At 39.6% G+C, this 60,948-nt stretch overlaps 1 long non-coding RNA gene across 1 annotated transcript; it reads right to left on the bottom strand.

The window, feature by feature from the left end:
• Nucleotides 1–2,719: 2,719 nt before the first annotated feature.
• Nucleotides 2,720–60,611, bottom strand: LOC126458653 (uncharacterized). The gene is made up of 4 exons (XR_007585672.1): nt 60,566–60,611; nt 17,190–17,393; nt 3,343–3,451; nt 2,720–3,151 (listed from the first exon to the last, which is right to left on the bottom strand). It is a non-coding gene; the product is annotated as an uncharacterized LOC126458653 (long non-coding RNA).
• Nucleotides 60,612–60,948: the final 337 nt, after the last annotated feature.

The following is a 60,948-nucleotide window of genomic DNA, read 5'->3' on the forward strand; positions in this document are numbered from 1 at the left end:
TCAACCAGGTGAAACCAGAACTCCGGGTGAGCGGGTTTGAAGTCTGGTAATTTTGGCAGATTCGACACTGCAGTCACTGCGGAGGTGCGCCTATTACTTCGGACGGAAGTAGAGCATGCAGAAGATTGCGAGTCCGAATTATTGGCGTCCCGTAATGCGGGAATCGCAAAATTCACTTGACGCTGGGGGGGCGGCTGAGAAGCGACGGACGCTCGAACAGTGTGAGGATCGTAGTGAAAATGTGCATTCTCATTGATGTGGTAGCTCGGAGAGAAGCCACAAGTGCTTAAGTACGCCGGTGAATGACCCTTATGCACACAGTATTCACTCGACCGTGAGTGGTGGGGCTGGTTGTAGATGTTGGAGTAATTACTGTCCAGCACAGAATTGTTGACTTGATTAGAAGCAACACAAGGATCCCACACACATCCACTAAGATGCACACTCGGTGTGATATTTGCTGTTTGTCGAGCATTGAACACCTGTTGGCTAGCCGGCGCAGAAGGATACACACGTGGCGAGAACTGATTCGAGTTTGAATTTACTACTGGATTTTCCAAAGTAGCAAAACCTCGCTCGACGCCACGAACTGTATTGAATTGTGTGTTCGACACAGGAGTAGGAATGTTCCGACCAACACTATGTGGAGAACACGTGGGAAGGTCCAGGCTAACAAAGCCAGAGTCCACGGCCGTTGGCGGTTGGAAGAATCTGGCAGCACTCGATGAATTCCACTGCATGTTCTGGCTGAAGGATTCCGAAGATTCTTGCGGCATGTCCACTATGAAGGCAGGAGTGCTGGAGAGATGTTGCTGGAATCTGGGCGGCGGTGAATGCTGAGAAGCCATTGTCTGGAGCTGAACAAAGGCCCTCGCGATCGCGGAGAAACCCGACGCGGTAGGCGCGTAAATAACCTTCGGGCAGTAACTCGGATGCATATTACACAAAAACGGGGTCATCAGTGAGGGAATATTGAATAGTTGTAGGTAAACAACTAGAATTCACTCAGATACAGATTTATTCACACTTAGCTTCTACACAGATACAAGTCCAGAGGCTAACTGCCGTTAGCGTCCAACATCCTGCCCAAAGCCCTCTCCTCAAAGATAGCACACTTACGCACAGAACAAATATCGATATTTATGGCGCTCAATGCCACACTATGTTTAGGAATTGTATCAATTTAGGATCTACTTTGTATATTTCCAATATTTGTAGTAACCATGAGTGTGGCACACTATCAAAAGATTTTTGGTACTCAATGTATGCGTAGTGTAGTGACCTTTGTTTAGTTTTAGCTTGATATGTCACCTCTGCATCTATTATCAGTTGCTCTTTACATCCTCATGCTTCTTTGCAACAGCCTTTTTGTTCTTCATTTATAATTTTGTTCTGTGTTGTATGTGTCATTAATTTCTGTGTAATGGCTGAAGTTAATATTTTGTATATTGTTGGTAGGCATGTTATGGGGCAATATTTAGCTGGGTTTTCTGTGTCTGCTTGATCTTTAGGTTTCAGATAAGTTATTCCATGTGTAAGTGTATCACGGAATGTGTATGGGTCTGCAATGTAGCTGTTAAATAATTTAGTTAGATGTGAATGTGTTGAGGTGAACTTCTTTAGACAGAAATTTGCTATTTTATCTTTTCCAGGGGCTTTCCAATTGTGAGTAGAATTAATTGCTTGGGTGACTTCATGTTGCAAAATTATCACTTCAGGCATTTGTGGTATCATCTTGTATGTGTCTGTTTCTGCTTGTATCCACCGTGCATGCCTGTTATGCTGTACCGGGTTTGACCATATGTTGCTCCAGAAGTGTTTCATGTCTGTTATGTTTGGTGGATTGTCTATTTTAATGTGTGTGTTATCTATTGTCTGGTAAAATTTCTTTTGGTTTGTGTTGAATGTTTGGTTTTGTTTCCTTCTATTTTCACTTTTTTTGTATCTTCTAAATCGTTTGGCCAATGCTTGTAATTTCTGCTTCTTTTCATCTAATTGTTCTATCGTTTCTTGTTGTGAGATTTTACCTAACGTTTTTTGTCTGACATTTCAATTCTTATAAATTGTGTTAGCTGTCCGATGTCTTTTCTCAGTTTTTCTATTCTGATCTGTAGCCTGTGTTGCAATGCTGGTTTTGTGGGTTTCTTCTGTGTGTTGGTTGGTTCCGATCTCTGCCTAGTGTGTACATTTAGTGTAGTGAGTGCTCCTATATAAACCAGTAGTTGTAACTCTTCCATAGTTGTATTTTCATTTATTTTGTTGCGTATGATTGTGTTGATAGTTGTTATTGTTGTTTCGACTTGTGGGTTATTTGGTGGTCTATGCAAGAATGGTCTAATGTCTGTATTTGTGTCTTTGTACTCTATATATGTCAGCTGATATTTTTCTTCTATATCTAAAATGTGTGTCACTTCGTGTTCTATTTGTGCTTGTTCTGGTGGCTGTCTTAAGATTCCGTTTTCCTTTGATTGTGTAATTGATGCGTGTTGTTCTTTGTTTGTTTGCTCTGGGATGTTTGAGTCCATTACTGTATTTTCTTCTTCTTCTGATTGCACATTATTTTGTTCCAGTATTTGTTGTACTTGTTGTTTGAAGTTTTCTAATTCTGACTGGGGTATCCTGTTATTATTTATTATTACACGGATCTGATCAGCTAGTCGTTGTTCTGTTAAAAATTTTAATTCTGGGTATCTGGTAATAAATGTTGTGTATACTTGTGATCTATATCCAGTTGTGTTCGTTCCTAAGTTTGTTGCTTGGTAATAACAGAACATGAGGTGTCGGTTAACTTCATCTGACCATCTCATCCTCTGTCTTTATTATTATTATTATTATTATTATTATTATTCTTTCAAACAGTTCACTATCAATTCTTCTTCACCAGCAGACATGAATGATTCAATGTTACCACTGCTCTTACTGTCTCTTGAAGTGATTCCTTCACCACATGTACTGAGAATATGGTGTTTTAATGATTCCTTCACCACATGTACTGAGAATATGGTGTTTTAATGTAGGCCTAGAAATTTTCTAGAATGTAGCTGCTCTCCTATTTCCACTCCTAACATCTCCAATGGCTATTCCTAAATCCTGTTTATGATAGCTCAACAGCTCACTTCTACGTTTGTCCAATGTTTGTTCTCACCATGACCTAGGAAAAAATGATAAACATCTGAAAAAAGTTTAGGTTAGATTAAATTAAGGTTATATTATAAATTAGCAGTTCCAATTCAGATATCAGATACCAGGTAAAATTAATTTAACATAGTAATTCACAAGAAAAAATAAACAAAATAGCTTCCAAAACGAATTAAAGAATACTGATAACAATAATTAATGCACCTGGAGTAAACAGGTTCGAGGAGGGGCCGGATACCTCAAGAACCTTGTCCATTTACCCCAATTTTGAAAGATTTTGGAGGTAACTGGGCCATCCCCTCAAGCTTGTAACCTAAAAGAGAACACAGGCTCCAAGTAACATTTCAAATCTCTGTAATGCTTATACTTTATGCTAAGTTACTTGTAAGAGTGATAATACTTACAGCGAACATGTAGATATTTCATGAATTCGAGATGATACCACACTACAATGGAAATCTAAATTGAAAAAAAGTCACATAAAACCATAACACTTTGAAAGATGAGACTTAGTGTTGAAGGGAGATACCATTGTCCTTCAGTGCTGCCAACTGCTTGAAGTAAAATTCTGTGGAAAAAAGCCCATGGCCTAGTTATCTCCTGTACTCAGGTACCTCAACTGACATTACTCACCTGTTGTGCACATAGCATTGGTTCAGAGGTTCCTACTAGAACTGAATGACGATAAGATTTGGTTTCCTGTTTCCTAAAAATCGCAGCCTGCCATTAAATTATAAGGAAATATAATATATCTTTCTTTTTTCCATTATGCTCTTTCAGTGTACATTGATGCTGATGTCATTTCTCAAGCACACAAAACCACGTACATTGAATGAACAACTCATATCAGTTATTAACTTGGGTCTGTTGTTTGGCTGTATGTCAACAAATTTGATTAGGCTTGTGGCGCCGATGAGTTTGACACCAGCATTGATATACATTTGTCTCTGGACTCTGAGCATCGTCTTTGGATGCTGAGCATAGTCTTTGGGCAGTTCCACCATGTCAGTTCTTTGTAAGCCTTTGATGTGTTTAGGTGAATAAATGAACTACTGTTAAATGGGTGTTGTTTGGTGTAACTAACCCGAACTTCTCCCTCACTGGTGACCCCGACGCTCATGAATGCCGCTTATGACACCAGAAATGTGTACTGGAACATTGCCATGGACAAACAATGCAGCAACCCTTTGTCGGATTTCTACGTCCATCCACTTCACATCGCGCTGCATCTGGATGCAGTGTACAAGAAGTGTAATTAGTGTGTAAATTCCTGACTCTTGTGTGAGTCATGCTTTTTGGTAACTTTCATCACCTTCTCACACATCAACAATGCGACCGAGGCGCACACGTCATCCGTTTGTAATTTCACTTCTGGACAGTGCAGTGCTCCTTCGCCAATTAATTTGGACAATTTTGACTTGCTTTTGTGTAATGAATTAACTTTGTGCAGTGCTTCGACATTGGACAATCATGCCAAATGATGGGCTGCAACAAATGGGGACTATGTTGCAAATCCCAGTTCACACGAACTCCGAACTATGGCTAAATCGCATGCCTGGTCGAATTCAGAAGAACAATTTCATCAAGGACAACCTACCAATCAACAACAATGCACCAATTACACCGACGACAATGCCGGCTGTTTCTCAGTGCAACACTGGACGTACCATGCCTCCCTCTACACAGCACCCGAGCCGCACCAACTCTGCTCGACCGCTACCGACAGACAGCGACGTCACAGCCACCGCCTGCTGGCTCACTGACCTCGACCCAGTCAAAACAAACAGCAGTGAGACATACAATCCCACCATGGCTACCGCACCCGCATCTTGTCAACAACTCGCCGACACTATGCACGCTTACCGCCCGGCCATTCACTACTCGATCGTGCCTGCAGCTTGTTCACCCACCCCAGAAGATGATTTTAACCATATCAATGCTTCATACAGCAGTGAACGTGTTCTCACTCCGCCGCCGCCGAGTACTGAGTTTCACAGGAACATTAATCCAGTGGCGGAAATATTCCGCGTTTGACAGGGAGTCGCTCGCGGCCTACAAAGCGATCGAGCATTTTAAGACTGACGTTGAAGTACACCTTTTCTATGTTTTAACGGACCACAAACCCCTGGCTGTGGCCATTACAAACCCGCCAGCTGACCCACCTCCTCGCCGCTTCAGATACATGGACTTCATATCTCAGTTCACCACAGATGTCAGACACATAAGGAGTGCTGACAATATAGTTGCTGATTTCCTTTCATGAGTCAATGCCATTCATTCACTGTTAGACCTCTCTGAACTGCCTAACCTCCAACCTGCCGATGAGGAAACATAAAACCTGATTTCAGACTCTACTTCTTCACTACACTTCGTCCGCACCACCTTCCCTGGCATTTCTGGTGAGATCTGGTGCGATGACAGTACGGGCACGTTACGCCCCCTCATCCCAACCATGCTCCTTCGAGCTGTCTTCAACGAATTGCAACTTTTCGATCCCTCCTGGGCGTTTCTAGCATATTCATATTGACATTGTCGGCCCTCTCCTCCCCTCTAACAGCTTTCATTATGTTCTCTCGTCTATCAAACGAACAACTCGCTGGGTCAAGGCTGTCCCCCTCCCAAATATTACGGCAGAAACTGTTGCTTGAGCTTTCGTCGAGTCGTGGGAATCGCATTTCGGATGTCCAGCTATCATCACGACTGATGAGGACAGACAATTTGAGTCATCCCTGTTCAATGAGATTTGTAAAATTTGCGAAAGTAACGGACTAGTCGAGCACTGGCACTACACTTTCAAGGCAGCTCTTCAATGCCACGACTCTCTATGGATGGAGGCCCTTCCCCTTGTGCTACCTGGCATTCGTGCAATCTATAAGGAAGACCTCAAAGGCACAATAGCCAAGTTCATATACGGCCAGAACATTGTTCTCCCTGGGGAATTTGTGAGCCCTTCCGTTTCTCTCCCTCAGTCTGACTTACCTTCCTTCGTGGACCACGTCAGATGTCACTTCATCAACCTCCATATCACTCCGCCCGCCAGCCATTCCCACCCTAAGGTTCACGTCCCAAAATCTCTGGACAATTGCGAGTATGTCATGCTCCGATATGACACTGTCCGTGCTCCCCTCCAACCTCGATATACCGGCCCGTACCGAGTTCTCTGACGCTCAGCCAACACCTATGACATCCAGATGAAAGATTCAGCTGTTACAGTCTCTCTCAACAGACTTAAGCCTGCTCATGCAAGCCTTCTTCTACCCCCCACTTCACTCACTGTCTTGGCTCGACGCTCCGACCACTCCCTCCACGTCAGACTTACACATTCAATCGAGTGTCTTCCAGCTCCAATCGTCAAGCTCTCCTCTGACGTCCCCCTCTACTCCGGTCTCACGTACTCCATCAAGTGACCACATACTCCCAACATCGAGCTTTCCTACGATCACACCCTTGTCACCGGGCCCTTCGCCGGTCCCTTTGACCTCTCCACCATCGCCTGCCTTGCCCTGTCGAGGTTTCTCACGCCCCCCCATCTTGAACGTGCCCTTGCTCGAGGTGTTTGTGCCTTTCCCCCCAGACATCATCCACAAAATCTCAATAATACTGCGTTATTATACACTGTTCGTCGTGTGTTTCCCTTCATCCAGTGCTACCTGTTGCCGCATGACCAGCACACCCAGTACGATGCCTGGTGCTCTTCAACAACTTCCAGGTTAGGTGGGCGAACCTTCCTTCACAACATCTACCCACGCAGCTCCCCAACAACGCTGCTGTCGAGCTGACCGTGGTCAGGCTCCCGCGGACCACCCCTGCTGACGAATTAAGTCAACCCCCAGCCTCTCAAGAGTACTCCATACTGTGGGGGGGGGGGGGGGGGGGGGGTCTATGTGGTGCTGATGAGGTCGACACCAGCATCGATATACATTTGTCTCTGGACTCGGAGCATCATCTTTGGATGCTGAGCATAATCTTTTTGCGGTTCCACCATGTCAGTTCTTTGTAAGCCTTTGATGTGTTTAGGTGAATAAATGAACTACTGTTAAATGGGTGTTGTTTGGTGTAACTAACCTGAACTTCTCCCTCAGGCTCAATCAAGCAAGGCTGGGCTTTAACCTATGAATCCATGTTCTACATCACGGTAGCCCAGAACCAGGTTGGATATTTCATCAGACTTGTGAATTTTCAGTGCATGCTTAAATCTTTGGGCATCTTACTCAATTTGATGTTCTAATTCTTGCACAAAAAGACACAGTCTTTCCAAACTACATAATCATTTCAGGCAGATCATACTGAGGAAACAAAGGAATTAATGCATCCCCTATGGTAGAAGTGACTGTAGAATGTGACATTTTGATTGCTTCTGGCCACTTACTGTAGGTATCCATTACAACCAGATACATTCTCTTGGGAAACTTCACAAAATCAGTATGAAGACTCTCCCAAAGTTCTCTAGGCCATTGTCATGGGTGGAAAGGGTTCTTAGTTAGAGCACAATTGACTCTAGAGTATCTTTGTCTATTTCTTTTTCTTTCTCTATTTCTTTATTTATTAGGCCACCATATAAAACTTTGAGTTACAGACTCCATTTTAGTGGTTTCCAAATGACCTGGGCTTACTTTTTTAAGACGAGGTCTTAGACTACTGGAGATTGTAACATTCTCTCCCTACACAATAAAGTTATGATCAGTAGAGTATGGTTCTCATTACAATGACCTTAAGAACATATTGCACTTTATTTGGTAATTTGTTATTATTGACACTGCTCAATACAACAGACACTATTTTATCTTTGTCAGTCTCTTTGGAAATTTGTTTAGCTGTGATATGGGCACTATTGGGCATGAGTGAACACAGATGTACAGTATTCTCATTAGGTTCAATTTATCAAGGTAATAGTAACCTTGATAAACAGTTAGCATGATGAATTTCATTAGTTTTACAATGCTCAATATAATAATCAAATGGAGATAAAAATTCAGCATGCCGTAATCATTCCCCATTCACAAAATGAAAGCAGTGAAGCTTTGATTTGCAAATTATAAAATAAGGGGCCATATGCTAAAGATGTGTGTTTGTGGTGCTTCTTTAAATTATATGTTAGCCTTAAAGTTCTTAGCACAGCCTAATGTTAGTACAAAGGACTGTGGATAATTTGAATATAAAGTTTTTATATCACTAAAAGGAATGGAAGTTGAAATAAGACATGTTCACCCAGAGAGTGAATGCTTCCATGCTGAAAAATATTAGTTGCTACCATTGAACTGAGAACAGGAGAACTTAGTTGGTGACCTATTCTCTTGTTCTTAACTTGCAATGTGACCTAAACTGCAGTTGAAAATCATCTTCTACCTATGGGATACTACCCACCACTGAAGTGGAGCAAAGCCAAGCTGCTTGTTGGTGTCCATCTTAGTTAGAAATGGTGGCTCCTGTGCCTACTTGTAGTCCACCGCACCAGTTATAGCTCTGAGGGCAAGAATCAGCTTACTGGACATTCCATTAACTGCTGCAGGAACCCTTGTGATGGCAAGGAGCAAATGAATATGGACAACAGTTAAATGTGTCTTGCTGTAAGCAGAACAAGTGATATCAGGGTGAGGACAGTAACGACACTCATGTTTACTGCCACAGTCTGAACATGACATTTGCAGTACATTATTGTGGGAATTTGCAGATAATTATGTGTCATAATTGATTTATTTATTTATTTATTTATTTATTTTTCATGTTCCATAGACCCAATTTCAAGTGAATCAAAAGATATGAAATGTGTAAAATTGTAGAGAGTGGATTTTATGAGCTGACAGTCTTGTTGAAAAAATCCAATAAAGTGTTGCACATTCTTTGTGTGATATGTCTCCTGACATTGTTGTGGGTATGTCACTAGCTACTGCATAACAACCCTGCAACAAGTTACCAGAAAACTACACAACTCTGAGCCAGATAGTGATAAAGATCATAACAGCTAAGCCCCAATCACATGATATTTGACTATGACTTATTTTTCATTATCTTTGGACATTTCATAAGCATAGAAGCCTATGGTGTTCTGAATACTGGAATGATTGGTAAGACTGTTTCCCAGAATTTTCAAATGATGTGATGTCTTTTAGTAGTAATATACATTTTGCTGATCCCACACTCTTGGTTTTATTGAAATTCAAAAGCACTTTTAGTTCAGTTCACTATGTCAAAGCTAGACAATATCACTGTTGCCTAGAAATTTATCTCATATGTCCATTAGCTTCATAGCTTATGCAACATTTATACCCTGGCTACCTGTGAATTCTTCATTACTGTTCAAATAAGCATCTCCTGAGTGCAAATTACTTACTTTTGGTTGTCACTGAAGTGTGGTAGCTTGTTGTAGCAAGCCATTCTGCTGGCAGTTGTGATGGATCAAAAGATTTGGTAGTATTTGGTATCACAATAACTCTATCATCTTAAATTGTTGCCTCAGCACGTGGATGTATATTGTCATGGGAGGGGTGTTAATCATGTTTAATTATAAATGTCTGCTTGTGTGTCATTGTTAAAATGTATGTTGTAGAGTGTCACTGCAAAACTGATCAATTGCCTAGAACACAACAGCATCTTAAGTGGCAAAGATGTTACGGTACATGGCAACTGGTCATTAAAAGAAGAACTGACAACCATCCTTAATAATATAGTAATTTACCTGGTTCCAAAATTTTGTTGGGGAAGGACTAGCAACACAGATTTGATAATTCTTTATTTAAATTTCTGTCACTGTTTAAAACATAGCTGGTCATTTTCAAACCAGTCCTGCACTAAAAGTGCTTATTAGAGCAAAATTCCACTGACTTACTTGGGTTATGTCCACACAACATAAAGTCATACAAAAGATATAGAAAATCTTATTTCATACGTTCAGCAGATGAAACTGCATTCAGTGTTATGTGGATGTTACCCAAGTGTGTTGGCGGAATTTTGCTGTGGTAAGCACTTTTAACCTAAATCTGACTTCAAAGGCTGCATTCAAAAAAAGTCAACTGTATAAATTATATGCAATTGTGACAGAAATGTAAATAAAGAATATAGCAGTTGTTACAAGTGTTGGTAGTGCTGCACATTTGTTTGCTTTAACATTTCAAAAAGGTTTAAAATGGGTCTTGAGGGCAGCTGTAGTTGAGCTTTGGGTACTCACAGGGTCAGAGTTGGTTGGTTGGTGATATGGTGAAGAGGCCAAATAGAGAGGTCACTGGTCCCATCGGATCGGGGGAGGTTGGGAAAGAAAGTCAGCCATACCCTTTCAAAGAAACCATGGTGGAATTTGCCTGAAGCGATTTAGGGAAATCACAGAAAACCTAAATCAGGACTGCCGGACACGGATTTGAACCGTCGTCTTCCCGAATGCAAGTCCAGTGTCCTAACCTCACTCAGTAGTGGCTCAGAGTAGGTACTGACTGTATACATATGGGAGTCCATACATAGGGTTGAGTTTTCAGGTGTAGTAAGTCAATTCTAGAGAAAGTTATTACCAGGAAGCTTTGTAGTTCCTCAAGGTTTCTACCAATAAAATATGATAGAGCGGGTTCTGATTATCATTGTCAGAACTAGTTTTAAATTCATGATAGCACTGTTGAGATAATGGTATTTGTGCTGAGGATTGAGTGAGGTACTGAGTCAATTGCAAGATTTTTTGTTCAACAGGTAGTAGATGTCTTAAAACGTAACTTTGCTCTGGTCGTACAGCATGTGTTGCACTTAAATTTGTAAATATATTTCCCTCAATTATTAAGTAACTGTACTCTAAAGGAACCATTACTGTGAGCTTGCGCAGAATTATCATTACATGCAGAATTATTGTGGTGGGTGACCATTACGTAAGGAAAAGTTAGTGGGATGCATTGGACAGCACCTAAAGACATGGAACTGTAATTAAATTGTTCAACTTCAGGGTCTGAGGTGGTGGCTGCACTGAGGAGTCTTTTGTTTGCATTTGTTTTTTTTTTTATTATTTATTTATTGCTGTTTTGGGGAACTAGCTTTTCTGGCACTCATCCACGGCTGAAAATAACTTGCTGTTTGAAAATATAAATTAAATAAAACTTTGATTAGTCAAAAAATTAAAACTAAGCTCCTGATTTTCATGAAGCAAGTAGAATTTACCCTGAATTAATCTTGAGTCCTGGAGAATGAAAGAATTAAAGAAAAGAAATTTTTAAAATATATAAAAAAGAGACAGCAAAGTTAGTAGTAATTTTCTGTTAGCCATATTAGAGAGCACATTCCAGAGATACAATTTACATGTATTATGTCTATGTAGATGGTATAACCTATCAAACACTGTTTTGTGGACAAGAATAAAAGTGGAAAATATTTTTTTTAATTAGTACAGGTGAGAGAGACATAAAAATATTTGATGGTAATTTTCATAATGGGAAAAGAAATAAAGAAAAATGTCTGTTTGAAACTGATCAGTAATAAAGAAGGGACTAAAATTATACCTCTGACTTGGTGGTTAATTTGATCTTTGCTTAAAAGTAGCAAAATTTAGGTTACTAAAGAAGGAAGGTTTACAGTTAGTAGACATATTTTGATTAAGTCATTATCACTAGGTTTGTCCAATTATTTAACATTTTCACTATAGAGAGGTTGAGAGACAGAATCTTTTGCAAGTGTCAACAAAAGTTAATTATAATATTCACGTAAGTCAGACTAGAGCTCCAGCGCCTCTCCTGCAAAATCTTCCACTGAAGTTTATCTATCATCTCCGTAACGCTTTCGCTATTACTAAATTATCCTGTAACGAAGCGCACTGCTCTCCGTTGGATCTTCTCTATCTCTTCTATCAACCCTATCTGGTATGGATCCCACACTGGTGAGCAATATTCAAGCAGTGGGTGAACAAGTGTACTGTAATGTACTTCCTTTGATTTCGGATTGCATTTCCTTAGGGTTCTTCCAATGAATCTCAGTCTGGTATCTGCTTTACCGACGATCAACTTTATATGATCATTCCATTTTAAATCACTCCTAATGCCTACTCCCAGATAATTCATGGAATTAACTGCTTCCAGTTGCTGACCTGCTATATTGTAGCTAAATGATAAAGGATCTTTCTTTTTATGTATCTGCAGCACATTACACTTGTCTACATTGAGATTCAATTGCCATTCCCTGCACCATGCATCAATTCGTTGCAGATCCTCCTGCATTTCAGTACAATTTTCCATTGTTACAACCTATCGATGTACCACAGCATCATCCGCAAAAAGCCTCAGTGAACTTCCGATGTTATCCACAAGGTCATTTAAGTATATTGTGAATAGCAACGGTCCTATGACACTCTTCTGCGGCACACCTGAATGGAAGACTTCTCTCCACTGAGAATGACATGCTGCGTTCTGTTATCTAGGAACTCTTCAATCCAATCACACAATTGGTCTGATAGACAATATGCTCTTACTTTGTTCATTAAATGACTGTGGGGAACTGTATCGAACGCCTTGCGGAAATCAAGAAACATGGCATCTACCTGGGAACCCATGTCTATGGCCCTCTGAGTCTCGTGGACGAATACTGCGATCTGGGTTTCACAAGATCGTCTTTTACAAAACCCATGCTGGTTCCTACAGAGTAGATTTCTAGTCTCCAGAAAAGTCATTATACTTGAACATAATACATGTTCCAAAATTCTACAACTGATCGAAGTTAGAGATATAGGTCTATAGTTCTGCACATCTGTTTGACGTCCCTTCTTGAAAATGGGGATGACCTGTGCCCTTTTCCAATCCTTTGGAACGCTATGCTCTTCTAGAGACCTACGGTACACCGCTGCAAGAAGGGGAGCAAGTTCCTTCATGTACTCTGTATAAAATCGAACTGGTATCCCATCAGGTCCAGCCGCCTTTCCTCTTTTGAGCAATTTTTATTGTTTCTCTATCCCTCTGTCGTCTATTTCGATATCTACCATTTTGTCATCTGTACAACAATCTAGAGAAGGAACTACAGTGCAGTCTTCCTCTGTGAAACAGCTTTCGAAAAAGACATTTAGTATTTCAGCTTTTAGGCTATCATCCTCAGTCTCAGTACTGTTTTGGTCACAGAGTGTCTGGACATTTTGTTTTGAACCACTTACTGCTTTAACATATGACCAAAATTTCTTAGGATTTTCTGCCAAGTCAGTACATAGAACTTTACTTTCGAATTCATTGAACACCTCTCGCATAGCCCTCCTCACACTACATTTCGCTTTGCGTAATTTTTGTTTGTCTGCAAGGCTTTGGCTATGTTTATGTTTGCTGTGAAGTTCCCCTTGCTTCCGCAACAGTTTTCTAGCTCGGTTGATGTACCACGGTGGCTCTCTTCCATCTCTTAGGATCTTGCTTGGCACACACTCATCTAATGTGTATTGTATGATGGTTTTGAACTTTATCCACTGATCCTCAACACTATCTGTACTTGAGACAAAACTTTCGTGTTGAGCCGTCAAGTACTCTGAAATATGCTTTTTGTCACTTTTCCTAAACAGAAAAATCTTCCTACCTTTTTTAACATTTCTGTTTATAGATGAAATCATCGATGCAGTAACCGCTTTATGATCGCTGATTCCCTGTTCTGCGTTAACTGTTTCAAATAGTTCGGGTCTGTTTGTCACCAGAAGGTCTAATATGTTATCGCCACGAGTCAGTTCTCTTTTTAACTGCTCAAGGCAGTTTTCAGATAATGCACTTTAAAAAATTTCGCTGGATTCTTTGTCCCTGCCACCAATTATAAACGTTTGAGTCTCCCAGTCTATATCCGGCAAATTAAAATCTCCACCCAGAACTATAACATGGTCGGGAAATCTACTCAAAATATTTTCCAAATTTTCCTTCAGGTGCTCTGCCACAACAGCTGCTGAGCCAGGGGGCCTATAGAGACATCCAATTACCATGTTTGAGCCTACTTTAACCATGACCTTCACCCAAATTATTTCACATTTCGGATCTCCGTCAGTTTCCTTCGATACTATTGTACTTTTATCACTATAAACACGCCTCCCCTTTCACTGTCCAGCCTGTCTCTGCGGTATACATTCCAAACTGAGTTTAGAATTTCATTACTGTTTACATCTGGTTTCAGCCAACTTTCTGTCCCTAGTACGAGGTGGGCATTGTGATCGTTTATTAATGAGAGCAGTTCTGGGACCTTTCTATAGACACTCCTGCAGTTTACTATTAGCACATTAATATTGTTATTCCCTGTTGTGGTTTGCCTACTACTACCTTGTCGCATCTCAGGAGGCGTCTTGTCGGACCTAGGGAGGGAATTCTCTAACCTAAAAACCCACATGTGCACTCGACACGTATCCTGCTACCCTTGTAGCCATTCCCTGCGTGTAGTGCACACCTGACCTATTCAGGGGGACCCTACGTTTCTCCACCTGATTGCGGAGGTCGAGAAATTTGCACCCCAGATCTCCGCAGAATCGTCTGCGCCTATGGTTTAAGCCTTCCACTCGGCTCCAAACCAGAGGACCGCGATCGGTTCTGGGAACAATACTACAATTAGTTAGCTCAGATTCCACCCCACGAGCGAGGCTTTCCGCCTTCACCATTTCCGCCAACCGCCTGTAGGAGCTGAGGATGACCTCTGAACCTAGACGGCATGAGTCACTGGTGCCGACATGAGCAACAATTTGCAGTCGGGTGCACCCAGTGCTCTCTATTCCCACTGGCAGGGCCTCCTCCACACCTCGAATGCGACCCCCCAGCAAGCAGACAGAGTGACCTTTCCGCTATCTTCCTAAGGGGCTCCATCACCCGCCTAACGTTGGAGCTCCCAATCACTAATAAACCCCTCCCCCCATGTGCCTGCTTGGACCTTGCTGAAGGAGCGGCCACATGTCCACTCACAGGCAGAGCGGGCGATGCCACACGGCCAGCCTCCACATTGACCCTCCGCCTCGTGTGCTGCAAACGCAGCTGAACTCGCCACTCCCCTTGGGGAGAGGGTGGCCCAACTGTGCTCGGTACCCGCAAAGATGTCTCAACAGCAGGGACTGTGGGCGAAGCATGTAACACCTGGGGTGTACTATGCGATGCACCAGACTCCCCACTGCTGCTACACTCCGGGGCAGCAGCCTGAAGATGGCTGACCGTGGCCATCAGCAAGTTCAGCTGTTCGCGAACAGTGGCCAGCTCCTCCTGCGTCCGTACACAGCAATCACACATCCTATCCATCCTAAAAAATCAATTTACTGTAGAGAGTTAATCAACTTTTAACTAGACTGCTAATTCACTAAAGGCGGCTGATAGCTGACTAAACTGTGGTTACTAGACACTTCTTGTTGAAAACAATGAAAATAAGCACTACCTGTCTCTGGACTGTATTCAAAACAAGCACTAGCACTACTGGCACTACAGCTGACTAAAGGGAATCTCTCTGTATTCAAAACAAACACGAAATCTGTGGAACACTATTACTAGTACTCGAAAATTAAAGCTTCCTAAAAGTAAAAACACATGGAAGAAGAAGTGACACGTAAGAAAAATACAGTTAATACTTAAATTAACGTAGCTCGCTGCACAGTAGATGTGAAGCAGACGACAGTTACGACGGTTAAAAACTAAACTGTAAAGAACCACATATCGATGACAATGTGGTATTTCACATGTTAACATTGAATTGTTCATTGTATTGTGAGAGTGACTGGAAAATTAGAATTTCTAATTATTTTTAATTTTCATTCCAATGCAAAAGAATTGTGTCTCTCTGTAAGTTTCCAGATAGGTTTGGGCTTGTGTGACACCGGATGTCACTGGATATCACCTCCTACCCACGTTCAGTCCACATGAAAAGGTCTCTCATGGTGAGTATTGCTGATGTAGTGCTTTACTTAAGTGTCACTGACTAGTCCACATTTGCAAGGTGCCCTCCAGCAGCCGACCAGAGGGGTCTGAATGGTCACAGCAGGATGCAGGGTGGACTAGCAACAATGCACCATCATCACCAAGATGCTCTCTTGTTAGACAGCTCTCTACCCAACCACACATAACATCCTGCTTCTACAGGTCTACATCTACATCCCAAAAGTAAGGTCTCCTATTTTTTTGTAAGTACGTAGACCTGTTTATTTCTACAATGGTTTACATCAGTTTACAGCTTGAAGATTTAGCTATTTTTTGACTTAATCACCACTTCTGTTGATACATTTTTGTAAACGCTGTGGCAGTTTTTGTATGCCCATGTCATACCAGCTTGCCGCCATGCTGTTTAGAAAGATATGAACCTCTTCTTTCACCTCGTCATCAGAGCTGAATCGCTGGGATCACAATTAATGCAGACAGGTACTGTGAGACTCTGAAAAAACTCAAACGGGCAATTCAGAACTGGAGAAGAGGAATGATGAGCAACGGTGTACACATTCTTCGTGACAACACTCGCCCACACATTGATCAGCAAACCGTTGCTCTCCTGCAACAGTTTCTGTGGAACATAATCACCCACTCACCCTAATCCTGACTTGGTGCCCAGTGACTATCACCTGTTCCCTAGGTTAAAAGAACATTTGGCCGGAAAGCGATTCAGCTCCAATGATGAGGTGAAAGAAGAGGTTCATAACTTTCTGAACAGCATGGCGGCAAGCTGGTATGACATGGGCATACAAAAACTTCCACAGCATCTACAAAAATGCATCGACAGAAACGGTGATTATGTCGAAAGATAGCTAAATGTTCAAGCTGTAAACTGATGTAAACCATTGTAGAAATAAACAGGTCTACGCACTAAAAAAAAAAATAATAAAATAGGAGCCCTTACTTTTGGGATTACCCTTGTACTTCATACTCTGCAAGCCACCTAATGGTGTGTGGTGGAAGGTACTTTCAGTTCCACCATCTGATTCCTCCAACACTGTTCCACTCGTGAATAGTGCATGGGAAGAACGACTGTCTGTAAGCCTTTGTATTGGCTCTAATTTCTCAAATTTTCTCCTTGTGATCAGTATTCAAGATGAATGTAGGGGAAGTAATATGTTCTCCAACTCCTCCTGAAAAGTGCTGTCCGAAAATTTCAATTGTAAATCTCTCTGTAATGCACAATACCTCGCTTATAATGTAGAGTTTATTTGGTATCTCCGTAATGCTCCCATGATGAAACACTCTTCATTGGATCTTCTCTATCTCCTCTAATCAGTCCTCACTTCCAGAGCATGGGCTCTCGGGTTGAATTGCCAGTGGGGTCACGGATTTTCACCTGCCACGAGATGACTGGATGTTTGTGTTGTCCTCATAAATCCATCATCATTCCTGCAAAGTGGCAAGATTCAACTGAGAAAAGGTTGGGAATTTGTACGGGCACTGATAATCGTGCAGCTGAGTGCCCCACAAACCAAATATCATAATCATCATCATCGTCTGTTAGTCCTACCTGATAGCAATCCCAGACAGATGAACGATACTCAAGAATTGGACAAACAAGTGCTTTATAAGACACTTCTTTTGTAGATGAGTTACGTTTCCTTAAGATTCTTGAATCTGAGTCTGATATCTGCTTTTCCCACCATCTGTTTTATGTGGTCATTCCATTTAAGGTCACTCTGGATAATTACACCTAAATATTTTACGGCCAACACTGTCTCCAGCTGTTTGTCATCAATAGTGTAGCTGCACATAAGTGGATTTCTTTTCCTATGTATGCACAGTGTGTTACTTTCATTTACATTCAGGGTCAACTGCCAGAGCCTGCACCAATCATCAGTTATTTGTAAGTTGTTCTGCAAATTCTTACTATCTTCTGGCGCTGCTACTTTGGTATAGACAACTGCATCAGCTACGAATAGCCTTAAAGAGCATCTGACGCTTTCTACTAGATCATTCATGTATATTATAAACAGTAATGGTCCTATCACCTTCCCTGTGGTACTCCGGATATTACCTTTACATCTGTCAATTTTGTTCTGTTAAGAGTGACGTGTTATGACCTATCTGCAAGAAAGTCTTGAATCTAATCACAAGTCTACTCCGATACTCCGCAAGTTCATATTTCCATACTTTTTTTTTTTCATCAAACGGCAATGTGGGATGGTGTCAGAGTGCCTTACTGAAATAAAGAAATATGCATCAACCTAAGCGCCATTGTCCACTGCACTGTGGATCTGATGGAGGAACAGGGCTAGCTGAGTTTCACAGGATCTCTGCTTGTGGAATCCGTGTTGATTTTTATAGAGGGGATGTTCATTTTCCAAAAACGTCATAATTCTTGAGCATAAAACATGTTCCATAATTCTACAACAGATTGGCACCAACAATATAGGTCTATAATTGTATGGATCTGTCTTATGGCTTTTCTTAAAAATGGGAATGACCTGCACTTTTTTCCAGTCATTAGGTACCTTTCATTGCTTGAGTGATCTACAATAAATTACTGCTAGAAGGGTAGCATGTTCTTTCACTTAATCTTTATAGAATCTTTTAAGTATCTCATCTGGTCCTGATGCCTTTACTCTCCTAAGCGATTGTTGCTGCTTCTCAGTTCCGCAATTGGTTATCTCAATATCCGGCATCTCAACATTCATACAACTACTGAAAGGAGGGACGGTGTTACGTTCTTCCACGGTGAAACAGCTTCAGAAGACCGAATTCAGTATTTTGACCTTCTTTCTTGTTAGCTTCTGTTTCAGTGAAATGTGGTCACTGAGAGAATGAATAGATGATTTTGACACACTGACTGATTTTAGATATGACCAAAATCTCTTAAGGTTTTTACTCAGGTCCATTGACATCTTACCTTCAAAATCATTGAACACTTCTCTCATTGATCTCCTTATGCTCATTTTCGATCTGTCCAGCTTTTGTTTTGTCAGCTAGCTTTTTATTTCTCTTGAAGCTGAGATGAAGTGCTCTTTGTTTACCTAGAGCTTTTCTAATATGGCTATTAAACTATGGTGGATCTTTCCCATCTCTTAAAACCTTACTCAGAATATACTTGTTTGGGGCATACTGAATGATGCATTTGAATTTTTTCCATTTGTTCTCCACAACTTTGTCCTCACTGCTGAGATATTCTGAAATTTGTATCCTGTCACCCTTACTGAACAAGTTAATCTTCCTACCTTTCTTAACATTCCTTGTAGGACCCAACGTCATAGATGCTGTCACAGCCTTATGATCACTGATAACCACCTCTACGTTAACTGATTTGAGAAGTTCAGGTCTGTTTGTTGCCAGGAGCTCTAAGACGTTACCTCACGAGCTGGTTCTCCAACTATCTGCTTAAGGTAATTTTCGGAAGAGACATCCAGAACAATGCCATATGAATCCCTGCCTCTGGCACCAGGTTTGATGGCATAACACTCCCCATCTATACCTGGTAAGTTGAGGTCAACCCCTATTACAACGGCACGATCAGGAAAATTACTAATGATATTCTGCAAGTTCTGTCTGAAGTGCTCTACAACTACAGAACCTGACCCAGGTGGTCTAGAGAAGCATCTGATCGCCTCTTTTTTACCATTCTTTGATACTCAATTTCACCAAGATTAATTCACATTTGGAACCCATGACAAGCTCACTAGATCTTATCAAATTTTTTACTGCAATAAACACGCTGCCACCATTGGTGACTAACCTGTCCTTACAATAAACATTCCAATCTGAAATTCAGAAATTTGTGATAAGGATTTATGGGACCAAACTGCTGAGGTTATCGGTCCCTAAGCTTAGACACTAATTAATCTAACTTATGCTAAGGATGACACACACCCCCATGCCCAAGGTAGGACTTGAACCATTGACAGGGACAGCTGTGTGGACCATGACAAGATGCCTCAGACCACACAGCTACCCCATGCGGCTCCAATCTGAACTTATGATTTCACTGTCCTCGATGTCTAGTTTCAAACAGCTGTCTGTTCTCAATACTATTTGTGCATTATAACCTGCAGTAAGTGATACTAATTCTGAGACCTTTCCCTGGATGCTTTTGAGGTTTACTAAAATCATATTAATCTTTCCTATCTCTGATCTGTGAGGACCAAGGTTCTCTAAGATCACTGGCTGATTTAACAAGAAAATCATCTTTGATCTGAAGGAAAGGGTTCTATGACCTAAAAAAGCCCCATGTGTATGCCACGCATACTCCACCACCCTAGTAGCCGCTTCCTGCATCTAATGCACGCTTGACCTGTTAAGGAGAAGCCTACAATTCTGCACCCGATAGTGGAGGTCGTGAAATTCACATCCGATAACGTCACAGAGTTGTATGAGCCTCTGGTTTAGACCTTCCACTCTGCTCCAAACCAGAGGACTGCAATGAACCCTGGGTACGATGCTAGATATAGACAGCTTACTCTGCATCATGCGTGCATTGCTAGTTGCCTTCAGCAAATCAGCTAGCCACTGAAAGGAGCTGAGGATGGCATCAGAACGCAAGTTGCAGGCATCATTTGTGCCAACATGTGCCACTACATGTAGCCACTGCACCCAATGCACTCAATAGCTGCCGGCAGGGCCTCCTCCACATCACAGATGAGACCTCCCGGCAAACATACCGAATGCACACTGGAATTCTTTCCTACCTTGTCTGCCATCTCCCTGAGGGGCTCCATCACCTACCTAACATTGGAGATCCCAATGACAAGCATACCCACCCCCTGTAATTGTCTGGACTGGGCAGGAAAATCGAGTGCTGGCCCAACAGGAGAGGCATCCTGTGCTGGCTCAGAGTTATCAACGCTGGGTAGCACCTCGTACCTGTTGCTAAGACATAGGGAACCAGCCACACAGCCTGCTCCCTCTTTCACCTTCCACCCAGTGACACATGAACCCACCAATGTCTGCCACCCACTCTGGAGTGAGGATGGACCAGTCAACTGTTGCATATCAGAAGGCGCAGCGATGTCTGCGTCACCAGGGGATTCCAGTGGCACCAAAGGTGTTGCAGTTCTCCTCACTGGCACCCTGACATCACCGCAACTTTGAGCATTAGCTAGAAGCCTGTCAATAGTAGCCAACACAGTTTCCAACACTTTACAGACTGTGGCCAAATCTCCTTGTGTCCGCTCACAACAAACACAGTCCCTAGCCATATTGTACTGTGTGTAAAATAGATATAATGTCTCAAATGGCGCTACTAAGTTTGAAATATATACAAAATATACCAAAAGAGAATAAAGTAACACTGAAAGTTGCTGTCCAAATTTCTCACTGTACTTTGAAACTGCAAGCTATTAAACAGAAATAAATTTCTCTACTGAAGTTCATGTATTTATAGATACCTGCTATTAGAGATCCTGTTTATCGAAACATTACTGCATGAGATAAATATGCGAACTAGAAGGCACTGGTCTAAACTGTATGCTGTCTACTAGCACAAAATTAAAACTTTGTGGCGTGATGGAGTTTCTAGTGATGGGAAAATTTACACTAGCAAGCCAACCTATACAAGGATATCCACAGGACTTATGCAAAAACAAAAACTACTATTAATTTTCTAACCAATGGTCTACACAGTAAAATACATACATATAGTTCACTTCTTTGCAGAAGCACATGGAAAATACAAAGCTAAGTTTATTTACTGTTTATCAGACAAGTGCTGCTGCTGCACGTCCTCTTGGCTTGGCGGTTGCCACTACACTGATTATCTTGCCCTTTTCCATTAACTTTAAAGATTTGGCTATTTGATATCACTCTCCATTAGACTATAACCCCTTCAAATGTCAGTGCAACCTATCCAACGGAGTATATGTTTTAGACAATATTCTTAATCAGTTTTCATAATGTCAAATTATTAAAAATTAGTAAGCTGATCCTACAGAAGGTGGAGGGAATTTACACGGTAGATTGTCAGACTGGTGGAAAAAGTTTATTAGTACAAAATTTCTTTTTTTTCTTTTTTACTCTTCCAATGCAACAGAAATGCATCTTGCTGCAAGGTTCTGGCTGGGCTTGAGTCAGTGCAACACCAGATGTCACTAGATACTGCTGCTTACCCACACTCAGTCCACATGAGTAGAATATCTTTCTCGTAGCAGGTACTACTGACAAGGTAATGCTTTACTAAAGTGTTGCTGACTAGGCCACAGTTTCAAAGTGGCCTCCAGCAGCCAATCAGAGGACTGTGGATGGTCACATGAGGGATGCAAGGTGAATTAGCCACAGTGCACTGACACTGCCAAGACACTCTCTTGCTAGCCAGCTCTCAACCCAACCACACATACCTTCATGCTTCTTCTTATTCGAGTGCCATGGCCCTCGGTCTGGTTGTCGGTGGCCTCCAACTAGCCACTGTTTTACACCTGTCTTCCTATTAGGTTAGATTTACTGGAATAAACCTTCAGTCAGTTTTTATATTTTCTTCTTATTTAACCAAAATTGTTTTGCTCACCCCCAGGTCCACATCCCACCTCCCTCATGCCACCAGCAAATCCTGTGCAAAATTATTAGCTAAGGAAAACGATATTGTAACTAAACTAAGTATCAGTAGAATGTGAATTACAAGTTGATAAATTATAACACTGCATCATATGCTAGGTGTTTACATATTAAAAAACACCAAGATATTTTAGTTTATCAGACTTATTTTGGTGGAAGGGTGAAGGTATTTGAATAATTTTATTTATGTATTACCCGAAGGATACACCACTGATTTGTGATGTTACCTCATGGATGTTCTGATGCATAGTAGCTTCTCCTACCAGCATTCCATACAAGCAAACCAGTAGCAGCTTTGCCTGATTGCATCTAGATAATTGGGCTATACACCACTCTGTTTAAAAAGAATAGCTCAGTAACATGATAGAGTTGGTCACATAAATCTGCTTTCATACCCAACAGCTAATCTACTGCAAATAATAGACTGTATGTGTGGTCCTGAAGTCAATGAGTCTTTGACTGGCTAGAATTTCAAATTACTGAAATAAACAGACACATTTAATAAAAGATAAAAGAATAATTAATAAAAAGGGTACTATTGTAATGTCAGTAATTGATGTAGATGACATCAGAGAATTCTGTTGAATAATGTTTATTCAAGAACGCATATCTCAAATAAACAGAAAGAGATCCTATGGTAACCAGTTATTTCAGACAGAATGATATAACCTTATTTCATGCAATAAAGTTGCATTGAGGGTATTATGAGAATGGTAGCAGAATCCCAGAGCTAAACTGTCATCAAAGACATGCAAAAACTAAGTCAATTTTGTGGTCACGAGACAAAAAATATTCACCAGCTAAAAGTAATTCAGATTTCATCATGATGAATTACACATTAACACACAAGAGATAATAAATAGGAACTCATACTCTGTCTATTCTCAGTTCAAACATGCAAAGGGAAAAGCTAAAAATTGTGCACCAGAGCACATTCAGACATCACATTAGTAAAAGTCCAATAGGAAGTTAAAGTATTTTAGTGGCCATTCACCATTCACAATCTTCCGCTGTCACAACTTGAGTGCACCATTCAGAAACTGTCTGTCTTCGCTTGATTCCAGCACTATTCCACAACTGTCTAATTCTCACTGGCTGAAGGCCATTCCACCACAAATACATTATTCTTATGTACTACATGCATGAACCTGACTCAACCTGACTACTTTCCACACTTAACTAAAATATTATAACAATGTTTACGTAAAAGAAATGTTGTAAACATTCTGTCACACACAGAACATTTACAGCAAATATAAATAAATGTTTGTTCATAAATAAATAAGCTAACATTTATGTTCCAATGTGTTCATGTTAAAAGACAGCAAAATGTTGCTAAATATGGTTTCAATAATTATTTCTGTCTGATCAATAGAAGTGTCTTTCTTCTTTTTTCAATGATGGTGACAGTTAACACATGGCAACTGACCACTTTTAAATCGTAATCAACTCTTAAATAAATTTGCTGCTAAAACAGTAAAATACTCATTAAATTGTTACACAACTACAACAAGATATGAGGTATTCACACCGCATTCAGTTGCTGTGTTACTGTAGAGGATATGATGTTCTGGTAGACATTTGCATAAGATCTAAAGACACAATAACTCAATTATTAAAATAATTACAGATATGTAGCTTTCGGGGATGATGCTGTCATCTGAGATATCATTTGATGAAATCACATGAAGCATTTGAAAGTTGTTGATTCTTAAGTTCACAATGAAAATAGTCACTATAAAATATTAACTCCTGTAGTTTTAGAGATACTGAAAATATTATAGGTTCTTTGGATGCACCCCATTTATCTGAGATCACTGATGTATTCAGATTTGCTTTATTACATAACTGTGATTTGTTATAGATTTTCTAGGAGCTGCAAGAAGCCAAATTCCAGACTGTCTCATACTCAGCCATTTCTGGTGCATCTCCTGCACAAATATTATGTAGGTAACTACTATCCAAATTCCCAGCTTTGAGATTTACCAATTTTTGGCTACTCATTGATCGCCTTTGTACTTGAGCCAACCAGGATTATCTGCTCTATCTGGCCCTGTTGTGCTACACATCAAGCCCTGAGGCCATCCACTAGCATTCAGCTGCATAAATAAATTCACCTCACCTCATATCAGTTCTAGGCAGCTGACTAACACGCCTATATGTGCCTACCATTACAGGTGTTACCAAAGCATTGAAAAAAAGTATTGGTTCTTCCTACTTGAGTCTGTATAGAATGAAATTCTCAATGTAACTATAGAAAATCAAACTCATACACACACATTTTAACAATACCTGGGGCTTGGTCTGTGTACATGTCAGTTAGATGCAAAATGGCCTGTATATACTATAATGAATTGGTTTTACAGTGACCTTTGATCAACAGCATATTGCAATACCTGTCCTGATTGGTTAAATTTGCAGTTCCCTTTTTTTTCAGATACATTTTATCTAAATCTGCAATCCTGATAGTTCATGTTTTTTAATTTCCTGTAATATTTTGAATACTATTTTATCCCTGAATTTGAGGAAGTTAATTATCATATAAATTCCATTTGTTTCATTTGACTGTGATTGCCATTGTTTTTGCATTATGCAATATTTGCTTACAAATTTTCTAATAACATTTCAGTGTCAGATAATTAAAGAAGATAATTAAAGTGTTCACAGAAACCTGTCACAAGGAAAAAAAGTATGAGATATTTGGTGTTTTAACAATGTGATTTGAATCAAAACTTTAAAAAAATTCAATTTCAAAATTATATTCCTTGACATAAATTAGTTTATTTTCTACAAATTTTGTTTATTTCTGTAATCATGTTTTCTTGGTAAATGTTAACTCAAGTATGCAGAAAAACATATATGACCCTTAATCTGTTCTCTGAAAGCTGAATTTTACTGTCTACCCTATTGTACAGCAGAAACTCCAGATTGAAACAACAATAATGTAGGAAAAGATGAGTGCTACTTACCATGAAGATGACACATTAAGTTGCAGACACATACAATTAAAAGACACGTACACATAAGCTTCTGGCCACAGCCTTTGTCCGAAAAAGGAAGAGAAACACACATCATTCTTTCACACAAGCAAGTAACATTCACACACATAAGTGCAAACTCTGACAGCTCAGGCCAGAAGGCAACTATAACATGGAATGGAAGCAGAAATCTGGAGAGGGTGAGGAAGGGGAATGGATAGCAGTGTATGGGTGGGGGAAGAGGAGCACTACCTGACAGAAGATGCAGGGACTAGGCTGCCAAAAGACCCAGCATCAGGAGGTTGTGGGGCAGGAAAGGTGGGGAAAATGAAGCAAAAAAGGGAAGGAGTGGGGAAAGATAGGCAGATGCATTGGCAGAAGTGGCAAACAAAGAGTGTGGAAAATGAGAATGGGGAGAAGGTGATAGGACAGAGTGGATGGAAACTTTTGGTGGAGAGTGTGGGGAGAGTATGTTACTGTAGATTAAGACCAGGATAATCACAGGAGCAGAGAATGTGTTATAAGTATAATTCCCATCTGTGCAATAAGGGATGGATGAAGAAAAACACTGTGGGTCTGATAGGTGTTGGATGTTGTGTCCTGAGGCAGTAGTAGGATGTTAGCAGGTTCAATAACTTATGGAGGTGGTGTCTGGAACGCTCCTCTAGGTGCTGAAGAACACCCCTAATAGCACCTAAACCCTGCCTATGTGATTTTATCAACTTGCTAGAGGGCCCAAAACTCCCTATCAACACTCCACCAAATCTAGAGCTGAAACGTTTCTGTGACAGTGTTGTTAACCTTTCCACCAAAACCCCCAGCTCCACAGAAGTTTCAGTCATATCCAAAGGACCCATCTTTAGCCTTACACCCCAATTTAACTGTTCTGGGCTTCTCAAAACTACTCTTCTTCTCACAATATCTGAAAAAAAAAAACACTTCTTTGACACCAATCCTTCCAACCAAAACCAACCTAATTTCCAACATTGAACGCTGCCTGTTCCAGTTCACATCGCCATCCAGCCATTATCCTCCTCTCCCACACCTAACCAGCTCCTGGTCACCTTCCAGGAGTTCCTTACCTACAACATGGCCTCAACAACCTTCCCTCGGTCCCTTCCCCAGAAAACCAAACTTTCAGCAGAAGAAAGGGTAGTCATATACAGCCTCAAAACAAATCCTGAGTTAATCATCCTACCTGCAGATGAAGGTTCCACCACTGTTGTTATTTATCACAGTGACTACCTGGCATAAGGCCTCTGCCAATAATGTGACTCCTCCCACCTATAAACTTTGCCAGATTGATTCCACCCTGGAAGTCCAACACAGCCTCCAATCACTGCTTAAAGCCTGAAGCTCTTCCAACATCCTCTCCCATGAATTCATTTCCTTCCTTGCCCTATGACACCACACACACTCACCTTCCACATGCTCCCAAAATCCACAAAACCCAACAATCCTGGATGCTCCATTGTGGCTGGTTATTGTGCCCCCACTGAAATAATTTCGACCCTCATTGACCAACACCTCCAACCAAATGCCCATAATCTAGCCTCCCATGTAAAAGATACCAATGACTTCCTTCACTGACTCTTCACCATAAACCACCCCTTCATCTCCTAGATCCCTACTCAACACTGTTGATACCACCTCCCTACACACCAACATCCCTCAAGTCCATGGTCATATCACTACTGAACACTACCTTTCCCAATATCCTTCAGACTCGAAACCCACTACCTTGTTTCTCGTACACCTTAATAACTTTACCCTAACCCACAACTACTTCTCCTTTCAAGATCTTCTGATCTGGACTCAGGACCAAGACACTCTACCTTTATTCCATCACAACCTCTATACTTTCTCTCTCGTCTGCTTCACCAGGTCCTCTAGTGACGAAGTAAGCTGGGATATTTTTACTTCTCCTCTTGTTTTGCCATATGCCTCCCCAAATTCATTACTTCATTTTTAACTCATTACAATTAACATACATAAGTATAATCTGCAGTTCCATGAAAGAAAGGTTGGCCCTCAGTTTTAAAGAATGTAACACCAGATCTAATTTTGTGCATAGCTTTGTTTATGTAATTAATGTCCTGATTTATTTTGACTACTCCTAGTTAATATCATTTGTTATAGGGTGAAAACAGTAATTGTTTCATAACTTAAACTCTGTTGTTGACTTATAAACAAATATAAATCTGTAATAATTATAGACATTTGGAGGAACAACTAATAGTATTCTTTAAGTATTTATTTGTCTCTATTCGAAAACATATTAGCAAAGCCAGCTCTCAAATAATTCCAAAGTAATTACCAGTTTTGCCAAAAATATTGTTTGTGTAACTGTATCTGTTAATTTCATCATTTAAACAAATAATGAGGTTTAACCCTTGCAGTAGAAGAAACTGTTGGAAAGAAGCAATTTTTTGATGTATTCAATTAATTTAATGAGTAATGTTTTAATTGTAATTTCTGCAACTTAAACATTTAACAATGTGTAGTTTCAGTGCCTATTATTGTGATGATATGAATTTTTGGTCCTGAGACAGTCAGTCCACGGCCGAGTTTCAGACGAGGAACCCTTATTGGTTAGATAAACAAAAATGCATCAACTTAACTGTGAAATAAGTGTAAGACAAATAGGCCATGTGTTAAAACAATGACAGTATCTGTTCAATATGTACTATATTATTCTGCAAGAACTGTGAACTGTGTGGTTAGGTTCTTACTGCTTATAGACATTCATTGGTAAACTATTGTAGCAGTATGCTGAGGTATGCCTGCAAACTGTTAATGAAGCTTATCAACATTTACCAGTAGTGAACTGGCCATATAACTGTGTATTATTGGGGGTTGAGAACAGTGAAAGTAAAGAACTGTGAAACACAAATGTGCACCTGTCAGCTACATCGTTTAAAGTAGTCAGTGCTGTACTTCCACTCCCCATTTTTCAGCCGGTATAGCAATGCAGTATATCGATACCAAGGATAATCAACAACAACAAAATTAAGGCAGGCAAACGGCACATAAGGTGCCCTCACTGATGAGGACTATTGTAAATGGGCACAATAAATTAGGACTCGCAAACTCTGAACAGTGAACTCAAGAACTGTATACACTACAGTTTCAATGAAGGTGATGCAACAGCCAATCAGCACATGGGTTTCATTGCCATAGTAGGACAGCAGCCAATCAGCGAACTGGTTATATGGAAGCAGCCATTGCGAACAGGAATAGCCAATCAGCACAGCCAACTGGGATAAACAAGACACCTCACTGAGAGAATTACTACTTGTAGCAGCTGTGCAGACGATGAATCAAGATGACAATCACAGCAGCAGCAGGAGGAGGAAAGAGAATAAGAATAAAGTAATTTCATAGCAACAGTCATTTTATACTAAGTGATACATATGGTGTCCCTTAACGAACAAGACAGTGCGAGTGAAAACAAAGCTGTAGAGACTAAGTTTTTAAATGAACAGAAAGACTTACTGGAAGCTGGTTCTGTAGATGATAGTGGCTATAAATCAGACATGAGTGTAACTTTGAATGATGGGGACAAAAGTCCTTTTGTAGATGAAATGATAAAAGTGTCATCTATAGGGTATGGTGAGGTGAGCAAAATGGACAAAAACAGTACTAAAGTGGATGAAATTGTTAAGGTACAAGGGGGAGGAATCTAGTAGCGAAAGTCAGCAAGGGCAGCAGTTTATAGCAGATGGAAAATTGGAAGTGATGTTAACGCAAATTATCAGTAGTATGTGTAAAAGCAGACATTAATAGATTTAAAACTGGCATGACTAGCTTAAAGGATGAACTGAAGAAAGAAAGTGAAAATGAAATTAAGGTAGTTAGCTCTAGTATTTCAGAATTAAATAAGAAGGTTGAGGCAGTAGGGAAAGATTGTGATGAATTTATAAAGAAAATAGTACAGAATACTAATGAGAAATTAACATTAAGAGTAGTAAATGTGTAGACAAGAGGAAGAAGCATTGTGATGACTATAGTAGGAGGGTGGAGGTTTCTGAAAAACAGTGTAAAGATTAAGTCAAAGCAGCCAGGAAATTTTATGCTGAAAACATGGCCAAACTTGAGAACCAAATTGATCAGATTAAAAATGATTTAGAAATGGAGGTCGAAATCAAGTTATGTTGAAGCAAGCTGGGATAATTTTTACTTTCCCTCTTGTTTTGCCATCTGCCTCCTTAAAATTCATTTCTTCATTTTTGAATTAATTACTATTAACATATATGAGTATAATCTTCATTTTCATAAAAGAGAAAGGTTGGCCCTCAGTTTTAAAGAATGTAACACCAGATCAAATTTTGTACTTAGTTTTGTATATGTAATTAATTTCCTGATTTATTCCAACCATTCCTAGTTAATATCTTTTGTTATAGGGTGAAATCAGTAATTGTTTCACAACTTAAATTCTATTGTTGACATAAACAAACAACATTCTGTGCTAATTATAAACATTCGGAGGAACAACCTTTTAATATTCTTTACATATTTATTTGGCTCTATTTGGAAACATGTTAGCAAAGCCAGCTCTCAATTAATTCCAAAGTAATTGCCAGTTTTGTCAAAAGTATTGTTTACAAAACTCTATATGTTAATTTCATGATTTAAATAAATAATTCGGCTTAACCCTTGTAGCAGAAGAAACTGTTAAAAGGAACGAATTTTTCAATGTATTCAGTTAATTTAATGAGTTAAGCTTTAATTGTAATTTCTATAAATTTAACTTCGAACAATGTGTAGTTTCAGCACCTATTATTGTGAGGATGTATAAGGGCCTGATTTTTGGTCCTGAGACAGTCAGTCCATGGCCAAGTTTCAGACGAGGAACCTGTATTGGTTAGATCATATCTGTGAAATAAGTGTAACACAATTGGGCTGTGTGTCAAAACAATGACAGCGACCATTCCACATGTACCTGATTATTCCAAAAGAACTGTGAACTATGTGGTTACTTTTTTACTGCTTGTAGATGTTCAACACGAAACTATTCAGCAGAATGTGGATGTTCACCTGAAACCTGTTAATGCAGCTCATCGAAAGTTTGACAACAGTGCACTGGCCATAGAACTGTGTATTATTGTGGGAGGGGGGTTTGTGAACAGTGAAAGTAAAGTACTGTGAAGTGCAAATGTGCACCTGTCAACTACATCACTTAAAGTAGTCAGAGTTGTATTTTCACAATCCATTTTTCAGCCATTGTAGAAATGCAGTACATCAACACCAAGGACAACAAACAAAGAAATAAAGCAGGGAACATTGTCACATTTGGTGCCCCACATGGGCAATATTGTATGTGAGCACAATAAACTAGGATTCGTGAACTTTGCACAGTGAAATCAAGAGTGGTTTACAGTGCAGTGATGCAACAGAAAACCAGCACTAGGGTTTCATGGCCACAGTTTGACAGCAGCCAGTTAGTGTGCAGGTTCCATGGGAGTAGCTATTGAGTACAGGAGCAGCCAGTCAGCAGGCAGGGGGACACAGCTGACCAGGATAAACAAGAAGCTTCACCGAGAGAATTACAACTTCCTGCAGCCATGCAGATGATGGAACAAGATGACAACCATAGCAGCAGCAACAACAGCAGCAGGAGATGAGTGATTGTAAAATAAGGTATTTCATAGCAAAAGCCACTTTATAATAAGTGATATATAATGAGTGGCCTTAATGAACATGACAGTGTGAAGGTACAACAGGAGACTGGTTCTGTAGACAATGGTGGTTATAAATCAGACGTGAATGTAACTTTGAATGATGGGGACAAGAGTCCTATTGAAGATGAAATGATTAAAGCATCATCTACATTGTGTGGTGATGTGAGCGAAATGGATGAAAACATACTGAGGTGAGTGAGATTGTTAAGGTTAAGAAGGAGGAATCTAGTAGCGGAAGCCAGCAAGGTCAACAGTTTTTGGCAGACGGAAACTTGGAAGAGATGTTAAGGCAAATTATGAGTAGTTTGAGTTGTTTGAGTAATATGAGTATGAAAGAAGACATTAGTGGTATGAAAGAAGACATTAGTAGTATGATGAAAGATATTAATAGGGTGGAAAAGAAAACTGATAGCATTAGAAATGACATGGTTAGATTAAAGGATGAACTGAAGAAAGAAATTAAAAAGGAGATTAAGGTAGTCAGCCCTAATCTCTTAGAATTAAATAAGAAGTTTGATGTGGTAGTTAAAGATCGTGGTAACACTAATGATAAATTAACATTAATGAGTAGTAAATGTGTAGAAGAGAGAAAGAACCTTTGTGATGACCACAGTAGGAAGGTGGAGGCTTCTGAAAAACAGTGTTAAGATGAAGTCAAAGCTGCCGGGAAATTTTGTGCTGAAAACAGGGTTAAACTTGAGAATCAAATTGACCAGATTAAAAATGATTTAGAAACAGAGGTAGCAACCAAATGTGCAATAGTGGTAGAGGAAAAACTCATAACAGAAAATAAAAATGTAGATTCAAAATTGGTTGAAATAGAGAAAAAGATGGAAGAGGTACAAAATCGAAGGCATAGAGTATGTAGTGTCCCAAACAGTCCTTCATTTGTTAGTTGTAAGAAATTCAATAATTTTGAACCATATGAGGAAGTGCATCCAGTTGATTTCATTAGAGAATTTAATGATTTGCCTGAAACATGGAATGACAAAGAGAAAATGTCATTTGTTAGAGGTTTTTTGAAGGGGGATGCTTATGGATGGGCAGCTCAGGTAGCTGATAGTTGTACTTCATGGCAAAGCTTTGAGAAAGCATTTTTAGATTAATATTGGTCCAAAGAGAAGCACCAGAGAATTTTGAGTGAATTTTGGGGAGGAGAGAGATTTGACTCTAGTAAGGGTACTGCGAAAGGTTTCTGTCAGCTTTGGATAAACATACTGAAATATTTGGACAAAGTGCTAGGTAGTGAATCAATAATTATGGGATTAGGAACTGAGTTGCCTCAGAAAGTTAGAGAATTTCTTGTCCCTGCCCTAGGGGTAATATTAATGATTTCTTGAATTATGTTGATGAAGTTGAGACTCAAGCCCTCAGTGGAAGATTGTAGGAGGAATTTTGATGACAATAATCAATCAGGGAGAGAATTTCAGGTAAATAGGATAAACAGGACTAATTACAGTAGAAATTCAAGGGATGGTTGGGTGGAGGAGAGCCAGAATAGGCACGGAAATTGTAGGAGAAATTCAAGTACGAGAAATGGAGGAGATGACTTTAATTCTGGATCAAACCATTTAAACTAGATAATGCTCCAGTTTTGGCTTGTAGTAGAGCAGTAGTGATGAAGAGCCACTTGTATATAAATGTCCTGTACTTACAGGTAAGGGTAATGTAAATGACAGTAGCAAGATGAGTGTAATTCCTAATTCTAGTGAGATGTTGAATGATAGTGTGGGTATCAATGTTTATACTGTAAAAAGAGAGGAGGAACTTACTATTATGTGCATTGAACCAGAAGTAAGACCTACAAGCAAGTAGAGAGCTCAACATTCTTTGTTGGATTCATTATGTGGCGATAATGGTTACTCCAGCTGTCTGTCATATTTTTCGTATTTCCTGAAGCATTCTAACTCTTCTACCGTATTGGTAGAAGCATGGACTCATAAGAGGGTGGAAGAAAGTAAATTGTACCATGTTTAAAAAATTTCTGTCAAACAAAGAGGTAAGGTAAACTGAAAATGAAAGATGCCAGCATAGGTAGAGGAGAAGGTGCAGATTATCTGAAAACTATAATTAACTTCTGAAGTAATCAGCTCATGAGTGCGGCAGCAGCAGAGGCAATGTGCAGAAAAAATCATATTGAACACTAGGTCTTAATACAATTGTGGTATAAGAGAAGTGTTTGTGTTCAACTCCATCAGGATACTGAGGTAACTATCTACCCACAGCAGTGTCATCATACAGCCTCTTCCCACATTAAGAAAACAAAACTTTAAACATAGTTGCCTGCAGTAATCTGTGGAAAGAATAAGCCAGATTTGTATGTATATCTTCCTTCAGGCTAGAACCTTAACCAGTTTGATAGAATACAGAGAAATAATAGTTTTTCTAAGTGATAACTTTGTCTGATTAGTAATGAGAGTTACGTTTGCCTCAGAATAAGGATCTGTTACTGTGAAGTGTTTTTCAGTAGAATCAGTTTTGCATTGGATAAGCAGAGCAGGTGTTTATTTATTACATAATGAAGTAATAATGAAATAATAAAATAATGAATAATGATTGGGTCTTAATGGTTAGGGAGCCAGTCTCTGCAGTAGGGATATTTTTTGAGAATGCACTTCACTAGCTAATGAGGTAAGACAGGTAAGTAAAATAATGGAGCTGACAGACATGATTAATGAAAAAGATAACTGTATACAAACAAATTTAGTGTGACTATAATGGTGATCTAATTTTGAACTAGGCAACATTGGGTACTGTGTATATTGTGCAAATTGTGACACTGCAGCTGGGAATGAGAGCTTAACAGAAAGAGCAATGTTTTAATGAGGTACAAGTCATAGAACGCCGCATTATTGGATCTATAGGTTATCTGAAAACTTCTGTTTGTGTTCTGGAGAATTTTGAGCTTAAGGGAGTAATACTGGAACCAAGAAAAGTAATTTTGCTGGTTAGCTGATAACTGTGGTTCAAGAGTGATGTGAATATTCTGACAGGTCAACTATTTGGTAACATTTTGTGATTTTGTGAAGATTTTATTTTCTGGTTGAATGTGAGTAGTACTCAGAACTGAGTGGAGAAGTACGGCAATGATCTAATACAACTTCCATCCCCTTAATTTGATTTGAGTAGTAATTAAGTCATGTGACATTGACTCTATTCTTTTTTCATAATGTAATGATTAGTAATTCTGTGCTACTGCACATCATCAGTTTTTGCTATTTTGCAAATGGGAAAGAGACCCAAATCTTTCAGGTTTAACCAATTGCAGACAGTTATGATGTAGAGTAATGTTTTGTAGTGCAATGTGCACTTGATTTTAAAATTTTACTAGTCCACCTTTCGTACTCCAGTCAATTTTAGTGCTCATTATTGTGATGTCATGAGGACTATGTAATGTATTTATTTATGATGTAATGATTATCATATGCCATTAGTGTTATACATTTTTTTCTTAGACTTAAGTTAGAAGAAAAAGTGTACTAACGTGGGATAATTTTATCTCCTTTTTTTTTTCATGTACTCTGGCAGAGGAAAACCACTTTCAAGGGAACTGACAGCAGAGCATTTCCTTACTAACTGTCACTTGGACCTGTTGCGGGCATGGAGAGAAAGCATGTTAAAGCTCATTAAAAGAGTGAAAGTGCTTGTGAAAAATACTAAACACCAAGCAAGTGAAATTTTCTGTCAAAAAAGTGAACTGCAATGTGCAGTGTAATTTAACTTTTTGCAACCCATGAGGATTTATCATTTGAAGCAAGACAGGACTTGTATCAAGTGATATGTATCTTATAATGTAATCTTTGCCTACCCAAAAAGTACGTCACTCATGATGAAGATGCTTATTTATATTAAAAGTATAACTCATGGATATTTTGTGCCATTCCAATACACTATATGTAAATGTGTTGTATGGGGATTTTCGTATGGCCAGTTTATATAAGTATAAAGTTTAAAAAAATTATGTACTGTAGGTTTTGACAATATTTCTTATGTAGTATTCTTTTGTGTGTAGAATTTTAACCCACTTTCTGGGGTCACTTGTACTCACTGAATTCCCCAGTTAACTATTTGCAACATCTATCTGGTCAATCCAATGGGGGTTGATGTGACAAAGCAAGCTGGGATCTTTTTACTTCTCCTCTTGCTTTGCCATCTGCCTCTTTAAATTCATTTTTTTTTTTTTTATTTTCAACTAATTAACATTAACATATGGTATAAGAATGTAACACCAGATCAAATTTTGTGCTTAGTTATGTACATGTAATTAATTTCCTGATTTATTTCGACTGCTCCTAGTTAATATCTTTTATTATAGGGTGAAATCAATAATTGTTTCATAACTTAAATTTTATTATTGACTTATAAACAAACAAAATTCTGTGCTAATTATAAACATTTGGAGGAACAACTAATAGTATTCTTTACATATTTATTTGGTTCTATTTGGAAACATGTTAGCAAAGCCAGCTCTCAATTAATTCCAAAGTAATTACCAGTTTTGTCAAAAGTATTGTTTGCGTAGCTATATCTGCTAATTTCAGCATTTAAACAAATAATATGGCTTAACCCTCGTAGTAGAAGAAACTGTTAGAACAATGCAGTTTTTTGATATATTCAATTAATTTAATGAGTTATGTTTTAATTGTAATTTCTGCACCTTAAACATTTAACAATGTGTAGTTTCAGTGTCTATTTTTGTGATGATGTATAAAGGCCAAACTTTTGGTCACAAGACGGTCAGTCCACGTCCGAGTTTCAGATGAGGAACCCGTATTAATTAGATCAACAACAGTGCATCAACTTAACCATGAAATAAGTGTATGACAAATAGGCCATGTGTTAAAACAATGACAGTATCTGTTCAATATGTATCATATTATCGTGCAAGAACTGTGTGGTTAGGTTTTTACTGCTCATAGATGTTCGACAGTAAACTGTTGTAGCAGTATGCTGATGTATTCCTGCAAATTGTTAATGCGGCTTATCAACATTTACCAGTATTGAACTAGCCATATGTGTTACTGAGGGGGGGGGGGGGGGGGTGGGGGGGGGGGGGGGGGAGGTTGTGAACAGTGAAAGGAAAGAACTGTGAAATGCAAATGTGCAACTGTCAGCTACATCTTTTAAAGTAGTCAGTGTTGATCTTCCACCCCTATTTTTCAGTCAGTATAGCAATGCAGTATGTCAACACTGAGGAAAAAAAAAAAAAAAAAAAAAAAAAAAAAAAAAAAAAAAAAAAAGCAGGCAAATGCCTCACTCTTCAACCCAGTGTCCTCCTTTCTAGACATAAACCTCTTACTCTTTGATAGCTCCATCCACACCTATGTCCACTGGTCACCTGGGGCAGTGTATCTGCAGTGACAAGAACTTGCTTGCCCAGTACACTGAGGGTTTCATGGAGGTGTTCATAGACAGCCCCTATCCCCCAGACCTTGTCTGGAAAGAGGTATCCCATGTGCAAATGGACACCCTCCCCTAGCATTACTTATCTTCAACAGACTGTAACAATTAAAGCTTTTGGCCATTAAGGCCTTTGTCAGCAGTAGACACACATACACATATACACACTCACATATCCTGGATTTTCCATTGTTTGATTTTTATCTTCAACAGAAGTTATCGACGCCTAAAATACTTTTTTACCTTTTAAAACAGATTAATATTATCTCACCTTTTTAACTAAAAGAGTGCCATATGATTTTGTATACAATGTATTAAATTTCAGGCTAAAATGTGTAAAAAAAAATTCTTTATTTTCTTTGTTACCATTGATATGTACTAACTCTGTATGTACAGTTAAAATTACTCTCCTTTTTGAAACATTTGAAACTACAAAATATTTGGCACACTTAAAATTTCTTTTATTAATTATGCAATCTGATTCTAATTATTAAATTTACTTGTGGATTCATTTATCAAATTATAATAGAAATTAATAAAAAGTCATTTGCCAAGAAAATTTGTAAACTCTTCAGAATATTGTTAGTACTGTGGAATGGAGTAGTAGTGGGCATGCCACTAATGTGATTTGATGTGGTTTTAATTTTGGAAATAACAATGTAATTTTTGTTCTTAAAGTGCAAATTATAAAGACAGTGTGATATAGAAAAATGTGATAGACTAAGAAAAATTACAGAAACATAAATTATGGAGTAGGCTTACTTCAGCAGTATCATGTAATTTGGAACCTTCAATGTCAAAAATTTCAGCAGCAAGAATCAACCCCTAGACGTTAAGAACTGGAGCCAACTACAAAAAAAGAAGATAAGTAAAAAGTGTATTGTAAATCTTACTCCTCTCGAAGCATATTAAATGAGTCAAATATGAAGTGAGTTAAACATCAACAAATGATATGATGCCATTTCCCCTCACACCCCCTGTCCTCCCACTACCCCCAAGAACTAGCCACAAAAGTGTGGCCCCTTCATCACCAAATGCTATGCAACACTGGAATAACTGAACCACATCTTTTGCCAGGGCTTTGATTACCTATCATCATGCCCTGAAATGAACTACATCCTACCAGAGATCCTTCCTACCCCCGCTAAAGTGCTGTTCCATCACGCACCTAACCTCCACAAACTCCTTGTCTATCCCTATGCCACTCCCGGTTACACCACCTTGCCACAAGGACCATATTACTGTGGAAGACCCAGGAGCAGTCTGTCCATGCTGCACTTCCTGTTCTAGTCCTCTCACAGGTTTGTCCTACCCCATCAGGGACCAGGCCTGCTGTGAAAGCACCCACATAATATACCAGCTCTGCAGCAATCGTTGCTCAGCTTTTTATAATGGTCTGACTACCAAACCAGCTGTCCACCACGATAAACGGCCACCGCCATACTATGGCCAATAGCAAAGTAGAACACCTTGTGGCACAACATGCAGCTGAACATAATATGCTTGTTTTTAATGGCTGCTTCACTATCCAAACTATCTGGATCCTTCTCTCCACCACCGGCTTTTCTGAACTGTGATGATGGGAATTATCCTTACAACACATCTCTGCTCCCATAATTATCACAATTTTAATCTATGGTAACATACTGTCCCCACACCAGCCATCCAATAGTTTCCACACCTCTGTCTTATCACCTTCCCCCCCTCTCATCTCCCTCCCTCTTCGTTTGCAACTCTCTGCCAATCCACCTGCCCATCTTTCCCCTCTAATTTTTAGCTCCCTGCCCCACAACCTTCTGACACTGCTCCTGTTTGCAGTCTAATCCCTGCATAATCTGCCAGACAGCAAGCTCAACCGGTTATCCGTGCGGTCTAACGCACAGCTTTCTGGATTGGGAAGGAGCACCTGGTCCCCGGCACAAATCCACCTGGCGGTCTTTGGTTGAGGTCCCATGAGCTGGCCAATCAGTGGATGGTTTTAGGCGGTTTTCCATCTACCTTGGCGAATGCGGGGTGGTTCCCCTTTTTCAGCCTCAGCTACACTATGTCGGCAATTGCTGCGTAAACAAGTTCTCCACATACGCATACACCACCATTACTCTACCACGCAAACATAGGGGGTTACACTTGTCTGGTACGAGATGTTCCCTAGGGGGGGGGGGGGGGGGGGCAGGGGTCCACCGGGGGCTGAACCACACAACCACCCTGAAAGAGTGGTTCGGTGTGGGGTGGCGGAGGGGTGAAGTGGCCTGCGGTAGTCATCGTGGGGTTGTGGACCACTGCAGCTGCGGCGGGGACAGAGCCTCTCCATCATTTATAGGCCCCCCGATTAACATACAGTACAATACAATTCCTCCAGATTGCTGCTTTCATTGCATATGATAGTTACATTCTGGTCCAAGCTGCCAGAGCTGGCACTCATGAGCGCATGAATGTTGCTTGCTTGTGTGGATGAATGGTCCATGTTTCTCTTTCTTTTTCTGACAAACACTGTGGCTGAAAGCTTACGTGCAAGTGTCTTTTAGCTTCACTTGTCTGCAACTTAATTAGCCATCTCTACAGGAAGTAGCAATCTATCTTTTCATACAATGTTGACTACTCTAGCAGCTACATTTTTTATATTGTGTTCCATGTTTCTTGCAATAACACTTTTATCCAAAAGAGTATATCTTTTTCTTTCTATGTTTAAGTCTTCAGTCTTTCAAATAGTTGATTCTGTCCTCCATCCTTTTCTATCTTGATTTTCCATTCCTATTCCTCATTGCCATAGCAGATGTCCCACTGACACATGCTTAGTTGATGACACAAGTGTTGTTATGAAAGGCATGGAACGTAACATAACTAATATAGCTAATAGGGTAGTCCAACCTCAAGCAATAAGTGTTTGAGCTGCCATAGGAAAGTAAGCTCTGGGGTTCTGTACAGGTGTTGTGCCAGATGGTAACATTGGGGGGAATGTAGTGGCATGGGGTCTGGGGATGTAAATGAGTCTCTTCCATGGTATTGCAGAGTATGTTCATGGAATACGAAAAGATTTTAATAGGAAGGGAAGATTAGAGCCCTTAAGGCTGAGCTGGATAAAGCCTGAACTGAACAGTGCTAAGGAGAAACTGATGAGGTTAAGGGGGGGAGAAGTGTGAAGACAGATGGGAAGTGGTGGCAAGGAACAGGGGCCACAGAAAGAGAACAGTATCTGACAGTTTCATCAATGGCACAAGTGACAGATTTGCCCCACTGCCTCAGTGGACTAAGGAAGAGGCCCAGGTAGATGTAAGTATAGTTGATACTCAACAGACTTTCACCAGGGAACCAGTTGTTTCAAAAAAAAAAACCTCTGCTTATTTATTTATTTTATATTTTTTATTTTTTGCCACTCCAATGATTTCTAACTCTCCAAACTGTCCTCTCTTGCCATGATGAATCCCATTTCATCCTGCAGTTATCTGCCTTTCATGTTTCCTTGAATGGTATCATCCGCCAATCCAATGTCAAATTGCAACAACATGCCAGACTTCACATCAAAAAGCTATCCCACCTTCTCCTAAACTACCCAAACAGTGGTTTTTCCCTTCCTGTTTCTCTGCAGCTCCCTAAACAGCCACACCATCAACCACCACTCCTCTCCTACAAACCGAACTTGGCCATCCTCCCTAACATCCCACAGCCTTCATCACTGCCGCCTAGACAAAAAATAACCCGTAATCCCAGAACCAGTCACAACAGAACAGCGTTCTTAACCTCTCATCTAAAGCACTCTCCCCTACTGAATTATTTGTGTCATCTAAGGGCCACACATAATATACATTGCAAATATCATTTTGCAACCTAATCCCAAAACCTTTCCAACAGCAAACCTGACATTGAAACTTGCCTCAAACAGTTCAGACTACCATACCAACTTGATCCACCACCACTACCTCAAGATCATCTCCGGTTCACAACCTTTCCTCAGGTCCCTACAACATGACTATAACCTGCCCTCTGCAGAACTCCAGGCTCCACAGTCCCTAAAACCTGATGACTCCATCGTTATCCTCCCAGCAGACAAAGGATCTACCACTGTAACACTTGACTGAAAGTAGTATATTAGTGAAGGTCTATGCTAGCTGTCTGGCACCTCTACACACAGTGTCTGCCATCAAGATCCCATCCCTGTGATTCAAACTTACCTGCAGTCCCTCCTTAAAACCTCAGGCCCCTCACAAGGGCTAACATCTCAGTCCATAGAACTCCTCACCCCACTCAAACCAAGCACCCCCACCTTTTATCTTTTTCCTGAGATCCACAAACCCCTAACCATCCCACAGTTGCTGGCTTCAAAGCACCCACCAAATATAAATCTGCCTTAGCTGATCAACACCTGCAACCCACAGTACAAAGACTCCCCTCCTACATCAAAGATACCAACCATTTCCTAGATCATCTGAAATCCATGCCCATCCCACTCCCACCACACACCTTGCTTGTGACTATTGATACCACCTCCTTCTATTCCAACATCCCCTACATCCATGATCTGCCTGCTGCTGAACATTTCCTCAGTCAGTGTCCACCTGATTCCAAACCTATGACATCCTTCCTACTCAACTTAATCAACTTTATACTTACCAACAACTACTTCACCTTTGAGTGGCAGGCTTACAAACAGACCAGGGGTGTGGCCATGGGAACCAGGATGGTTCCTCCCTATGCCAACCTTTTCAAGGGTTGCTTGGAGGAGGCTTTCCTGGGATCCATAAATCTTCAGCCTCTAGTTTGGTTTAGATACACTGATGGCATCTTTACCATAAGGACTCATATGAGGCTGACCTGCTAAAATTCCTGGAATCTCTGAATACCTTCTCCCAGTTAAATTTCACATGGTCCTATTCTGAATCCCATGCCACTTCCCTTGCTGTTGATCTTGTCCTCACTGAAGGCCAGCTTCCATCCGCAGTAAACATACCAACAAACAACACTACTTACATTTTGGCAGTTGCCATTCTTTCCATGTCAAACTTTCCCTCCCACATAGCCTTGCCATCCGAGGCAAATGTATTTGTTTGGATGCAGACTCTTTACAGCAATACACCACCATTTTCACCTCAACCTTCACTGCACATAATTAGCCCACCAGCCAAGTTAAAAAGCAGACTTCCCAGGCCATCACATCTGATCTTGGTACTGCTGATCCTTCCAAAAGACAGCTTTGGAGCACACCATTGGTGACTCAGTATTATCCTGGTCTGGAAATCAGTTATTTAGAAGAGGTCATGACTTCCTAAAATCATGCACTGAAATGAGATCCATTCTGTCTGAAATTTTACCCACCACATGTAGAATAGCTTTCCATCACCCTTTGAATCTCCACAATGTTCTTGTCAGACCCTATACTCCTTCTGCTCTCATCTTCCTAACCTTTGGCTCTTACGCCTATGACTGTCCCCACTGCAATACTTGTCCTATGCACCCTCCTACAGCCCTGTAACTGCAAAGCATATACAATCAAAGGGAGAGCCACCTGTGAAATGACACGTCATATACCAGATGTTATGTAAACACTATGCAGCCTTCTAAAACAGCATGACTACCACCAAATTATCAATTAGGATGAATGAGCATACGCAGAGGATGCATACTGGTTACTCACAATATCCTGTTGCACAGCATGCTCTACAACATGATATTCATGACCTCGGCACCTGTTTCGTCACATGTGCCATCTGGATTCTTCTCCCAGACACCAGTTTCTCAGAACTCTGCAGTTGTGAACTAGCACTACAACATGTCCTTGGTTCTTGCCACCCACCTGGACTTAATTTCTTCCATCTCAGCATTTCTTCACTGTAACTACACTTTGTTTCACTCTGTTTTATTTTTCTACATCTTTCATTGTCTTTCCTGTCTATTTTTCACCAACCCCCTCCAACCTATGTTACATACAATGCAATTAGCTTTTCACTCTTATTAACTCGTGCATGGTGTTTAAGCAATAATCTTTCTCTGCATATTACCCTGTCTTCCAGCTTTAAGCTCTCAGGTTTTCAAATCTCGTTCGATGCAGTCCCCAACAATCAGTCTTTCCTTCTCATCCTGTATGGTAAGTCTCCCCTGATCTGCAGTTCTGGGTGACTTTCCTCAAATCTACACCTTTTCCTAGGCCTCTCCAGTCCATTTCCTTCACTCCTCTTCATCCTCTTCAACACATCTGCCTGAAGATGGAGCCACTGGCTCCAAAAGCCTGCCAATTATAACCATCTTTTATTATGTGTTCTGCTGTTGCTTGATGAGTAGATTTTTTATCTATCCAATTAAACAATTTTAATGAAAATAATCAGTTATTGATAATGTAATGTAAACAGATAGATAGAAAATCTACTCACCAAGTAGTGGCAGGGCAACATACACACAAAAGGATTTAACTTTTACAAGCTTTCAGAGCCAGTGGCTCCTTCTTCTGGCAGAAGAATTGAAGGGGTAGGAAGAGGGGTGAAGGAATGGGACTGGAGAGGTTTAGGGAAAGGGGTACAGTTGAGAAAAGTCATCCAGAACCCTGGGTCAAGGGACACTTACCAGATGGGATGAGAAGGAAAGACTGATTGTTCAGTCTTTTCTTCTCATCCCATCCATTGAGTCTCCCCTGACCTTAGGTCCTGGGTGACTTTTCAGAACTGCAACCCTTTTCCTAAACCTCTCCAATCCTTTTCCTTTACCACTCTTCCTTCCCCTTCAACCCTTCTGCCTAAAGAGGGAGCCACTGTCTCTGAAAGCTTGTGAAAGTTAAATCCTTCTGTATGTGTGTGTTTCCCTGCCACTGCTTGGTGAGTAGATTTTATCTACCTATTTACATCAAACTGAATGAAACGTTTGTTAACAAAAAGTCAGAAGCAGAAAATATTTTTAAAAATCATTTTTTAAATGTTGCAGAGAAAAGAGAATCCAGCTAGCCATTAGAAGATGCAAGACTATATGTGGAAAAGGCAATACCTATGCAATTTGACAAAACTGAAATCCAACCCACCTCTCCTACTGAAATTAGGAAAATAATAAATTCACTCAAAAGTAAAAGTTCACATGGAATTGATGACATTTCCAAAAGAGAACTAAAACCTTGTTCCCAACAGATAAGTACAATTCTCAGCCAGATATGTAGAAGCTCAGTGAAACAGGGCATTTTTCCAGATAGACTGAAATATGATATTGTCAAATCATTGCATAAAAAGACGATAGGGCTCATGCTAATAACTACCATCCAATCTCACTTCTGACAGCTTTATTCAATATTCTCAAGAAAGTTATGTATTCAAGAGTAGCTTCATGTATTTGTAAAAATGAAGTACTAAAAAAATGTCAGTTTGGTTTTCAGAAAGGCTTTTCAACAGAAAATGCTATATATATGCTTTCACTAATAATAATGAAAATAATAATAATAATAAATGGTTTATTTGTCCATAATAACTTAACAGTCATGGACATAGTTTACAAACACAAGAACATAAAAAAAGGTTTAGCAGTAAAGATAAATTATACACAATAACATCAAAAATCCTTGATGGAACACAAACATTTATCAATTAACAGTTGCTTTAATTTTGTGTTAAATATGTTTCCTTTTAACAATTTTATATTATTTGGCAATCTGTTATAAAAATATCTTCCAGTAGAAAATGGACTATGATCTGTTGCTCTTTTATTATTAAATTTTATGTAGTAATCCTCTCCTTTTCTTGTATTATAATTATGGATTTCACCATTGATTACACTATGCTCTATACTTTCTTTTACAAACAGTATATTTCTGAAAACATACAATGAATACACTGTTAGTATGTTATACTTAATGAAATATTCTGTACAGGACTGATGCTTACTAATATTAGCTATTATCCTAATTGCTCTTTTCTGGGCTCTAAAAGCCCTATCCATATATATTGCTGGTGCCAACCCAAATCTCGATACCATATTGTAGGTGGTAGTGTACAATTCCAAAATAGATTTGTCTTAAAACAGGTTGTGCTATTATGCTAGGAAGGTGTTTTAGCAAGTAGGTGTTACAGGAGATTTTTTTTACAAATGTAGCTGATGTGTTCCTTTCATTTAAGATGTTCATCTACTATAATACTAAGGACTTTATGTTTAACAACTGTTTCAACTGATAGCTTTGGTTCTGTTAGTGCCAATTTGTTTTGGTGAGATATTCTGTGATGAGGCTAATGTTCTATGCATTATTTTGCACTGCTAACTACTTTGTAGGGCCCCAGCTTATGAAGGAGGTATCATCAGCACAATTTACTAGGTTTGAATTTTGTGGAATTATTATATAATTGATAAACACAATAAACAAAAAATGCCTATATCTAATGCTTCCCTGATGTACTCCATAGTTAAGAATTTTATAAGATGATTTTACTGTTTGTGTATGTCTCCCAGTTGTATACTACAGCTTTACACATTGTCTCCTGTCAGCAAGGTAGGATCTTAACAAATCTAATGCTACTCCTCTAACTCCATAGGTTTCGAATTTATATAAAAGAACAGAATGACTTACATAGTCAAAAGCCTTGGATAGCTCTAAAAAGGTGCAATAACTTTGTTTCCATCATCAAGTTTATTTAATACCACTTGCAAAAATGAAGCTACAGCTGTTTTTGTAGGCCGGACGTTCCTGAAATCATGCTGACAGTTTTTTTTAATGGATTGCACTTACAGAAAAAAGATTCAAGTTGATCAAGAAGTAGTCTTTCCAACAGCTTACTGTGTATTGATGTCAATGGAATAGGCCTATAATTTTGTATATCTGTAGTTATTCTCTTTTTACGCACTGGTCTTATTTCAGTGACTTAAGAGCTCATGAAATGACCCCTTACTGAAAGAGCTGTTTATAAAATGTTGTAGTGACTTTGTTAATTCATTACTGCATTCTTTTAGGAATTTCGGTAAGGTGTCATCCAGGCCACTGGATGTATTAGCTTTTAAGTTGGAAATGGTTTTCAAAATTTCCATTTCTGTAACACACTTCAGGAAGAACGAATTACTGACATTTCTGGGATTTAGCACCTATGGTGGATCAATCACATCCTCCCTACTCATCTTACTAAACTGGTCTCTGAATCTCTCACATATTTCCTTTGGGTTGCTCAGCAATTTTTCATTGTCACTTATGTTATTGCACACTGCATTGTCTCTCTCTCCTCTTTCCTTATTTACTATATTCCACACTGTTCTGGTATACTCCACACCGTCAAATATTAAATGATCTGAATAACTGAACCTCGCCCACTGGGATATTTTGTGATCTCTCAAAGGCTTTTGACTGTGTGAATCATGGAATTCTTCTAGAGAAGCTTAAGTATTGTGGTATGAGTGGGACAGTGCACAAATTGTTTAAGGATACAGGGTGCTTTTCTGGCTCAATATTATGTGAGAATCAACACCTGTGCCTTTCAGGCACTGTTTATGGGTCAAAGGAAGCGTCCAATTCCACCGGTCAGCTCTGACCCATGAAGTAAGTCTGTTGTGGTGTGTGACATCACGAAGGTGCGGAGTTTAGTTTGTGAGAGTGGCGTGTTTGTAGGTGTTTTGATGTGATCGGTCGTGCTCTCTGGTGGTGTGTTTATGTGTCGTGTTTTAGGTGATATTTTTGTTTTAGTTTGCATGTGTGGTGTTTTTGTAGATGGCATATTGTTGCGGTCGGTGGTTCTCTCTGGTGGTGTGTTTATGGGTAGCGCGTAAAGTGGTGTTTGGGTTTCATTTGCGCGGTAGCGTTGCACATGTGTGGTATCGGTGGTGACTGTGCTTTCAGAGGAATATTTTTCAGTGAGTTAACAATTTTGGTTCTGTCATGTCAACGTTATAGTAATTTTTTTTCTGTTTGTCTTGTGTGAATTTTGGTAAATTGCTTTGTTTATGTCTTTGATAGGTATGGATATGACTGACAAGGTCAAGAGTTTTCAGTTGTTGGACAATGATGGGGGACAGTGCGTTGTCTCTAATAAAATTTCTTCAGCTATTCGGCCTGTTGGCTGAAGGTATGAAGTGTTCAGTGTGTTGTGAAGAAATGAGGCTCACTTAAGTTCCGGCGCCTCAGACCAGGGACAGCTATATGTGGAGATGCCGTAAGGATAACAGGTCAAGGGAAGTGTTTAATTACAATTTTGATTTTCTAGGTGTTTTTTGTGGTACGATTAAGTGTGGTGGTGGTGAAATTTTTGAGATTTATAGTGTGGTAGCGGCTGTTTCTGTTGACATATATAGGTCAAAGGAAGTGATCAATTCCAGTGGATTTTTGTGTGTAGAGGAGGTTGTGGGCTCATGTTATTTTAGTGTTTTTCGTCATTTGGTGTAGTGGTGTGTGTTTGTATTTAGTTTGTCCCCACCCAAAAACCCCCAATTTCCCCCGCTTGTCCCGTTAGTTTCATTATATTTTTTGGAGGAATATCTGTTTGGTGGTTTTTCGATCTATTTTTGTGTTTGTTGTGATGTTTACATGATGATGTCATAGGAACGGTATGGGAGTTGTTGTGAATGGTCATTTCCGCCATAGGGGTGACGTCATTGGTCAAAGCAGAGGGGTTGAATCGGATGCTTCTGTTATCCCCAAGCAACAGTGCAGGAATCAAATTCGGAGAGAGCACACAACATTGCAGGACCTGCACAACATTGCAGCTTCTTATAACTTGCCTTCAAAGACAGTCAGACATCAAAATGATGCCATCAACGTCATTGTTGGACACTGAAAATAAATTTTAAATTAAACTTTGAGAGAATGTTAATGGCTACATGGCTGATAATGTACATATATCCTGGTGTAGATCTTACTGAACCAGAATGGAGCACATGAATATTTGAGGTATTGAAATATTACCATGAAATGGTTGATAATTAGTGGTACAAAGCTTCACCAATGGATCTTTTTTGGGCTGATGAAAGAGCTACCTTTTTTTTTGCCAGCAATGACTTCTGAAAACATTGACACTATCTTTTTCTTTTCATCTGACAATGCTTCTTGGGCTAGCATTTGTGCTTACTTGGGCCAAGATTGCTTCCCTCTCATCAATTACAGACACATCTTCATCATCAATAACAAGTGCATCTGACACTACACGATTTTGAAGGGGAACTTCACCTCTGCCCTTCTTTTCTGTTTGGCAAACGATATGAATGTGCTTACACATATTTAATCCTATAATCAATGCATGTGTAAGAATACCGATGAATGCACACTTCACATTTACTGCACACTAATTTACACTTGCAAAACATCATTGTCTTTCACAAGGCAGACATCGTTTGATTTTGAAGACAGTACTTCCCAACCACTGTCTTCCTTAGTAATGAAGTCATTCATTAGAATAGACTCAAAGTCATCTGTTAAAATAGACTTGTGTATAGCATGAATGTCTTTTATTGTACTAGTTACCTTTCCTTTCACAATCACAATAAGCCTATCAAACAGCTTTGCAGTTACAAATGACATCAGTGCAGATATACCTTTGTCCAGACTTTTCACTTACTTTGCATTAGTATGTACATATTTCAAAGCCTTGTGCATCCCCTCCAGGTGCATATTTATATTGAGTCCATCTTGCATCCTGTGACAATATGCCAAACAGTTTGCATTTTTTTCATAACAGGTCTTGAATTAATGACCAAATTTGGATGTATCTGGATTACTATACAGCTTATGGACTGCTTTTTGCAGTGATTCTTCCAATACAGCAACATCTCTTACCTTCATTAATGTCTTGACAAGCTTGTACACCTCAGTTCTCTTGTCCTTATGCAAAACTTTACTGTTAATGTTGTTCTTCCATGTTCCATCCACATGCCAGGTGCCATTCAAGTCTCTTTTTAGGAGGCCCCATTGCTCTGTTCCAAGCAGTACTGTAAGTTTCTGCCAGATCTGATATGAATACCTTGGGGCAGATATGTCCAACTTGAGTCCTTATGTAGTTGAAAAATATATTTAACAAATCACTGTAATTTCTGTTGGAAATGAGAAAGTGGATAGAAATCCTTGCCTCATATCATCCTGTACTAGTATTGTGCTAAGTTCAAAATTGTAGCCATTTAGACCATCAATCCCATCAACAGAAATATAATCACTTCCATATTATGCCAATAATTCATCATGTGCAGTGTTCATTATCACTAACATGAAATCCTCGCTTCTCAATTCCGGGTGCTGGTCAGCGATTTTTTCTTGAGGCTTATAAAATAATACACACGAATTATCACTTTGCTTAACTTCTTGTACCCAAGGTTTGACACTGATGGCATCATTTTGATGTCAGACTGACTCTGAAGCCAAATTATAAGAAGCTGCAATGTTATGCAGGTCCTGTAATGTTGCGAGATGTACTCTATCCAAATTTGAATCCTGCACTGTTGATCAGATTTTGTCAAGAACAATGGGAAACAGGTTTCCTACAGCAATTTCTGCAGCTATGGTCTCATGTTCTTGTGGTGTTGGATTCAAATGACAAAGTCTAGATCAGGTCCAACATGAGTCAACACAAAATTAACAAGGCACTTTTCATCGTTATAGAGGATTTTAATCTCTGCAGGGCATTTTCCATCAATTTTGTTACTACCTGCCATTTTGAGGTGTCTCATACCTTCATCTTTGGAAGGAAACTGACCTGAATTATGGCAAACATACTTACAGGTTGAGCAATCATCAACAAATTTAATGCCACGGTGTTTGATGAATCTGGATTGTGTAGTATGTTCAATTTTCTCTTTCCACTTCAAAAATTCACCTTCACTAGAAAACTTCAGATTTCACACATATTTGACTCTGCTTCAAATGTGCATATCATACACTTCAACCTCTTCTGCTGCTTCATTACACCATGAACATCTTGTTGGTGGTGTTTTAAACTTCTTTTCAAGTAAAACTTTTGTCACATTTGTAGCACTGATAGGAACATGAAGGTTCATTATTTGTAACATGAGATACAATTTTGTTCAACTACTGTGGGTGCACTGTGGAAATATGCTGCCTCAGAGTCTTCAATAATTGTAATCGTTTCCACAAATTTCACCCTTAAAAGCACTCGTTTTAAATGTTGCAATTACACAAGCTGCTAAGAAGTACAAGGTGGTGGCCGCTCTACTGCCGAGTGGAACAGGAGAGGAAATGACTAGTAGTGGTGCAGTGTACCCTCCACAGTGGACCGTACAGTGGCTTGCGGAGTACCTATGAGATGTTATTCTACATTTTACCAGGGAAAACTCGGGAATGTTATTAAATCACAAGGAATTCTACATCTAACTGTAGCATTGAAACTGAGTTTTATTGAGTTTTATAAATTGCAAATTTTAAAATAACTTGTATTTGAAAATGTGTTACTTATACGAATATTATTCCATATAAATTAGTGATGTTCAAAAATTGATTAAACTACTGATTATGGCTGGTATATAGTACAGCTAAGAGAAAGGAAAAGTCATTATTGTGGTATCCTGCCCCCCCCCCCAACCTCCCCTCCCCACCCCACCCTACCTTCCCCTCATACCTTTACTTTATCAGCAGCGTATTGACACGTTCATGCTCCTCACACCTTGAATTCCCAGGAATTTTTTTTCCATGTTTGAGTAGCCATCCTGGAAGTAGCTTAGGGCTATTAAATTATTAATATTGCCGTTGGGCATTATTTCCTTTGCACTGAAGAGGTGATGCAGTTAAAGTGAAGTACATTTGCAAGAGTTGCACTATTCCACAATGTAATATGAAATACAGCATGTGGAATAATGTTCTCCTTCAGATTTATTGAGGCTGTTGTGACAGTCCAAAAGAAGTCAGTAGTGTCCCTGTGAGAGCTTTTGTAGTGTATGTGTTTCATTGCACATGAATGAATGTTAATGTGATAACTCACGTCTCATGTTTTAATCAATGTATTTGCAGATCCTATTCCTAATTTACTATATTTTTCGTATTCAGTATTTTGATTTGATTTACATAATGCCCATGTGATGTCCTATCCCTATCCTAATTTATTACACTGTGACACCCAACTAATTTAACGTACACAGTACATTCTTTTTTTATTTTTTGTGTTTACCTGATACTTTGTTGTTTTGTGTGATCATTACTAAGCTAAGCAAATACTGTTTTTTTTTTTCAGTTTTAGATAATTTTAGCCATGAGTACTGTAATATGTTTCAACCAAATTATTATCTGTTTCACCAACTAAAGTATTTGGCTCCTTGAAACAGTAATCATACCGAATCGCGTTATTTGTTTCAAAGCTTTTGAGGAGGATTTAAATTTTCGATGTAGTGGGGAAAATGTTTTTGTTTTCTTGAAGTGTTCAGAGTTTAATATTTCATTTAGTAAGCATTTGATTTACTATTTTGAACTACAGATATCTGACAGTTGGTCACTTACAGCTTATTCCCTTATTTGTTTTATTCAGATGTCTGTCAGATGTCAATAAAAGTATATCCTTACAGAATTTGTTTCTTATTGATTACCTTGTCCATTTAACATAACTGAAATAACCCATTGGAGAAATGAAGGGGTACCATTAAAAGCTCATCACTTGATAAGTATTTGTTAATGAAATGGTCATCCTAGCAATGTTACGTAGTGATATACACCTTACAAATGGTGCTGCATTGCTTCTCAGTCAATACACAATGCATGGTCACAGCTCTCACCATCACAAAAATCCGGCTGTTTAATAATGTGCTGCGTATATCCTTCTCAGTACCTGTGGCTGCCTGAGTTGTGAACTAGTGTTGACAACTGTCAGTGCTATCTTATGATGTCTGTGCTGTACATAGTTGAGCTGCTCGGAGGAACAAAATGGTAAGCACCAAAATCACAGTTTCGACATACAGCGCATCTAAAGTTTCAATTGATCTGCAAATCTGAATAATTTTTTTTGAACGGTCGTTTTATCCTGTAGTGATTCTAACATCTATCTCCTACTGGACAGATGTAAATGAAACTCAGAAATGACTGAAACAAATGAAATATACAAAAATTATTACATTACCATACACCATTAACAGCACATAGTAATAGAACATTACATATTAATTTTTACAGTAAGTCTTGAACACTTTACTGAAACTGCAAAATCATTCATCACTCTCATTACTAATGTCTTTTTCATCCAAAACTATTGGCTTTAGAGATAGGAAAAATCCATGGTGGACAGGAGGTATGTAATTTAGGAACGACAGGACGTCAGCAACTTTCTTCTTTACAATAAGCCTTGGCCCATTGTATTTAAGTCGAAGCGTAGGAACTGGTCCTTGCCTTCCACATTTCCTGAATCTTATTTTATGCCAAATGTCATGACAAAATGTCTCGCTGATGAATAAAGATGATCGATATTCGGAGGTCACCTTCCACCTACATACTTTCCTTAAGTTGACATCTCGACCATCAACTGTCTTCTTTCTGAAGACAAACGCTTCTTTAGAACGTCGTATTTGATAGAAATCCTCTCTTTTCATATTATATACAAGCAATGGATTCTTCTTAGCCGACTTCTTGATGGTCTCACACCACTGATCTGGACAGTACACATCTTGTACTTGTCGGCGAACGTAATATTCAACTGTCGCGAAATCTCTATTGGAAGGCAACATTGAGTGCCCGCTCACGGGGAAGTGATGTTCAATCACACGAAATCTACCAGTTGAAATTAGATATTTCCAAAACAGTACCATGTTCCAGTTCTTATTTTGGCCACAGCAGTTAGCAGATATTGCAATGAGAGTCTCTCCTTTTATGTCGTTTTCCTCAAAGTAACGTAAAAGGCAGCTAAAAATTCCCTCTGATCCACGGGCAGCAGTAGTCTCATTCCACAAAAAGCAGTGCCCTTTCTTCTTGACACAATCATGAACATTGAGATTATACAACCAAATCTTCCTTTTGTAAAAATCTGGACCACAACTTAACTTAGGAACTGGGAGAGTCTGCTGCAAGTCAAAAGTCACAACATGTAGATTACTGTCTGCTTCTGCTCGTTTTGTCTGGATTTCAATGTTACCTTGCTCTGCTTCTGCCAGACGTTGGTGTAATTCCAACTGATGCTCCAGACTTACTTTCAGTTGGGGGGGCATCAGTGCTCTCAATTTGCACTTTGAGCATGTCACAAGTCTTACACGTATGATTCTTTGGTGACTTTACTCCTGTATTATACTCTTCACTGAAAATTCACCTGTACTTGTCTGTAGATACAGGCTCTTGCAGTAAACACTCTTATAGCGCTCGTAACAGGAGGTGATTGTTGCATCTGTGCCCAGGTACAATCTGGAACGATTGTTTGAGCGTCTGTAATGACTCTCGTATTTCGGTATTTTGTCGATGTGTTCCCTGATTTGGTTACAACTAGTTTCAGAGTAAGCATGCAAACGTACGGTATGCTTGCCGCATTTGTCCTGGGGTGGGCAATATGATCTGATTCGCTATTAACCTGTGTAACAACAAAAACTACTACTACCGTTACGATTATTATTATTACATGTACCAATATAAATGAGACATGCGCAGTCACACACCACATAGCCAAGAAAATGTAGCCATTCTAAAATAATCTCAAAATTAACATACTTCAGGAACATAATGGTATGTACATGCACTTACCATTATGTTCGTGAAACATACTAAAGACAGTATATTTACAAAATAACATACCTCTGAGGCATCTGAATCATTAGGAATGTATTCTGGATCCCTCTCGAAGATATTAGTATCATTGGAAGTATATTCCTCGTCTTCTGCCATGTTCACTGTTGCCATATTCTGGGAGATGATTTTACTTGCCACCATTCTCTCTGTCACTTACCATTATGTTTCCGCAACAGACGGATAGTGCCGCTTACCATTAAGACCCGCCCTGACATCTGTTGAGTGAATTTGGAACTACTAGTAAGTTTACTGCATTGTGCATCCCACAGGTGATGTCATTAGCCATCTACCGCAAAATACACGGCGATGGCGCTTACCATTGTGTTCCCCTGAGCAGCTCAGTTCTCAATGTGCAGTTCTACACTGAACACCCAAGATTATTTCATCAAAAGGATTCTTTCTGGCTAATCAAAAATTCACGGCCTTCTTCTAATGTAGAAAATACACACACACACACACACACACACACACACACACACACACACACACACACACACACACACACACACACACACGTTCATGCAACCACAACTCTCTCACAAACGAGCACTGTGTCTGGCCATGAACAAGGCCTTTTGGCCAAAAGTGCTCACATGTATAGCAGTCTTTTTGTTGTGTTTGTGTGTGGTGAGTGCCCTTTCAAAATTAAAATATTGGACCTTATGCAGCTAACAGTTTATAATATTTGAAAGTCTGATGGAGATATGTGAAAACTCATAGAATAATTTCCATCTTCATGTGTCTTCAGCTGGTATGTTCACGCAAGACATGGGAACTCTAAACTGTTTTTTTTTAATTACGATTTAACTGTTAGGAAACAAAGCTAAAAGATTCTTTGCACGAGAGGGGTACCTTGCATTAATGAGGTAGGCAAAGTGTTTTCCTGTGAGTATTGATTCTGCATAAAATTCCATTTAGAATCTCTGGAGTTTTTATTGCCATCTAGTGTCAACTTCTGCATCTGGCCAGTGGATAACCTTACAGGACACTGTTATAAAATAAACTTTTTTGCATGCTACAGTCATCATACACACACATTTGTAAAGCAGCTGAGTGCTTAACATGGTGAAGTAAAGTTTTCTCAAAATACGTTATGTATCCTAGTGCATCCCTATGTCACTCCCAATCACAACCCCGAGCCATAGGGGTAATATCCCTGTGGAAGATCCATGTGCAAGACCTGCCCAATTCACTAGCCCAGTACTTTCTATTCCAGTCCACAGGCTTATCCTAACCTATTGAAGAGACCAGGCCTGCTTTGAAAGTAGTTGTGTTATATACCAGCTCTGCTGCAGTAATTGTTCAGATTTTTATATTGGTATGACTATCAACCAGCTGTCAGTGAGGATGAATGACCACCACAAAACTGTGGCCAAGAACAAAGTGGACCACATTGTAGCACAGCAAGCAGCTTACATAACATACTTGATTTCAATAGCTGATTCACAACCCAGGCCATCTTGATCATCCCCTTCATCACCAGCATTTCTAAACTGCACAAATGGGAGTCATCCTTACAACAAATTCTCCACTCCTGAAATTATATCCTCCTCAAATTAAGCTAACCTACTGACCCTGCATCTTCTACCCAACTGATTCCAGCCCCCTCTGTCCTGTCACCTCACAATTTGGCTCCTCTCACCCCCACCATGTGCTGTTCTCAATCATTGTATCCACCGGTCTTTTTTCTTCTCTGCTTCTCTCCTTTCTGCTCCCCATCTTCTCCCTTCCACACAGCTTCTCGATGCAGCACCTGTCTGCCGTATCCTGCCCCCTCTAGTTCCTGCGTGCCCTGCCAGAAGGACAGATTCCTTTTTCCTCACCCATATTCCACTGTCCCTCCCCCTTCCCTGCCCTGATCTGGATTATTGCTTCTGTTCAACACGTTTCTGTTGCAGTATGGGTGGAGGTAGCAGTTGTGTGTATGAGGTGTTCTACCTTGTGTGAACGTGTGTGCGTTTCTCTTTTCTGAAAAGGTCACTGGCGAAAAGCTTATATGTATATTTACGAAGAGTATCAATCTATCCTTTTCATAGTATTATTGACTTTCCATTGTTAGATTTTTATTTGAAACATTAATGGAAGATCACAATTGTGAACTGGCCAGGAGTTGAATGCAGGTACCTGATTATCTAGAACAGTGTGATCACCAGTAAGGATATTTCATTCTTCCATTAATATTTGAAAAACACCTCACACCCAGCTGCATAGTGAATGATTTTGCCTGAGACAGGTTAAATGGAACAAAAAATCCGAGGACACGAGGGATATGAAAGTGTGAGGTGAGAGGAAACAAAACATCATCTAAAAAGTGATCTTCTGAGGGAGTATATAGAAGAAAGAAACACATGCACATAGTTTTTCAGTAATTTGGTTTAGTTATATGTAGGTGAATGGAGAAAGAGCAATCTATCTAGTTACTTTACATGGAGAATCTGTCAACACTGAAACTTCAGCTTGCTATTCTCATGGTGTCAAATTTATATTAAAATGAATCCTCTGACAACACAAACAAAACTTAGTGCACATAATAAAATTACACAAATGTGGACATGTGTTATTACATTGTTGTGAAAAGAGCCCTTGTGGATGCAAATGAATAATAGTGAGTAACATAATGGCTTTCTGAGTTTGTTCTACATAAAAACTGTAATGGTGGAAAACATTATTTGGATCAGTGTTATGTGGGTGGTAGCTGCTAAGAGAGCAAATATTGACACTCAGCAGAACTAACCTAATTTAGATAAAATAACTTTGCAGGGGGGGGGGGGGGGGGGGAGGAAGGTTTATTTCTTTGATTCTGAGAGAATGTGATGAACAATTGTGCATTAATGGATCATCCTTGTAAACAACACAAAAAGAAAACATTTTCAACTTAAACATCCCTGATTTGCTACAGTCAATGATCCCGGTAAGAGGTGAAAAATGCCAGTTTTTAGAGGTACATGACAACTCTGTGGAAAGTTACAAGTTTGCAAATTCAGAAACAATGAATTTTAGACATATATGTCTCACGTTCAAGGACTGTATTGTGATTCTAGTAAAAAGGTGCAGCAATGGAAATTTTTTCATAGGAAAATAAATTAATAGAGCTTCACATTATTAGATAACATGACCTCACTTCCAACAGCTACTCCTTTTCCCTCCCTACTCCAGGCTGTTGTTGGACAGCAGTCGAGGTCTCCTGGGGTACAGTGGAACCTTTGTTAATACTCGTATCAGTGTGTTGTCACCTGGTGACGTCCATAGAATGTTGTAAGTCTGCATATCTGCTGCTTCCAATTTTGTCTGCATGGTGCATATATCGACATGAAATTATTATTTTTTTAAATACTTAAAACTGTTCATATGGTTGCAGTGTTGTATTTATTCATCCAGGGATGAGGACGGCATAGGAAATTTACACTTGTATTATAGATTTTATTTAACATTGTGCCACCCAATATTCCCTCACATTCAATCATCAGCACTTTTGTTAGTGAAATTAATGAATTAATGTCACATTCACATTATGGAATATACAATGACAGGAAGCACAGTGGCATTGGCTAATATTATATTACAGCAAACAATAAAAAACAGTGCTTGTTTCACAAAGATTTCAAGTCAGTATCATGCAACTGCAATGCATATAAAGGTCATGCAAGAGTGCAGAAGAATTTAAGTATTTTCAGGTGTGAGCATTAAATAAGTATCCTTGCTTTTCTACATGGAAGGCAGGTATTACAAAACTGAACACTTGCTGAGGGTTGAGCGAAGCGTCCGATCCCACCCGTCGGCTTTGACCCTTGACGTAAGGCTGTTGTGGTGTGTGACATCATGACGACACAGAGTTTGGTTTGTGAGTGTGGCGTGCTTGTAGATGTCATTGTGTTGTGGTTTGTTGTGCCCTCTGGTGGTGTGTTTAGGGCTTTCGTTTGTGTGGTGTAATGGGTTCAGTTTGGTCTTGCTCATTGTACTGAATTGTTCGAGTGTTGGCTGTGTTTCTAGCAGAATTCGTTTCAGTGAGCAAACGATTTAGTGGTTTTGTGTGAAAGTTAATGTAGTGCTGTTCGCTGTAGGTCGTGTGTTAATTTGAGTAAATTAATTGGTTGTTGTTTTTGTTCAGGTATGGATATGAACGATAAGATCGATAAGATTAACAGCACTCATCTGCATGCTATGATGGGAAATTCTTCGTTGGAGCTGATTAAGTTTTTACAGCTTTTTGGGTTACTAGCCGAGATCGTGAAGTGCTCATTTTGTTGGCAAGAAATGAGATTGGCTAAAGTTCCGGCATCTCGGACCAGGGATGGTTATATGTGGCTACCGAAACAATGGCATTTGGCGTTCCATACGGCGCGGTTCCTTGTTCGATAAGTGTAGGTTCGGCATGCACGAGATTGTACTGATGAGGTATTATTTTTGTTATAGACCCTCACATAGTTTTTGCGCGCATGAGACTGGTGTGAGTGAGAGGAGTGTGCTTGACTGGTTTTCATTTAGTTGTGAAGTATGTTCTGAGTTTATTAAGTACAGGGGTAACTTTGGGGAGGGGGGGGGGGCTGGGGTTGTTGTGGAGGTGGACGAGTCGCAGTTTGGGAAAAGGAAGTATGGGAGGGGTAATTCTGTGGTCGGTGTCTGGGTGTGGGGGGATGTTGTTCTGGGGGGTTGGTGTTCCGAATGTGTTTTCAGGGTTGTGGAAGGGAGGTCTAAGGCGGAATTAGTGGGGTTAATTGAGGAGAATATAGAACCAGGGTCCATAGTAGTTTCAGATGCATTTTCTTCATATAGGGGGTTGGGTGAGAGGGGATTCAATCATTTAATTGTTAACCATAGCTTAGAGTTCAAAAATTATGATACGGGAGCTTGTACAAATACTATAGAGGGGACGTGGGGGCTGTTAAGTCAGTTCTTGGGAGGGGGAAGAGGCGCTCTTCCAACCTTCAGTCTCATTTAGATGAGTACTGTTGGCGGAAGAGCGTCCCTGAGGGCTATTGTTTTTTTCGGGTTTTTTAAAGGGCTTTTAGTAAAATGTATAGCCCGAAAATGGTTAGTTATGGTGGTTTGGGAGGGTGGGTGGGTGGCTGTAACTCAAGGGGGGGGGGTTTATTTCGTCTTAGAGTGTTTGTGGGGGAGGGGGAGGTTGGGTTGGTTGGGGAGGGGATGAGGTGGGGGTGGGTTGGGTCATTCTTTTGGCTGGTTTTTTTTTCGTTGGTATGTGTTTGGGGGGGGGGGGGGGGGACGCGTGCGCCTGTGTGCGATTGTGGTGGCTGGAACTTTGTTGTGGTAAGTTTTTATTTTTTTGTTTTTAGTGAAGTGTTCCATTATAACGAGTGGTTGTGGCTGTTGGTGTTCCGGTATCGGGAGATGTTTTTGGGCTATATAGGTCAAGGGAAGTGTTCAGCCCCAATTTATGCGATCGCGAGGTGCTGTTTAGCTATACTGGTGAAGGAAAGTGGTAGATTCTAAGTTGTGGTATTGGGATCAGCTGGTTAGCTATACAGGCCAAGGGAAGTGGTTGATTCTAATTTGTAGTATCGGGAGCTGCTGTTGAGCTATATAGGTCAAGGGAGGTGTTCGATCCCAATTTGTGGGATCAGGAGCTGCAATTGAGCTATATAGGTCAAGGGAAATGTTCGATAGTAATTTATGGGATCGATAAGTGCTGTTTAGCTATACAGGTAAGGGAAGTGGTAGATTCAAACTTGTGGTATCGGGAGCTGCTGTTGATCTATATAGGTCAAGGGAAGTGTTCGATCCTAATTTATGGGATCGGTAGCTGCTGTTCAGCTATATAGGTCAAGGGAGGTGTCCGATTCCTGATGATATTGTGTTTAGTGAAATTTGGGAAGTTTTGTGTTGTCGGTTATTTTCGTCTTTGTCTCTGCTTTTGTATGGGGGTGGGTGTCTAAATTTGTTTATATTTAGTTTGTGCCCACCCAAAAAGCCCCCATTTCCCACGAATGTACTGTTAGTGTCATTAGGCTTTTTGTGTTACGTGTGTGTGTTTTTCGATGTATTTTCTTCTTTATAATGTTTACGTAACGACTTTATATGCGTCATATTCGATTCGTGGTTTATGGTCGTGTCCGCCATATTTGTGACGTCATGGGTCAAAGCAGACGTGTGGGATCGGACGCTTACGTATTTCCCTCGCTGACTTGGTTTCACCTGTGACAGCAACTTCTACAGAAAATGTAGGTGAAAATGACAGCACCTGAACTTACACCGGATTCTCTAAACACAAGTACTCGGTATTTAGGTGAATAGCTTCGCAAGAATAGACCTCAGTGTGGTGAAAAGTAAAACCAAACTGAAAACTGTAACCTCAATGCTTGCGGCATATTTATGTAGCACAATCAGAAAGAGAATAATGAGAATAACTTGGAGAATGTAGAGCAACATAGCAGCTGAGAGGTAACTTTCAGAATTTAGACAGTATGTGACAAAATACAAATTTTGACTGAAGTTCTGCAGGGGAGCCAAATCACTGTATTGCTGCCAGTGCAACCCAAACTTTCTGTGTGTATGATTCACACAGTTTCGCTGCAAAGTTTTAAGGGTGTAAAAAGAATTTAGCAATGCAATCAAGAACATTGGTTTTGGCAATAAAAACGCCATTTAGTAGTTGTTTCATGCCGTTCCATTCTGCTAAAATGTTTTCAACCACGTCCCAATTATTAAGTTCAGATTAGATTCAGTTTTCGTTCCATAGACCCAAAAATGAGTTGATTCTCATGAGTGTAGAACAAGTCAGAAAGTGTGAAATAGAAAACAAAACATTTGAATACTCACGACCCTGATTATTTATAAGGAAGTTGTCAAACTGTGTGAATACAATACAGTTAACTGGAAATGCTAATATTAACAGAATGAAACATAGATACGCACTTTCAATAAAATTATCGTACACAAGATACCTATCTTGATTGTTGTGACCAACTGCTGTCAAAACTGAAATCTAGCAGACATTAAAGTACGATAAGATGGGTTTGAATGACACTGACGAAATTATATAAAAATGTTTAACAACAGACAGCTATAAATATCTCAGACACAAAAGAAGGTCTCAAAGCAATCTCGTGCCTGCAATAAGCAAGTAGTCACAAGAGTTCACAAGTAAAAATCCACCAATACCACATGCAAATACTAATGAAGTATGTCACATATATAAATGTCTGACTGTTTGCTTTACGCGCATATACATTGTCTCACTCTTATATTCATTAATTTTGATGAGGTAATCAAGACATCGATTTTGGCTTGTTTATGCACAACACTGACTATAGACAATCGAGATAATAGACTGCATCCTTGACGTTACTCCCAACAGAATTTCTTACACTAAGTGAGTTGATGGAAATTGACACTCACTGCAGTTAACAAATATCAGGTTTTCTGGTATACTGCAGACGAAGGCCCATGAAGTAAAAAAGAGTATGGATACCAATTTTATTTTTGTTTTTATTGATGATTTTTCAACTAACATATTCAATGTACATGATTCTGTTTCCTTAATAGTACGCTCTTTTCACAATGGTACCGGAGAAACTGAATTTCGTACAAATTACTGATTTTCTCCCTTGTTTTTATGACTGGCATATCTGTGGCACTAACGACTTTGATGTCGAGGCTGAATGGCCGGGTCTTGTGCAATGTCCGGGGCTAGATTAGATTAGATTAATACTAGTTCCATGGATCATGAATACGATATTTCGTAATGATGTGGAACGAGTCAAATTTTCCAATACATGACG

Source organism: Schistocerca serialis, chromosome 1 (assembly GCF_023864345.2).
Source record: "Schistocerca serialis cubense isolate TAMUIC-IGC-003099 chromosome 1, iqSchSeri2.2, whole genome shotgun sequence".
NCBI classification, from domain to species: Eukaryota; Metazoa; Arthropoda; class Insecta; order Orthoptera; family Acrididae; genus Schistocerca; species Schistocerca serialis.